Raw genomic sequence first — 72,089 nt, forward strand, 5'->3', positions numbered from 1 at the left:
GGACTGTATAACACATGAGGTCATCACCAAGCTTAGGGCCAAGTTTCAGGGTGTAGTTCAGTTTACTCGCACTGAACGAGCTGAGCCACTGTTGAACCTAGACAAGTACAGTAGGTTAAAAGCAGTGCTGAGAATAACTGCATGGGTAAAGCGGTTCATAGCTAATACCCGCACAAGTCAAAGGATGACAGGGGAGCTCGCTGCAGAGGAGCTTGCTTCAGCAGAAGTATACTGGGTAAAGGTGACACAAGAGCACGGTTTCAACCAAGAAATTGGTCAGCTGAAATCGGGACAAGACATTAAATGAGATTCAAAAATTAAAGATCTGAAACCATTCCTAGATGAGAACAGCCTTATTAGTGTAGGAGGAAGGCTACAGCAGTCTGACTTCATTTTCAGAGAGCAACACCCATGGGTGCTACCCACAAACCAATAGGAACCAACCAGTTCCTATTGGCCGCAACTATCAGGAAGCACAACAGGCAGTGCGGAATAGAGCAGTTCATAAGTTTAAAAATGGTTGATAAAGACATGTTAAAAAATGATATTTACAGTATTTACAGATGTTTATACAAGAAATTTAATAGTTATTGGAATGACATAAAAAATGCTGACAGGGTTAACAGGAAATGCATTTAGGTTGATCTGCATTTATAGACACTTTTATTCTGAAGTTGAGAGGAAGTGACCTGTCCAGAGTTTTATGTTTTTCTCACGGTCTTTGGCAATAGTGGTCAAGACTTGCAGTGGCGAATACACGAGTCTGCTTATTGTATTCATTTTATTTTATGTGCCATGTAGTCAGTCAGTAAATGTGTTTGGGAGAAGACACTCCTGTGGTCATTATTCAAAGCTTCCACTATACAACAACTCCCTTCAATTCTTCTGTTGTCCTGGCTATGCCCTGGTGAACTCAACAAATCACACTTACATGCAGGTTCATGGCGGAGATCTTCAAGTCCACATAACTGTTGGAAATTTACTGAGAATGAAGCATGGTTTTGGGAGCACTCAGCAAGGACACTTCTTAACTGGCCCTTATGAGAGTGACTCAGCTGCAGGTCAAAAGCTTCCACATAATGACATTTTAATGATGCTGTTGGGGCAGACTTCTGGATCAGACTTCTGGCAATCTGATTTGGCTGATTATGCCTATTTCAGATGACCAATGGTCTATTATGTATATATGAATTCACAGAGGGGGATTGGAATCAGGTGTGCTCAATCTGTTGCATTCCATGTTGGCTGTGCACACCTGTACTCAGTCTGTTGATTGACCCTTTGCCTGTGTGTATATACCCTGCTCTTTCCCTTATCACTGAGTCTTGCATTTTCCTTGCCTTGTGTTCTTTGGGTTTTTTTGATATGGTTTGACTTTGCTTGTGGTTTTTGGACTTTGCCCTTGCCTAGTGTTTTTGTACCTTTGCTGGATTTGTCTGTTACTGTATTTAAGATCTTTTGCCTGCTTTTGATTGCAAGACGACTTTCCCAATTAAAACCCTGTTTGTTGTGTCTCTCCTTGCACTTGAGCCTCTCCATTGTCTTTGTCACAATCCATGTGCAGTTAACTGAACCTAGACAAACTGGTCCCATCCAAAATGATAAATGTCCTGTTTTACACTTCCTTTCCATGTCAGCTGTTCACAGTATCCTTCCTCCACCCCATCTCACTCCTCTCTTTTCTCTCTTCATGATGTCCAAATGGGTAGACTCGTCAGCTTTGATTCCTTCATTGGATTCCAAGGCAGATATAAGTACTGTTATACCCACATTGCTAGCAACTTTCACGCTTTGACTGTATGAAAATTCATATGTACCAAATCAAGGTTACTGAAAGGTGAACCCCTCCCTCCCTGTCTCTCTCAGGTTTGTTCTGTATCATCCACCAGTAGCTCCAGTGAATGCGAGATAGGTAAGAATACACTTTATTTTCCTTCTCTTCATTTACCTGCTCCTTTACAAATTAGCCATGACTGGTTTCAAGTCATTAAACTCCTTTTATGTTATATCGATGTACAGTTATTCACAATGCCTGGTACACAGTAACCCTAAAAGCCAACTAGTTAAAAAAAGGGTGTGCCTTCTAACATAGTAACCTGGGATACGGGCAGCATGTGATTGACAGTTCAGGGTATTGTCTCTTGCTTGAGACTTGCTGTCCTAGTTCAGGAAGACCTGCTTTTGAGTTGGTTTCTCCCCCCCGTCTGAGCTTTATACTCAATAACCCCAGTGCCCTGATGCCCGCATATTCAAGCCATGTCACATTCCTTGATACAACCTTTGGTAAATTGAGTCTCTTCAAGGGAGTGAGAGACTGCCAAACCCTTGTCCTCTCTCACGAAACAGATCTATGTGATAGAAGCGCATTTCAAGGGAAGTGTGGACTATGTGGTTAACAGTAGATTGCTAAAGTTCACACACTTTTTTTTCATGCACTTTGTGTGGTGTATCGCAGCATAGTGTGGCATCCATCCTCTCACCCCGGTGCTTGTGTGTGTGTGTGTGTGTGTGTGTGTGCATGCGTGTGTGTACGTGCATATGTGCATGTGTGTCTGGTCATCATCATAACATCATGACATCCTTGTTTCACCGTAGGCTTTATCTCAAAAAACGGCATTTGTAGCCAGTGTGGAGATAACTATTTCTGGCTGAAGAAAAGGGGGAATCCATATTGTGAACGCTGCACCATACCATGCTCAGGTAATAAGCACAGTAACACTCTGCTTCAGATCTACAGAGCTATCCCACAGTATACAATAGCTGTTAATCGTAACCCTCACAGTCCTATGCTGTAGGGATCTTATCTGATGGTGAGAGTTGTTTACAAAAACTTGTAAAAATTTTCTTTGCTACACAATTCTGCTGGTCACCACGTTATTGATTTTATTTATTTCTGTTTTATCTATTCTTCATTTTATCAGGTAGCGTCACTTGAGAACCTGGCCAAGATGCTTTCATTACGCTAAAAACACACAATAAAATATAGTACTAAAGCACAGTACAATATAGAATACAGTACAATGTCTCACATGACTTCATACAGTGTTGTGACTTCAGATCTGCATAACAATATAACAGACACTTGCAGCTTGCATCTTTCATGATATCCAGACTGAAAAAAAAAGTCTATTGTGCTGAGTGCGCCCCCTTGTGTCTCCGTGCAGAAGAGAATCACCTGAAGCAGGTAGAGGACTGCACCAAAACAACCAATCGCGAGTGCCGGTGTGACAGAGGATACTACTGTGACAGCCCCATCCAGTACACCTGCAGGAGGTGCATTCGCTGTCCTGAGGGAACCTTCTCCAATATCCTGTCAAATAGAAGGTCCTGTCAGCCACACACTAAGTGAGTTCAGTTGGGCAGTGTAGGCTATATGGATTCTGTGTCAAAGGAGATGTGCTAGTCACTGTGGGTTAGGATGTCCCCAAAGCAGATTAATTAAGCAGAATACTAATAATAATGTTCTGTGACTCATCTTTAGCGAGAACTAGCACCAGTCCAAAACATTAGTCATGCCGTTAATGTAATAATGTTATACAAACCGCAACAGTACACTGCAGCTACAGAGAACGACAGCAAGATCAGAATGCATCACTTAAGGTGAAATGAGCAAAAGTAAAAATAAAAAGCTGTAGCATATGAAGTCATTACGGTGGAAGAGGGCGTTTTCCTTTCACACAGAGTTTTCACACAAAATGAGTGTGTATTACGGCAACTTCAATGAGCTACATCTCTCTTGGGAAAGGTTTTTGAATTGATATTTAATTAAAACTGTGTCAGAGCTTAATCACAAAAGACAGAAGTCCTTGAAAATTGCTGTCCCCCTGCCATGCAGTACTGAAATATGTCCACAGCAATGGGTTAACACAGGGAGAAAGTGATAGCACATTGAAAATATCATGGCACCTTTACTGTGTTTTTTTGTTTGTTTGCCAAAGGTAGGAGGAGCTCTAGACTATCAAATAGTTTATGATGGATTAAATGACAAAACTCTGTTAAACAAGTGACAGCATTTCACCACCAGAGGGCCCAGCTGAGCCACAGTAGCTGTTGGCCAGTTTCTCAGGGTTGTGAAACCACGGCAGTTTGCTGCTCCACCTTCCCTGAGTCATGTTTTAAAGCTTTGAATTTTTCACGCTGTGTCTGTGTGTTACAGCTGCGCCAGTCAAAATATGATAGAGATCTGGAAGGGCAACAGTACTCACGACTCGGTGTGCGCTGGTGCCACCACTGGTCCTTCACCCAGGGTCGCCACGCCAACCACTGAGGAACAGAACAGTGTAGTCGCGGAAACAACTGCACTGCCCCCCATTCCTACAAAGGCCGCTATACAGGACCCTAAAACCGAGAGTGTTACCATGGAGGAAAACACCCAGGAAACCACCCGCTACCTTACAAAAAGGGCTCTCACGGAGTCTCACAGACCTCTCACAGGGCCTGTGATCCTCAAACGCTTGTTCTCAACACGCAGTGGTATGTACATTTCTGAAAAGCGTTTCCTACAGCTGTGGTACACACAGACTCAAAAGCACCGACATCATCATGTAAATGTTTTGGTAATCCAAACAGAAAAAAAATAGTATCATTAATCTTTATTCATCTTTATACATGACTTTTGCGTGAATACATTGCTTGAGTTGATTTCTTGTCCATGTTGACTGGAGCAGATTATTGTTGTTGTTGTTATTATTATTATTATTATTATACTGTTTTTTCCACCTATGTACACCTTAAATACTGAAAGAGAAAGAAATAAAATGTCCGCACACCAGTCTTTAGAAATCTCACATAAATGCTTTATCTATACAGTATAATAACTACTATACTCTCCACATTATATTATCAATTATATAAACACAATAATTGTAATAATTTACCAAAAATCTTTAAAAATTACACAATATACAGAAAAGGTGGTGAAGCCCACCTGTGCATCTTTAGTAAATCTTGTGAGTGTGGATCAGTTATCTAAAGCTACTTGGCTCCATGTCATGCAGCAATATATCAATACATGAAGCAACAGTGTAATTGTGAGATCATAAATCAGTGCAAGGACAAGTGTATAATGCTGTAGAGAATGGTATATAACATACGCACAGGTTAATGTAAAAAATCATCTAAAAAGCATTAAAAAGGAAAAAAACTGAACATCCTATTCTTTAATGGGTGTCTAATGTATGAGAAAGAAACAATTAGAAATGCATCTAAGAAGTCAGTGCACAGCTACCATAATTCGTCAAGGTGAAAAACCATCACACAGCTAACTACAGCTTTAACTGCAGCATCCATGGTCCATCCGTGGTCGAGTCCAGAGCGTGTGGTTAGAAGCATTAGAAGAGTTCTTCTTGGCCCTCCTGGGTTTTGTCTTGTTTTGTGTTGTTGTTTTTGTTTTTTGTTTTTTTTGCTTCTGCTTTTGCAGAATCATCAGCTGCGGTCAAATCTGTAACATAAAGATCCCTGGATCCTGGATGAAGTCTTATCAGGTTCTCATTGGTCCATCTGTAAACTTGGTTTTGTTGGTGGTAGATAGTGTCCCTTTTATGTTTGCCAGTTTTAATGGTTTTTGTACCCTCCTCCTACATTTTAAGTGCCTGCTTCATCAACCTGTTCATTTCAGGAATATCCTGAAACATTTTTATGACCGTATGTCTTCCTTTTTGTTTCTTCCTTGTTTTTGTTTCTTCCTTGTTTTTGTTTCTTCCTTGGTTTCCTCTTTCTCTCAAGACCTTCTCTAACCTGTCCTCCAGATGCTGTGTCCATGTCATTGTGGCGCATTCTGTCACTTGTGTGAAAAATAGCCATTGGATGTGTGCGCAAGTTCATTGGAGGATTGTGTCACTTTAGTGTACCTGTATGAAAGCAGAGGTTGCTGTGGTGAGATTACCCTAATGTGTCATTGCCAATTCCGAAATAGAGTTGCTAAGCATTAAAAAGTGTTAAAAAGATGTCATTCTAATTGCAAAAGTGGCGGTACCTGGTGGAAGACTTACTAGGAAGCAAAAAAATCTGCACACCCGACCAAACTCTGCACAGCTGCGTAGGGGAAAACTTTCCTGTAGAGATGAGTAATAACAGGTTTGCACTGGCTTCTTATGCATTTCTAGTTGTTCCTTACGCACACTATTAGATACTCATTAAGGAATAAAACAGATAAAACAGACAGGATTTTTCCCCCTTTTTAATGCAGATTGTTTTTTCCAAATGTGTGTGTGTATGTTACCACTCTGTATAGAATTGTACAATTTATACAATTGCCCTTGCAGAGATCTTATCATATACTACTGTTTTATGTATTGGTATTTCAATGCATTAATTTTTATTTCTTCTTTCCTGGATACTTTATTTTGTGAGCCATCCCAGTTTTGGTATATTGCAATGTAGTTTTGATTTGTATTCATATATTTAATTATGTTTTCAATATATTCTTGGGTTGAACAACATATTTTTCAGTTTATTACTATATATTTCATTTTCATATGGGATGTAGCCTTAGATGAAGATCCACAATCACGTGTTGTCCTACTGATTGTACACGGGTGGGCTCAGCCTCTTTTGGTATATTGTGTGTATGTATTATAATACATGGTTGATACTCTAACGAAAGTCCACTGACAAAAAAGCTCAGCTAATAAACTGAGATTGGTAAAGACCACAGTGTGGAAATTTTATTTATCACCATTAGAATGATCTTTTCTCTACATACCTGTAGAGAGTTTGGTCAGGTGTGTGGATATTTTCCTTTTTCTGTTTTGCCTTTCATCCAAGCATCCTCAGTTTTTGCTCTTGATAAGAATGACATCTTGTCTAGAAATGAACAGATTGAACACAAGTTGCACTGAGGCTTTTTGAATTCTCAATGGCTGATGCCATGAGTGTATTATATCCAACACCACATACTTTGGATAATCACTGCAATTCCATGGAAAATCTGAAAGCAAAGATTGAAAGGAAGGGAAAGAAGGAATTGGAGGTGTCACTTCTTCGGTGGACCCTCTGTGAGAAACCACAAACGAAACAAAAACACGGGAGGAAATGCTGGTAGAAAATGTTGTTGACGACATTCCCTAAAATTCATGGGGTGAGCAAACGCATGGTTAAAATATGTGAGGAAGGTCTAAAAGTCATCAGAATCAGGAAGCGCAAAGGGAACACTTCGGACTACCAACAAAACGAGTTACAAAAATGGGCCAATGAGACCCAGACAAGACCTGGTCCAGGATCCAGGGATCTTTCTTTACCTTTCTGATTTGACTGCAGCTGATGACAATTTCCCAAGTGACTCCAAAGGGGCTCCTGCCTCATCTGAAGCAACAAGCAAAGAACGGAGGAGGGGCAATGGGCTTTCATTCCCCTCCTAACAGGCCATGTTCTTGCCTTAAGGAAATAATGCTGTAGTTAACTTCCCAGATAAGACCTTGTACGCTAGCTTTTAAGATGGATTCTCAGTTGTTTCTTCCACACATTATTAGATTTATTATTCCCATTAAGAAATAAATTATGTCTTTTTTCCTTTTTTAATGCTGATTTTTTACACATACGTGTATATATGTAATATACCATTCTATATATAATTACACATTTGATCTTGCACTGATTTGTGATCTTGAAACTATACTGCTGTTTCATGTATTAATATATTACTGCATGAATTTTTGTTTTTTGCATACTTTTTGTGGGTTATGTGGTCTTAGATGACTGATCCACACCCTCGTTTTACAGTCTGGATTGCACACAGGTGGTCTCCAGCTTCTTCTCTATATATTGTGTATGTATTACTTCCTTGATACTCTAGTTAAATGAGAGTTGCAAAGACTAGTGTGTGCAGAAGGTTATGCTTAGTTCTGTCTATTCTTCTACACACCTGTAAGAATGCAAACTGTAAATCTAAGCTCCTGTTTCAAAGTTGGGACTGTCAGGAACAGTTGGCTTTGAGAGTTTTTTACTAACTTTTAATTTCTGCATGATTGGTTGCTTTAAGCTAAAACACTAGGGCAAATAAAGGTCTACCTCTATACTGCACTGCTACTGTAAGAGCCAGAACAGAGCTGAGTACGGCTCATCACATCACACTGACTGAGCACTTTTTGGGGGGTGTCAATGTATGAAATTCATCAGCTGTATTTCCGTCCATAATGTCAGGATGCTGTGTGATATTTTCCATGTGATGGAACGAAGTAATGTAATATCCAGTTTATATCACATTCATACCTTTTCTTTGCCTAATTTTGGAAACATCACAGGCAATCAAATGCTAAATGCAACACTGTCAAACACAAATGCAATTGCAACCACAAAAAGCCTTGACCCTAATAACAAAAGGGTGTGTCCAAATCAAGTTTGGTATTTAAATTGAGTAAAATGTGTCACATTCCCAAAGATGACTGTATGAACTGAAAACCGCAAATGAGCATTATCACATCTGGCCAAATGAACAGCAATAGAACCTATTCACTTCTCCAGATTTCTGTTGTAAAGCAAACTTTAAGCATTTAAAAGACACTGTTTTGCTCACAATAATGTGGTGTTGTTAATGTTAATATAGCATGTTGAGATGGGCATCAGTCCAAAAACGGTGTTCTGAATTTTCCAATAATTGTAACCCCATAGAGCCATTTGTGTGGTTGTTCTGCTTCTGAAATACTGATTGCTGCAACATTTGATACCAGCAAGATGGAAACCCAAAGTTCCACTTGGGTTCCAAGTTAACAGTAACAGACTTGACTTCTTGGAAAAATTTACCAAGACCGGTAAAACTGAGGTTTAGTGTACATTTGTTCTATGCTGAAATACTGAGTTGGGTTTTTGCACCTTGTAAATAGGGGCCAGGCTCTCAGCAGTACAATTATGCTATTCACTATGATACAAATTTCCATGACCTGAAAATTCATTGTAGACAAGGATGTAAAAACTAGATGAAACTAACTTTTTTGACAAAAAAAATCAAACAATGCTTACGAATTTCAAAAGTGAATTTACCTAGCTAGATTGCTTGTGTAATAGTTAGCTAGGTAGGTAATTATAAGGGTTGGATTTCACATTGTGATCCAAGAAGATAGTGACAAAAAAGAGATGTGGACAAAGCATGGAACAGTATTGCTTTCTTAATAATTACAATGAATTTTTGGATAATAATTACAATACATAATGTTGATAATTAATATTAATTAAATTATTTTAAATTAAAATATTAATATTAATAATTACAGTTAATTTTGGGGTCCTGGATGTTTGAATCATAGCTACAGTTTAACCTGGAATATTAATGGTCACACAAATGTTCAATACAGAAGCGCAATACCATATTTGTCCACTAGAACATAGCATCATGTAAAACATATGTATTTTATTATGTATGTATTATATATTATATATTATATGTTATATATTATATAACTTTGCTAATTGATCTGTATTTCCATGTTCAATGTATTTTTTAAAAAAAATCTTAACAATGGTGTTCCCCTCTCTCTCCCACTTTGCCTGTCACTCCTCTCTCTCCCACTTTGCCTGTCACTCCTCTCTCACGGCTCCTGCTTTGCCTGTCACTCCTCTCTCTCCCACTTTGCCTGTCACTCCTCTCTCTCCCACTTTGCCTGTCACTCCTCTCTCACGGCTCCCATTTTGCCTGTCACTCCTCTCTCTCCCACTTTGCCTGTCACTCCTCTCTCACGGCTCCTGCTTTGCCTGTCACTCCTCTCTCTCCCACTTTGCCTGTCACTCCTCTCTCACGGCTCCTGCTTTGCCTGTCACTCCTCTCTCTCCCACTTTGCCTGTCACTCCTCTCTCACGGCTCCCACTTTGCCTGTCACTCCTCTCTCACGGCTCCCACTTTGCCTGTCACACTCTTGTTCTGATAGCTCCAGCTTCATTCTCTCCCACATCTGTTCCTCTCTCAGCCTTTGCATCCACCTCCGTTCCACATACAGACTCAGGCGGCTCAGGATCCCCTGTTCATGCGGAGCCCCGGGCAGAGATGCCCTCCTGGGCCCTACTTGTGCTGTTTGTGCTCCTGGTTGTTGCCGTGGTCCTGTGTGTTACCAAGTGTCACAAGGCCCTGGTGCTCCGACTCGCACAGCAGTGGAAGAGTGAGTTCAGAGGCAGTCAGACCCCAGCACTCCGCAAGGAGCAACACTTAAGAACATCACATTCATCTCAAGTATATGCTCATTATGAAATGCCAAATTGTAAATTGTATTTGTCATTAATATTAGTGGTGGTTGTAGTGGCAGTGGTAGCAGTAGTAATATATATATATATATATATATATATATATATATATATATATATATTTTTTTTTTTTTTGCCCCAGTAGCTTCACTTTTATTCATGCCCTTGATGAAACAAGCACAAAACACATGACATAAGAGAGATCTAACTACCTAAATCCTGTACTGTAACGGACAATCTGCTAATAACAAATTCATAACTAATGTAAGTGCTCTGTAATGTAAATCACAAGACAGTGTTTAATAGTAAACCTTAAATAGTATCAGCAGTGACTAAATGTTGGCTGTCTGTGCAAAAATGTGACTATTATGTCTTGTATGGCTTTTTGTGGGGGAAAGTATAGGAGACACGTGGTAAAAGTACGAAGGAAGGAATGTCATGGGCAGGGACATACACGATGCACAATGTGATATTACAGGTCACATTAGACAGGGGGCAGCAGCACAATGAAATGAGCATGTTTTTTTTTCTTTTCTTCTTCATAGGTCTGGTTTTTGTGGGGAATGTAAGTACCTACCCTTCCTGAACCTAGCAAACACATTTTTCAACATTTCAGGTTTTCAACTTCACTTAAGAAATATTTGTTATTGTTGAAACTGTATGATATGATGAGGCTCAGACTGTTGTCTTGGGCACACACACCTTCTCAGTCACTCAGTGCAACTTGGCTGAAAGAATTTCAGCTGTTGAAGTAGGCAGCAGTGTAGCATAGTGGTAAGGAGCAGGGCTCATGACCAAGGTTGCCAGTTCAATTCCCCGCTGGGGCACTGCTTGGAGAAGGTACTTAATCCACAATTGCCTCAGTAAATGTCCAGCTGTACAAGGCTAACATGAAAAAAAACTGTAACCTGTGTAAGTCGCCCCAAGAAAGATTGTCTGCTAAATGGCAATAACGTAATGTCATGGAGTGACCACTCAGCGTGAGGAGACATGCTCTTCTCTCCCTTGGCTGTGTGTGTTGGGATAACGAGTTGGGTTTTTTATACAGGAGGACAAGAAGGTGCAGCAAGGTGTTGCTCAATCCATCGAGCAGTGCAGGCAGCGCCTGGTCTCTGAGGCGGGGAATGGTATGGAGGTGCTCCGCCCCCTGGGCACCCCCGCTTTGGGGGGGACGGAGCTAGGCCCCGGGGGCGTGCAGCAGGGCACTGTGGACCACACTGGAGGAAGAGAGAATGTCAACAACACTGTGGGTAAGAGCAAGTGAACTGCACCCTACACTAGCGCTGCACCCACACTTTGAGCAGAACAGTCATTAGAGGGCTGATATTACATTACATTTCAGTACTTTCATTTAGCAGACGCTCTTATCCAGCACCACTGTGTCACACAAAATCGTAGAGCAGAGGAAGGCAATGAAATTATGGGATTAAGAGCTTGGCTGCAACAAAAACCAGAATCTTCTCCAGCACTCCAGCACTGTCCCGGGGCTTAGACTCTGCTGCTTTTCAGGAAATATCTATCAGTATATGAGGATGACATTACCATGTGCTCATATTATAAGTGCTTTAGTACTTTTTCTTCATAAATTGCTCTGGATAAGAGTGTCTGCCAAATAACTAAATGTAACTGACATGGGTAACAAACAGTCTGTCTGTTAACAGATGATGCAATGCTCCTGTGCACATATGCACCTTTCACCAGATTATCACCACCACGGCAGCACTTAAATCTAAATGGCAATGAAATCCAAATGCACAAACCTATTTTCTTATTGGCAAAAAGCAGTTCCCGTTGGGCCTACAGTTGTACTATGTGAAGTCTGAAGCAGGGAGATACACTATATGGACTAAAGTATTAGGACGCCTGACCATTACATTGTAATGACATTGTATTCAAATACATATACTTTAATATGGAGTTGGTCCCCCTTTTGCAGCTATAACAGCTTCCACTCTTCTTGGAAGGCTTTCCACAAGATTTTGGAGTGTTTTTGCCCATTCATTCTGTAGAGCATTTATGAGGTCAGGCACTGATGTTGGACGAGAAGGCCTGGCTTGCAATCTCCGTTCTAGTTCATCCTAAAGGTGCTCGATGGGGTTGAGGTCAGGGCTCTGTGCAGGCCAGTCAAGTTCTTCCACACTGAACTCATCAAACCATGTCTTTATAGTCCTTGCTTTGTGCACTGGGTCACAGCCATGTTGGAATAGAAAAGGGCCTTCCCCAAACTGTTGCCACAAAGTTTACATTTACATTTATTCATTTAGCAGACGCTTTTATCCAAAGCGACGTACATAGGTTACAGTTCTTTACAATGTTACCCATTTATACAGCTGGATATTTACTGAGGCAATTGTGGGTTAAGTACCTTGCCCAAGGGTACAACAGCAGTGTACCAGCGGGGATCGAACCGGCAACCTTTCGGTTACGAGTCCTGCTCCTTAACCACTATGCTACACTGCCGCCCGTTGGAAGCATAGCATTGTCCAAAATGTCTTGGTATGCTGAAGCATTAAGATTGCCCTTCACTGGAGATAAGGGGCCTAACCCAAACCCTGAAAAACAGGTGTGGCCAAATACTTTTGTCTTTCTCGTGTATTTTGCTGTACGGTATCTGAAACCAAGTCATTTGATCCCATTTCCTCATTTCCCCTGTACTGGGCAGAGTTTCCTTTTAGAAACACAATGATTGCTTTGGAGTGTTTTTGCCAGGATGTGCTGTGATTGCCATGATAGTGCAGTATGTAAACATGTGTGAGGGGTTGAGGCAGCAGAGGAAAATCGGAAACACGCACACACTGCTGAGGCATGGGAAAGGAACTCTGGCACATTTATTTCGTTATTTTGCCACTGTTTCTACAAACTCACAGCATTCCTTCATATTTAAAATGCTGTCTATATATAATTGTGATTATGCTGTCTTGAAGGAAGATGACGCTTATTTCATTATTAACCTCAACGATAATTACATATATATACAGTGTATACATAAATAGCGTACATATATATAAATATGCACTATATGGCCAAAAGTATGTGGACACCTGACCATCACACCTATATGAGCTTATTGGTCATCCCATTCCAAAGCCATGGGCATTAATATGGAGTTGCCCCCCCCCCAACCCTGCCCCTTTGCAGCTATAACAGCCTCCACTCTTCTGGGAAGGCTTTCCACAAGATTTTGGAGTGTGTCTATGGGAATTTTTGTCCATTCAGCCAAAAGGACAAGAAGGCCTACTATTATGATTCCTCTCTGAAGCCATTACATAAGGTTTTGTATGCTTTTCAGCTGCGTGTTTCATGTGTCTGGATGTGTATTTACTGTACTTCACCCACACTTGTGCCTTGTTTGCCTTCAGGATCGATATTCATCTACTCGCCTGGGACTGTGATCCTTGGTGCCAACACGCCCGAGAGGAGGAGAGAGGCAGAGGACAGGAGGGAGGCAGAGAAGGACCCTGAAGAGGAGGAGGCCTTCATAAGCACCCCCCAGCAGGAGTCGTATGAGGAAGGAGGCGAGGTCTGGGAGGGGGTCCCTGTGGTGGGGGGTCCCGTGAGAGAATGTGTGCAGGAGGAGGAGAGGAAGGAGCTGTGTTACCCCATTCCCGCCACCGGAAAGTAAAGAGATGGACAGAGACATCATGAGGAGAGGAAGAGGAGAAGCAGGAGGAAAAGGAGGAGGAGGAGGAGGAGGAGGAGGAGCAAGATGAAGAGGAGAAAAGCTGGGAGATCTAAGGACCAAGCTGCAATAGAAACCAGAATGTGGACAAGGAGGAGCAGGCCCGGCGGCAGGGGAAAATACAGAGGGGTGTGACTGCAATCCACGGAGGGGCACAAAAAGTCATAAATACTGTCCAGACTTTGGGATATAAGGAGACAACCTGGGGTGCACTGAGGTCCGTCTGGGGGTACAGTGCACCCCTAAGCAGGGAGGAGGAGGAGGCCTCTTGAATTGGGAGTAAAGATGTAGGGACTTGAAAAACTCTTTCTTGTGAAAGACAGCGTCTTGACTTGATAAAAACTGCTTAATCTCCTCCTCATTATTTAACACATATCCTCTGACATTATAGTTGCATATTGCACCTTAGTTGTAAGTATAGCCTTTGGTACTGTATCGGACCTTTCCAACTAAAGCACACACCCAAAGTCCACAGAGAAACTGAGGATTAACGGTTTCATATTTAACTGGGTTACAGACACTGGTTAACTGTGAATCTGTGCAGTCACTTGCATGACATTCGAGAATTTGAATAGAATGGGCTTGGAATAGAATGGACTTTGAACAGAATGGAAGTTGCTTTTTAATCACGTACTGTACTATGTGGCCCATTTTACCATGCAAATGTGGCACAAGCATGGCACTCAAAGCATACAAAGCAAGGTTGAGTCTTGTGATCTCAGCCTTATTTGGTTTCACTGGATCGCACTTTCACTGAAGGGAGAGGACATTTTATGGGACGGAGCAGGTAGGCAGAACTGAATCACAGGGTTGGCAGTGTACCATACTCTGTCATACAGGTTTCTCTGGATATGTCAAGAAGTGACAGGGATGGAAGTCACATGGTGAGACCTTGTTTGCTTCCTTACGGATACAATTATTCCATTGTGTTTACAAAGTGTCTTACCTCAGCTACAGTATCTGTAAATAATGACACTGCTATTTACATTTTATGTATCATTAATTATATCTGACACGGCGTGTGTTATCCTGTATGCTTATTATTAAATGCTTGTACAATGTTGCATGCAACTTTTTTGTGTGATTGATGCTATCAGATGTTTATTCACAAATAAAGGGGACTTTCACGACGTTTTCCTGTCTGCTGCAGGAAAGCTGCAGGAAGGAGCACACCAAGAACAAGCTGTCTTCTCAAAAACTGACGTCATAAAAGTGTCACGAAAGGAAATCGGTGCTTTCTTCCTGTAGATATGATGTTGTGATAAATGGTTACTTATCTCTTTTTGATTTGAAATCCACCTTTGTAAGAGAAATCAGCAAAAAGGTACATATTGTTGCATAAAAAAGTTCCAAATGATCAAGGACAGTCTGTCTCACAGACCGCAACCCCGTAGATTCCCACTCTAAAGTATTGATGCTGTATAAATTTCATCGCGTGAGATTTCGTGATTTCATGATTTCAGACAGATTTCCAATGACATTTTTGAGAAGACTATATTATGATCGCGATGTGCAAATACATCAGGTACTACAGGGCAGGGAAAATACCAAGAATTGGTACCAAGAGGGTGTGTCTTTACAATTTACAGGACCAACCGTGATGGTCCACCCACACTTCCTGAACAAAGAGACTGATAAATGTAATCACTCTCCTACCACAAGAAAAGTAGTGACTAATGTAGGGATTAAATATTTGCGTGTGACCTGACTGTCCTGCAGACATGTAAATGAGCCTTCCTAAGAAGCTGGGCTCCATTGTCTGTAAAGCAGTTTATCTTAAAAGAACATTTACAGAGTCTCACCAAATCTTATGATCAAGTTTCCTTATGCTGCAGTAAGCCTTGTAGCAAGCATTTTTAATATCTGAATGCACCTGACACCAGGTTATTGTGCTGGATACAAAGTGATGAAAACCAAGGTAGGCGACATGATCATTTCATGGTCCGTCCCTTGGTCTTTTTGCTTGACATCTATAGATAGAGGTAGTGGGTGGGGACTTGCCACAGAGGGGCTCCTGTTAAGTGCTTAGTCTGTTAAGCGCATAATGCCACCGCAGTTCCCAGCACATGCATTTATTAGGAGTAAAAGTTAAGATGAAAGTGCTTGTCTCTGGATCTTGTTAGGTGACGGCACAGAAAGAGAGGAAACGTCCAACTGGGCATGTGACTGACCAGGGATTTGTACAGTAGCCAGGTGGCCTACTCTCAGAGGCGGAGGAGTAACGAGGCAGAAATGCACCAGGCACAGTTTTGTCTGTGCTTGAAGCCACGGAGCGGCAAAAAATCACCTTGGTGTACAAGATGTACTTGTCTGCTTGCGTGGGACGTGAAAATATATACACACAGCGTGGGCCGTAGACTGCATCTCACGTCCTTCACATTCGCTACAGGTTGGATAAGGTGTTATTTAATTGACGGGTTGTTTTTCTTTGAAAATGAAATCATCATATCCTCAGCAGCACCAGGCAAAACAACAACAGTGGTAGCCAAAGACAGTTTTCCTTATTTGTGATTCTGTGCACCAATATGGGACTTCTGTGTGTTGTGCCCTGAAGGAGGAAAATATGAGCACAGTTATAAAGTCACTCACTGTATGTGTGGGTTGACTGAAACTTAAAAGGTCAAAAGCTGTGGATTCTTGTAGTGTATGAACCCCTAGGCTTCATTTCTGAGCTTGTAATTTGACAAAAATTCATTCTGATGCACAAAATGATATTTTAATAAGTGCAATCACTGTAGGAAAGGAACTGAGTACATCATATCGAGGAATGGCAGGAGGACAGGAGCACTGACTATTTTGTATGTGCGGATGGGCATGTGAGTGTGTGTGAATGCGCGTACCGACATGTGTGCATGCCTGTGTGTGTGCGCGTGTGTGCATGTGCGTGTGTGTGTGTGTGTACGTGTGTGTATGTGTGTGTGCATGTGCATGTGCTGTACGTGAGAGTGGCCTGTATTTCATTTCAGGAAATGTGCTGGTTTAGCAGGTTCTCAGAAGTGGCAGGGTCTCAAAGCGATGTGACAGGAAAGAAGGGCAGGTTCTGACAGGCCACGCTGACTTCAGTCTCTATCAGAGTTTCTGATTTCACCCATCCCAACGCAGAAATGAGGTGAAGCTGAGCTGTCATGTGACTGTTACTCAAAGCCTGAGAGAGATAAAGTTATATATGTACGAATATGATGCTGAGCAATTAAAATGAGTCATACCGGGAAAAAAATGGTTTCAAAAATGGCATAGTTTCCTTTCAAAGGTAATGAGACAAATGGTATCACCAAGGATGTTATTGAAAATGCAAATTTTCTATCCCCATGTAATTACTTGTTCTCATTTTTTGATAAATGAATTCAATTGTTTTGACAATTTGTGGTGGCGAACCCACAAATGTTTCAGATTCATAGGAAGTGTTAAATAACAGTTCTGATGTTGGTGAAGGAAACCATCCCTTCACCCTTCAAAGTGTGCAGTGTGTGTGTGTGTGTGTGTGTGTAATCACAGTTGTGGCTTTTTGCTTGTATTGTACACTGCCTCACTTGTAAGTCACTTTAGATAAAAGCATCTGCCAAATGAATAAATGTAAATGTAAGTCTGGCAGACACAAGACTGATGTTGAACTGCATTCCCAGGTTAAGCCTGCATAAATGATGATTGCTAACTTAATAGGTGAACTGGTTATAAAAGTAAGACAGACAGAAAGGAGGTGCAAGACAAGAGTAAACCTTTTTATGCATAGACACATAGCTCATATCAACAAGAGTTGTCTTTATTAATTATATATTTTCAGAGATTCATTGTTGTGTTTTGCTTTCCTATCATTTTCCATTCCAGTTTGGTACAGATTGTTGTGTGTTGGGTGCCCATGGTTCATACCTCAAGTCCCACAATGCACAGCAAGAAGTGACGGTATCTACCTACTTCTCCAACATCAACTGAATGACCTATAGATGCCCTGAGAGTGCTTAAGAGCAGTGCAGAGGTTTGTGAATAAAGTTAGGATAGTATATAGCGTTGGTATATAGCATGGTATAATCCCTAGGCTCTGTATACCGCATTGAAGCTATTGCATGTCAATCCAGGCACGCGTTTGCAATCTATATTTGGCACTGACGCTTGTTCATATGTGGTTAGTGGTGTCCTGTTGGCATAACCTCTCATGCCATTTCATTAGCTGCACTGTGTAATTGGCTCTGGACAAAAGTCTGCTGAATGACAGTAATGTAATGTAAAACCGTTACCTCTCAGCTGTTGCTAGCTATCGATGCAGCCCGGGCTCACAAGTGCGTTTCGTGGGTCTTGGCCTTCGGAGAGGTTGCTCTTACCGACTGCCCCACTCAGGAGCCACCCAGCGCTATACAGGACCCACGGGGGGGCCCATGGGTGGTCCTGTTTGTTGTGACGGCAGGATGAGGCTTAGTGAACTACAAAATGGAGGAGGGCTATTATATGTTAGCAACTCTGCAATCTGAACCAATCATACCGATTTCCTGTGCAGGCGTTTGATTTGGTTAGGGTTTGATATAACACTGTACTTCCTCCCATGGTGGGGCCACAAAGCCCTTTCAGTATTATTTGATTGTTTTGTGGGTAATAACACTCTAGCCCACTTGTTTTGGGTTTTTTTTTTTTGTCTTTTCCCCTTTAAGCAACACTGTTTTTGAATCGCCAATTGTGTAGTGAGCTTGTCTCATAGCAACAACCATTGTACTCATGAGTGCTGAGGTGAGGTGAATGTTGCACTTGCACACAGCCAACAGCAAATTTCCACTCTTCGCATCGAACAGCGCACTACAGCAGAACGAGCACTCATAGACTAACAGACGGTACTCCACCGACATCATATTCCTGGCATAATGAGGCCGTTTTTTGTTCTGCCAAACTGTGGGTTCCCAGCCATTGCAGGCAGATAACATGGCTGGGATTCATCCTGATTTGTACAGATCAACCAGTGTTCAAAGTGAACACTTTCACCACTGAGCTACTTGGGACATAATTTCGTTACATTGCATGCATTTAGCAGACAGTCTTTTCCAGAGAAACTTCCAGCACTATAGAACATAAGTGTATCCATTCAATTTAAGGAGCAACAGTGTCAGACTAGGCTAACAACACTCCCAGACCAGTGTGAGCATAACACTATTCGAGCCCTAGCACAAGGTAACTTGTGCAGTCTGACGAAAGCCAAGTATACTAAAGTTCAAAGTTCAAAGTTTTTATTTGTCACATGCCAAGGTACAATGTACAGTGCAGTGAAATGATGGTCGGCAGCATGGGAGACTGCAAAACTCATGACAGAAAAATAATTTACACACAACTCAACAATTACACACAACAGAAAAAAAAATAAAGATAAAAATATATAAAAATATAAAGTACTACAGTACTTCTTCCAGCCCACAGATTGATAGCATCTGTGTGTTATTCATCTAGTCTTTTTTAATGGAAAATGTGTGTTATTCATCTAGTCTTTTTAATGGAAAATGTCCTTGGGAGGATTAACCAGGAACTGGCATATATCCTACTAATCACATCCAGCTAGCCACAGCAGATCAGGGGAAACAGCGCCTGCCACCTGGCAACAGCTTTGTCACATGGAACTCCTCAGTACACACATCTTCCGTTTCAGACGAAAGGGCGTGACTTAGTAGGAAGTCAGTAACATTAAAAAGTAACCAGTGACATTAGAAAAATGAGGGATTAGTCATGGAAATGCTTGTCGGTCTATTATTATTATAAGATCTATTGCCCTAAGACATCAGTGAGTCACTGTTCACCTAAAGCAGGATATAACTGAATGAACTGTGATGCTAAGGACAATAACCCAGACCCATCTGTGTTGTTTGTTAGTTGCAATTGTTGAATTACTCCAGAATCTTATCTACCCAGAACAGCTAGACGAAAGGAAGACCTCCTCTGTCCTGAACTGTGCTCGGCAGCTACATCTCTGCACCATTAAAGTGAATGGAGAAGAACGCAGTGCTTGCTTGTTAAAAGGCATAATTCCTGAAGGATGCCCATAGGCTACAGACACAAAAATACTTCAGCCTCACCTGTCTGGCATGTAGAAGGCATAGCATTGGGTATCTTATCTGTGCCAGTCTGTCCACTGTGGTTGAAGGATTTTAGTTCATGACACCGGTGACACCTACCCTCTTGTTGGTGGTAACATCAGGCAAGTGACAGAGAGGATATAGGCTGGTTCCAGCTTCAGTCAAACAGAGAATGCAAACCCCTACCCAGTTCTGACATTTCTCTAAAAAATTGCTTCTATTTCTTTTATCAAACAAGGAAAAACATACCAACAACATCTCCAGGAAATAAACAGTAACATGATCATTTCAGGCAGAGTATTACACAACACAGATGTTAGACAGATTACTTGGGCAAAACTAAAGCAAAGTCAATAAACAGCTATTTACTTGCACTCATGTGATCTGTGCTTGCACAATGTATGCATTCTGTGAAGTAAGGAAGCTGTTGAATAAACAGTGAAATGCTCATTCCATGTAAGGTCACCTTACTCAGTTGACTTACCCTGTCTGGCACCACTAAAGCCACCACAAAAAAATTCAAGAAATGCAGAAATTCAGTGGCAAATGTAATTTTTTTTATGGAACTGCAATTTTGCTGCAGCCAGCAGATAACTGTGTGATCTCCCACTCTTTTATTTTGGTTTATCTTCTGAATTTCTGTCGGTTCTATTTTAGACATATATCATACGAACGTTTGAAAGAGAGGGCTGTGGGAGGGGACTAACCACTGAGATCATTGCTCTTCAAACAGAATTGCGAGAAGAATGTAGCTCACTTTGATGTTTCTTCTAGGGGAAACTGCCTGTATTGCGAGTATAAAGATTCTTCTTTAATGACAGTAATCCAAACAAGGAAGTATTTTGGAAAATTCTTGAATAATGAGTTGTACGTATAACACCTGGAGCAGTGACTGAAAACAAGTTTGGGTTTTATTATTACGATTATTTTCAGTTTCTGTACCTCTCATAATCTAATGTGGTAGAATGCTTTACAAAAACATGCAACCTATCCATGCAGCTAACTGCTCCAGAGCAGTTCCCAAATTTACAGACCTATATGTTCTAAGTGTCTTGATAAGTGGCATTTAAGAATGTAACATATCTCTCTTTCAGCTGATATAAAGCATTGGGGACTTGAAGGACTGTTCTACATACCGTAAATTTACTGGCAGCCATCTCGGCATTAAATTTTCCTGTAGGCCAAAATGTCATTCATGGGCTGCATGAGACATGAGCCTTGGCTGTACAGTACATTTACTTCATACTCTCGAAAATGATCAAGGAAGTTAGCGTCATCATTGCCATCATTAGTTGGATTGCCCTTGTCTATGAGTATTCTTAGTGCTCTGACCTGTGGCCTTACTGGAATATGCCTAGGTGTTCAGAGGCAAGGTGATTATGCCCTACTGCTAAATACATGCTTGACATTTAGTTTTAACTTAAACCAATTTAAAACCAAATTTAAATCTCCAATACATCTTATTCTCCTTCTTAAAAGCAAGCTTTGTGAATCCACGAAGAATCATAGTATTGGAGTATTTTAAACCTTGGCCATGAAATTACCTTTTTATTACTGAAAATTAAAGGCGTATATCGAGTCCACTAGAAAAATGGATGGCAAGTCTCTCTCCCTCTCGCTCTGTAATAAACATTGGCTAATATTACCAGTACGGAAGTGGGACGCGTGGGCGGGTAAGTGGCGTGCTTCAGCGTGAGTACGCGACGAAGTTCTCGCAACTCTGGCAGATTTCAGAAGGAAACAAGCACATCTTCTGAATCCTGATGCTTGAAGAAATTCACTGACATAACCCCGGATCACTGCGGATGAATTCTGGGCTCAGTTTGTGAGGATTATCTAAAAAAGAAAATATCGTTATTTCAGATCATGTTTTGGAAGACCCGGTACTTGCTGTTGGTCGCCGCGCTTCATCTTGCGAACAAGGTGGGTGTTTGAACCGTCTGTGCTGACAAGGATAAGACATATAGTTAACGAATCCACTTATAAATCATATAAATCGTGTGGCGATAAGAGTGTGTGTGATATCTGGTGCGAGCATTGTAGTTACGCGGTCTGGATTCTAAATAGCAAGTTTAGAGTTTTGAAGCGTTTTCCGTTTCTTGTGTTGGACACGACAGCGTCGTTTGATTTTAATTCCTAAAGAACATTGATTTAGCAGGCTGACAGCACTGAGCGTTCACTATTGTTGTGACAATAACTGATAAACGATCTGTGTCAAGTGCTTGCACTGACCGCGTAAGCATATTCTCGCTATTGCCGGTGCAACATTTCAACGCAACATTCTAAATTGTTTTAAGGACAGACGTTAATGGCTGGTGATTCGTACGTAGGTATTCACGATTCTCTAAAACTAGTTTCATCATAGGTTAAATTGCTCTGATTTATAACTACGTAAACCTCTTCCAGATTCCTCACTAAGCATATCGACGGGTTTGAATCAGTGAAACATTAATGAAAGAAAGCGTTAGTGCGTGCTCCACTAAGGTCGCACGGACTTTGTCGCACTGTGTGCATTGCTCATTACGGCCGCATTCCTCTGGGAATGCTGCGCGCTCCTCCGAAAAGGATTCTTCAGCGCACTGAAACCAAACAGTAGCAGTTACCCCAATAATCAGAGTGAGGGGTGTGGAATTACAGATTCAAAAACGAGTGTAAAACTCGTGCACATTCTCACGTGACATTTTTCGACAGTGCGCAGATCCGAACCCTGAAATCTAGTTTTACTTCTTGCTTCTTTTGAACTACCCACATCAAGCAATTTTGTTGAGCACTGAGGTTGCAGGTTTTTACTAACTTTGCGCTGATATATCGTAGATGTCTGACTTGACTGCTTTGTTTTCATCGTTTTGCTGCATGGCGGAAAAGGTATTATCAGAGAAGTAGTACAAGTGAAAATTAGACTGGGAGATAAAAGGTGTTCTTTCGCACCGTAAAAATGTAGTCCTTTAATTTTGGTGTCTTTAGAAAGTTTTGTGAGAGTCTTGTTAGCTGAAATTGTGCCTTATATGTTATTCGCCCATTTTCAATCAATGCCCTCTCTGCACCCGCAAACCTGATGTAAATGACTGATGAAACATTGCTTGAAAATGTTCGAGGCCATTTATTGCAGTTGGTTTGCATTTGAGAAGTACTGATATTACGCTTGGCTCATTGATCAAAAAAACATTTTCTTGGTTTCTACTGTCTATTAATTGTTGCAGTGCAAATCATATGTTTTGAAACCGCGTGGATCACAGTGACTTTTTTCCAAGGTGACCCCTCACATCAAGGCATGGTGTCACTCAGAAACCTAGGCTTAAAACTGCCAGTTTAGAAAGAGATGGGTAACTATGGGTAAGCACAAACTACACATTGAGTTATGGCATGTGCTTTACAATAGCTTCATTGAGGCTGGTGGAAAAAAAAATGATAACCTTAAAATGTCATCTAAGGCAAAAAGGCTTCCTGAGTTTACGGCTATGTGTTGTTTCAGTTCCAGAGGCTAGCCATCTGAGAAATGAGTAATGTGTGCTTCCACGGAAATGAACATTTGAAATGACTGGGGGCAGGACAACATGGTGAGAAAGACCATGTGCTGGATTCCCACAATGGGGAACTGCAAAGGTCGCACTGTATCCTCACAACAGGGAACTTCAGAGGTTTCACCAAAGGATGGGTTCATGGGAATTCCATCACCGAGGGGTACAGGGAGTCCCCAGAGTTGCTTGTTTATTACCTGTATTTCCCAGACCCATGTCTGACTAAGGATCATGTGTCATCGGTTCAGGTGCTACTTCCTCATTCAGGTTTTTGACCTTTTCAGTACAGGTAGGGCTTTTAGTGCATCTCCCTTGTGATACAACCTGGTCTCAAATTTTAACCAGTTGTGGTACCAAGGGGCAGTCCCGACCATTGCACATCAGAAATTTTTTTGCAACATCAATGTTTCAGCAGAATATCTTCACTTAATGAGAGATCACATTGTGCCATTGCGTCAAATAAATACTGCTGCCTAATGGCAGTCATGCCACATAAAACTGAAAAGCACCCCATACCATCACACTCGAAACTTAAATTATTTCCATTTTTCCAGTTTGTTATCGCAGCTATTTGTGACTATAATATAACAGGGGAGATCACAGGTAATCAGTACAGTATAATGTAAAGTGCAGACTGAGACCAAGCTCATGACTGATACTCGATTTGAGGAGCGTTTAAAGTAAAGGAATTCTGAAGTTTTGTAACATCATTTATCGTAATATCTGAGTGTCATAAAGCTTTCCCATTGAAAATATAGAGCCTTAATCATAGGTCTTTCACAATGGGTAATAAATCCCCTGGTCTGCAGGGTGCCAGAGGTTGAATGTCCATGGTGCAATAGCAACAAGCACAGCTGCTACAGCAATGGTGAGACTTAATGCATAGGGGAGGAGCACCAGAAAGCTGAGCTTCCCAGAAACCAGTAAGGTTTCAGAGGGAACTGTGCCAGCATTCTGTAATTACCAAGACCTCTGCACCTATTGTGAAACTCCTTTTTCTGTCTGCAGCAAACTTTCATTCTACTGGTTTTGAGTTTGGGTTCATCAAAATTTAGCAAGCATGCAAATGACGCATTGTGATAGTTAATCATCACTTGTGTTATTTGTGAGATTTTCAGCAATGGCTGCACCTTACAGATGATTTTGGTGCAAGCAGAATAAACATTTTCCAAGAGTTTACTCCCAGCCTCTAGTTTAAACTCCCAATTTTCTAACTGTGAGTCTTAAGTTGACTTGACTGAACAAATTGCACTGCAGAATTACTGAGCCAGGATTCTGTCAAACAGCAAAAAAGTACACATTTCACAGCTCCTTGAGCCTTGCGTTAGAGAAGAATTTATAGCCCATTTCCTCTTTCATCCTGTACATTTGCAAGTCAGCTGTAATCATGTGACCTTTCAGAACCTGCTGACATGTGACAGTTTTGCAACAAGTCCTCTCACTCAGGACAGCGTAACACGGGTCGGTGTGTGTTCAGGGCTCAATGGCCAGGATTCCCAGCTCCAACAGGCCATGTGTCCACACCGACGGTCGTCAGTATGAAGCAGTGGTTAGGATCCTGCACTCACTGGATCGTTTAGGGTCACACTGTGAACGGCTGCAGTAAAATGCCATCCTGGCAAGTCTCACCCAAAGGAAGTAATGAAATGACTTTCACAGCGCTTTCAGGGGGGGTTTGTCTGCCAGGCAGATTACTCACAGAGAGTAACGAGACCGTAGACCGCTTCTGCACGGTGCGGTTGCCATGGAAATTCTCCCTCCACTGTGAAGTGCACACTCAGTTGAGTCTTTCGGTCTTGGGGGCAGAGGCTTGTAAGGGCAGGGTGGTGCAGCTTTCAATTTCCGTGCAGTTTGCTTCTGCTACTGTTGCAGGTCATAACTGCCCCACCAGGGTTAGAACTGCAAAAATATTCTTAGCAGTACGTTGGCAGTGTGTCGCAGTGCGGATATGCTTGTTTGTCTGGCTTCAGGTCATTAACCAGAATTCCTGTCTCTACTGGCTTCTTGTAATTCTCTCTAGAACTGTCTTCCCACCATTTCCTGTCTTGCGGACACGGGTGAGTGATGGTGTGGCTCATAATGACTGTAGTTCTAAGTAGCCCGTCAATCTAAAAAGTTGTTTTTTGATTATTATTATTTCAGACAGGAAGATAGCTTTTATTGCGAGAAAGGGAAAGTATTAAACAATGAAACTTGGATACCAGGACCTGGAAGTCAGAGACCAGTGCAGGCTTAGGTCCAGTGCTGTGTGTTGCTCCTTTCAACAGGGTTTGTGCACAAAACTGGCAGGCTGAGAGGTGGGTGGATTGATATTAAAATAGAATGAAACATTCATTTATGGACAATATTCAACAGTGCCAGTTCCTTCAGACTCCTTGAATCTGATCACGTCTCTACTTTAGTATGTCAAAAATGACTCGCAGTGATCTTTTTATATTCTGTCTTCTGTTCAGACACCCATTTCCAAAATGTCCTTCCTTGCTTCAGCATGTATTATTAAAATCCTAAAATGCGGTTTGTTCACTGGCCAAATGGAACCTTTTTATTGGATGCTATTTGATGGACACTGACCACCCGATCCAAACAACATTTTGTCCTTCACTTGAGCTGCAAAGTGAGCTTTTTTTCCCTAAAAACAGTTTGGCAAGTTGAAGAAATGCCTAAATTAATGATGTTTTTGTTTTGTGAAGAAGAAAGTTAGTCAATGTTGCAGCTGTTTTTAAGTCACAGTTAAGGACAGCGGTTGATGGGTTCCAGATGTAAATGGAAGGCTCCTTTGCTCTTATTGAGTTATTTCTCCACGCATTATTAAGGCCAGTTGAAAATGTGAAAAAAAAATGCAATGGCTGCAGTGTTGAGAAATGACTCACGTGCATGAGTCTCTGCCAGCCGAGTTTGAGAAACGGCTGAGTCTGAGGAAAGTCCTGACTCCATGAGCTCTCTGAACACTGACTCATCGGGGTGTTAAGGTTGTGCTTGAGTGTGATGTTGTGGGTGTGAAGGTGTCGTGAACGTGACAGGGGTTCAGGGCCTCTATGTTGCACGTCAAGAAGGCTCTGGGTGCCCTGATGGATTTCTGGGAAATACTGAAGGGGGGGGGCAGTGTGTGTGTGCGTGCATGCGTGAGTGCATGCATGCATTAGTGCGTGTGTGCGTGTGTGCGTATGTGTGTGTGTGTGTGTGCGTGTCTGCGTGTGTGTGTTTGCATATTAATTATGTGCTTTCATGTAAATTTTGGACTTTTGTCATCTTCTTCGTTAGTATTTTCCAACCTGAGAGAAATGTTGTCATCCGCCACGTCTGCATGAGTTATGCAAATCCCGTCGACGCCCGGGGGCACTGAGAGGGCCTTTTTTCCCGTTCCCTCCGCCCTGTTCGTGCCACGGCCAGGCTGTGGCCGTCACCACCGCTGTAGCATGTCCCCGCTGTGCTTCCAGAGAACAGGGCAGTGGGAGGAAGCTCTGTCAGCTCACGCCACAGGGCGGCGTGACGGCAGTGTAGGCGTGGGGCTGTGGCCAGCGTGTCGCTCAGTGCCTCTCTGTGACCGCGTCACCCACTGCACCTCCGTGGCTCAGTGCGTCTCTCTCTCTCTCTCTCGTCCTCTGCAGGTACGCGCTTTGCCCTACGCCCCTGATGATCAAGGACGATGCTGGAATAATGGAACCTACCTCAACAAGGAGCAGATGCTCTGCTGCAGTCTGTGTGCCCCAGGTAGGACACTACACTGGGGCTGTCCTTGTCTGTGTGTGAATCAGCACCCACATGGCGGTGGCTCTCTGCCCTTTCTGTCTCCTCACTCATAACAAAGCCAATCCCTAAGAAGTCCCTAACCCACTGCCATAGCATGAGAGCATGTGTGAGGCGTAATTCAAACACTGTATGCATGCGTGCTGGCTGTGATGAGTTTTTCCACATCAGAAAGAGGCCGTGCAGTTTTTTTTTTTTTTGGGGGGGGGAGTGGCCCCTGGTGACCCCTGGTGACCTGCCATTGCTGATGTCAAAGCTGAGAAGCGTGTCAGCTCAGCAAGACGTCTAATCATTTCCTGGGCGCCGCTTCGCGCCCAGGCTGGGTGCGAGGTCGGGGCATTCCGCACAGGAAGTGCACTGCGTGCAGGCGGGCTCCCTCTGACTGCGCTGAGATCAGCACTGCTGCCGTCAGGGTTGCTGAGCGGAGACTGCCACCTGCCCTTAAAAACGCCGCCGCTGCGCGGGCCAAAATGCTTTGTCTGCATTCAGCAACCTAGCCTCCACTTCTGTTGCCACTCACCGTAAGCGAGGGGTGTGGGCCCACATGGGCGGAACCGAAACTCCGCTCCTTTTATGGGGCTCTCTCGAGATCTGGTTTCACAAGAACAAGCTCTGTGCACACCCTGTAAAGCTACCAGTCAAGCGAATTAGTGGATCAAGGGCTCCCGTAGAATGAATATCAGTAGGGTGGAGGTGTGTGGGAGGGCTCACCCAGGCAGTTCAGACTGCTTATTTCGCCATACAGGAAGCATGTCTCCAGATGCTGGTGTTAAACGAAAACATAGATGAGGAAGGAGAAGAGAGCTGTAAACCAAAGAACAATTTGCCGATTTAGTTTTTCCTCTTTCCTTTGATTGCGCAAACACTGCCCAGCTTAAACGTGACCCTCAAAATGTAATCACTCGAAACAGGGTTTTGGGTATTTGTATGCATCCTTGAAGCCACCTCGATGTCGTAACAGTTGTCTCACCTGTAACAGGGTTTCACCTGAAGGAGAGGTGCACGCCAACCAAAGACACGGTCTGCGCAGAATGCAGGAAGGGTGTCTATTCGGAGAATTGGAATTACTTCCACCAGTGCTTCAAGTGCTCGTCCTGTAGGGAAGGTGGGTGTCCTGTCTCAGAAGTCATATGTACGAGACTCCATTCAGTGTGTACCATGCTTTTCAACCAGAGAGTCAACTCTCTGGTATCATTCAATTTTCTGCCCGTTGAAATTCTGTCAAGCCTTTTTGTAGCTGGATAATGTTGAATGTCTGTACAACCCGCTCTTCAAATATGTTATAGGCAGCGCCAGCGTGTGTGTGTGTGTGTGCGTGTGTGTGTGTCTGCCTGTGTGCATATTCCTGCTTGTTTTATCGTGTGTGTAGTCTGCAGTTGTGCCTCTGGCGTGGTCCTGTTTTTAATGGAATGTCCTTTTGTGCCACGTGTTTGTGCAGATAAAGGCATGGAGTTCGTGCAGAGCTGCACCACCTCAGCCGACGCCAAGTGTGCGTGTAAGGAGGGCATGTTCTGCTCATACAAACTCAACAACAAGTGCAGGGACTGTAGCCGATTCACCACCTGCCCACCTGGTCAAGGAGTATCCATGCAAGGTATGGAGAAAGCAGCGCTCTTAATGGGGGAGGGACGTGCATTGTGTGGTGCATGCAGGGGCGTTGTGAGGTGGGATGGTGACCGGGGGTGTGTTGCATTGCAGGAACAGCTGACTCGGATGTGAGGTGTTCACCCTGCACTGCAGGAACCTTCTCTGACAAAAAGTCATATACCGAGCCCTGCCGACCGCATACCAAGTGAGTACTCACACACACACGCACATACATACACACATGCACATATACACGTATACACGCACACACATGCACATACACACACGCACACTCACACACACACATGCACACATTCACACACACACGCGTGCGCGCACACACACACACACACACACATGCACACACACACACACACACACACAATACACACACGCACACTGCATTAACCACACACACATACACACGCGCGCGCACACACACACACACACACACACACACACACACACACACATGCACACTCACAGGCATCTCACATATAAACATATACTTTGCACACCCATAACACATGCACCCACATGAACACATGAGCATTCACACATAGACATGTAAAGACATGCACATTATATACACGTGTATACATACACACGTGTACACACACACACGTACACACACACACACACACACACACACATACACACATACACACATAGACTGATGATGGTGTGGATAATCTGCGCCCCACAGCTGTGAATTTCAAGGGAGGAACACTCTTCGGCCTGGCAACGCCACATCCGACACAGTGTGTGGGCAAATCGTGAGGCTTCCCTTCATCACCACCACCACTACCACCACTACCCCCACCCCTACCCCCACATCAATCCCATCCAAAGCCATTGGCCGTGCTGTGGAGCCCGTACCCAACACCACGAACTCAGGCACAGTGACTTCCAATGGAAACAGAAAGCCTGAGGACAATACTCACTTGATTGGTAAGTGTGAACATCTTAAGTACCTTTCCACATACTGAAGAAGTAAAGTATGCATATATATATATATATATACACATATACATATACATATATATACACCGGTGAACCAAAACATTATGACCACTCACAGGTGAGCCGAATAACGTTGATCATCTCCAAACAAGGGCAAATGTCAAGGGTCTGGGTAGATTAGATAGTAAGCGAACAATCAGTTCTCGTAGTCAACGTGTTGGATGCAGGAGAAATGGGCAGGAGTAAAGACCTGAGCGACTTTGACAAGGGCCAAATTGTTATGGCCAGATGGCTGGGTCAGAGTATCTCTGAAACGGCAAGGCTTGTGGGGTGCTCCCGGTCAGCAGTGGTGAGTATCTACTGACAGTGGTCCGAGGAGGGACAAACCACAAACCGGTGACAGGGTGTTCGGCACCCAAGGCTCATTGATGCGCAAGGGCAATGAAGGCTATCCTGTCAGATCCGAACCAACGGAAGATCTACTGTGGCACAAGTCACAGAAAATTTTAATGATGGTTACGGGAGGAATGTGTCACAACACACACTGCATCGCACCCTGCTGCGTCTGGAGTGTAGCCGCAGACCGGTCAGAACGCCCATGATGACCCTTGTCCACCGTCGAAGGCGCCTACAGTGGGCACGCGAGCATCGGAACTGGACCTTGGAGCAGTGGAAGAAAGTCGCCTAGTCCGAAGAGTCCCGTTTTCTTTTAGATCACGTGGATGGCCGTGTACGCGTGCGCTGTTTACCTGGGGAACTGATGGCACCAGGATGCATTGTGGGAAGACGACAAGCCGGTGGAGGGAGTGTGATGCTCTGGGCAATGTTCTGCTGGGAAACCCTGGGTCTGGCCATTCATGTTGACGTCAATTTGACACGTGCCACCTACCTAAACATTGTTGCAGACTAGGTACACCCCTTCATGGCAATGGTATTCCCTGATGGCAGTGGCCTCTTTCAGCAGGATAATGCGCCCTGCCACACTGCATACATTGTTTGGGAATGGTTTGAGGAACACGATGAAGTGTTCACGGTGTTGCCCTGGCCTCCAAATTCTCCCAATCTCAATCCAATTGAGCATCTGTGGGATGTGCTGGACCGACAAGTCCAATCCACGGCGGCCCCACCTCGCAAGTTACAGGACTTGAAGGATCTGCTGCTAATGTTTTGGTGCCAGATACCACAGGAAACCTTCAGGGGTCTTGTACAGTCCAAGCCTCAGCGGGTCGGCGCTCTTATGGCGGCACACGGAGGACCAATCCATATTAGGCAGGTGGTCATAATGTTTTGGTTCATCAGTGTGTGTGTGTGTGTGTGTGTGTGTGTGTGTATGTGTGTATATATATATATATATATATATATATATACACACATATATATATATATATACATATATATATATAATATATATAATATGCTGTATATATACACACGTGATAGAGAATATAGTGACAAACACATTGGTTCTTTTTTTAGTGACAAAACAGCAATGTTTGCCACTTTCATACAGTGGGAAGTTTCATATGCTATATTTTAGAGTGTATTAAGATTTTCTATATACATATATACAGTATATGCAGCATACATTTAATTATGTTAAAGCAGTGGTATATAGTATACTGTACTTTTTATATGTCAGAAATTATATTTTACTTTGGATTGGATGTAATTAATATGTTAGAAATGGTATGTCATATGTATTATATAATATTCCTTTAAAAATGATACTTTCTTCTGAACGGGTGGAATGGAGGGTCACTCTGTCACTCTCTGTCTCTCTCTCTCACGGTCTCCCCGTCTCTTTCATTGTCTCGGTTTTCCTCTTTGTTTCATTGAAGCACTCAAACTAAATTCATTTCAAAATTTCCTTCTCTTGTCTCAGTCCTCTGTCTCAGACACTCATGCGTGTACTTGTCTCCCCCAGCTACGGTTTTGGGTTTTGGTGCTGGAGCGGTGCTTTTGATAGTTCTCATGATCTGCATCCACATCTGCATCCGAAACCATAGAGGTAAGACACAGGAGCGCCCCCCCCCCCCCCCCCCCCACCACGCTCCATGCTCAACCCCCTGTGGTCTGGGTGATACACGCAATTACCAGACTCATACTCACTCAGAAACTGTGCTGTGCCTTCAGATTTCACACACAGTGGTCTGGTAACAGCATTAACCTGATTAGGTGTGAAGGTGAATCACCACCTCCTAAGTAGTGATTTTAGTAGTGACACTCGCAGGAAGGTGGTCTTTCCTTTCACTGCAGTTTATTCTGTCATTTTACACAAACATAATTAAGTGTTCATTGGCAATTATGTGACTTAAAAAATGGTAGAAAATTCTGACCAAGATGAATGTTTGAAGAACCACCACAATAACCGTTCATTTGAAAGCCTTACCTAGCTCCAAATCCACAGAACTTGGATCTGCCTTCACTGTAAACTGCAAGTGAACTGCCAACTGAACTGGGGCAATCAGTGGATTCGTAATGCCATATTCTCATTGAACACTCTTCTTATGCTTCTTAAACTGTATCTAAATGTGTACATTTTACATAAACTTCACAATCAGTTTAGCCTGGCTGAGCCATAGCTGGCACTTTTACACTGAGTATGAAAAACATTTGTATATGTGCTGTGTTTTTCTAAAATAATAAATGTCAACGTCCCTTCCTTTTTTTCTGTCTCCCAGGTGACACAAACAACAACATTGATAAGGAAGCCAACAAGGTGAGTGTGAAGGGTGTGGTTATGCTGTTCACACAGCCGTGGGCACGAGTGTGTGGGAGCCCAACACGTCACTGACTAAACCAGAGGGGCGGATTTGTTTTATGGAGATCAGGTGCGCAGATAAGGATGCAGCTACGTCATTCTCTCTCTCTCTCTCTCTCTCTCTCTCTCTCTCTCTCTCTCTCTCTCTCTCTCTCTCTCTTTCTCTCCTCAGACTTTGCAAGGCTCCTCGATGTCCTGTCAGCGCAATTCCTCCAGCAGCCGCCCGCCGGAGCAGCAGTGCCTCCTGGGAGAAAAGGACTCCAGCAGCACCTCCATCTCCACCACATCCAGCAAGACAGAGTCTATGGTCTGCTGTCGTAGCGGCTACGGCGGACAGGAAGGGAGTGGGGGTGTATACCAGAGGCAAGGTGAGAAGGGGGAGCAAGCGTGTGTGTGAGGGGGTGGGGTGAGGAGGAGGTGCGAAGACATTTCATTGTATTGGACTTGCTGGTTCAGTAATTATGGTTAGATAACACATTACATTATGTTACATACTGTAACCTTACTTAGGTTACAGTTTTATTTATAATGTTATCCAGCTGGGTATTTACAGAGGCAATGCTGGGTTAACTACCTTGCTCAAGGGTACAGCAGCAGTGCCCCAGCAGGGAATCGAACCAGCAAACCTTTGGTTACAAGTCCTTCTCCTTACCACTATGCTACAGCACTATGCTACACCGCCGCCCCAGGGAGGCAAGGGGCTTAACCTGAATTGCCTCAGCAATATCCGGCTGTAAAATAGGTTATGTTTTAAGAACGTGAGCTGCTTAAGTTGCTCTGGATACGGGTGCCTCGTAATAACAGATGTGCAATGTAACGTGAGTGTCTTTGCGCACATCCACATATGTGAGTGTGAGGTTATTAGGAGAGGTGATGGCCTTACACATGGTTTTCTCCTCACTTTCCCTCACAGACAGCCCCCAGATGAGCAGCCCCACCGTTACCGTTAATATCAACGCCACGATAAACTGCCACCTGCCCACAGGCACCCGCTTCTGCTCAGTCCCCACCAGCCCCGCCACTGACTCCGCTCCCTCTGACTGTAACCTCCCCCTCTCCACGGAGGAGGAGCGCTCGGACTTGTTGAAGGTCGGGGAGGCGAAGGACGCCCGGCCGGCCGTGCAGGAGAGCGGAAAGGTGGTGTGCTGAGGGAGGAGAAAGACCCGGGGGTGGGGACCACACCGGTCCGGTGTCAGCGAATCAGGAGGGGAGCCGCTTGTCCGAGATCAAGCGCCGTTACTGAGCAGGGACCAACTCCCTGAAAAGGACAGCAATGACTGGATCACATTGGTCCTGCCTGTTGCAGCAGTGATTATATCTGGTGTACAGGTATCGCCGTTGACTTTGGTTCCGCGGTCAGCCGAAGTTTGAAGCCGTCCTGGTGCAAGGAGGTGACCGGGTTCCTCAGGCAGAGCTCAGTGATGTGTGCACCAGTTCAGCGTCTGTTCATGGAACCTCTGCCGTGTCTGTGTGCCTCCATCACTCCCCATGGCTGTAGACATGGGTGCCGGAACAGCGCCCTCTCCAGGCCTGGCTGAATCTCAACCTTGACCCTTACAGACACCAACAATCCCCTCTTTAGTGGGGAGCTACGTTTATGCCTCAACTGACCACTAGTGGGCAGCACTGATCCGGAATGACTTACTTGGTTACAGGTTGTTTCTTGCACATCTCCCAGACCGAAGTCCGTCCACCACCGCACCAGAATTGGGCGCAGCTCAACTGATTTTTGGATGGGGACCATGGTCTGGACTTTGAGGCGACTGAGGGGATTACAGCCCCTGGCAGGGTAGGATTCGGTGAATGACACAGCAGAAATCGCTCCTGGCTGGGTGATCATGCAGAGGGTAAAGCATTGCATGGTGGCAGCGGGGGTGACATCGATGACACCACTCAGCAGGAGTGAGGAGTGGCTGTTTGTTTTTTCCTCTCACATCCCTGTGACCTCTACCACACACATCTTCAAGTCGTCATTCCGAGAGCCTCCCGCCAGCTGCTGCCCGTTCTGATAAGCGGCTGCGTACTGTCTGTGTGATGTTGTACTCGAGAAGTCAAGTCAGTCCAGGAAACCATGACTGAGTGAAACCACGAAAAGGGCATTTTTTTCTCATGTCTGGAGGTATTCCTCTGCTGACAGATAAGAGCCAGAGTGCTTTCTGAGCAAGTACACGAACCTGTGACAAACCTTACCGACCAGTTTCTGATACGTTGGACAAAGTTACTGCTATCAACATACTGTATGGTTATATTTGTGCGGTCATCATATGCTTCTGTGAACGTTGTCTGAATGAGATCTGAACGTCATCTTTAGAGTGCACATTTTTCTTTTGTCTTCTGTTTGGCGTGACTGTTTCTGACAGACATCCACCCTGATATGCGGAGAGAACAGGCTTTTTTTTCTGTTGAAGGAAGTGTGACACACATCTACAAGCCCAGTTGGTGGAAAATGATTCTGAGGTTTAGGTTTAGTCATCAATAACAATATGTGAGGAGAGCTGTTTTGTCTGCAGGCTTGTTGAAAGAAGTGTGAACAATGACTAATGTAATCCTACATCCAAGTCCTTCTGTAGCTTCAAAATCTACCTCACAAGGTCTGTGCTGAATTTTTTGAAGTTACAAATATGCTATTTGTACATATAGTGTGTATGTATATGTGTATCTGCTATATATGCTGTATATATATACATATACACATAAAGATGTTATATATGTGAAATTATTTTTTCAGATGTATGGTAGCGATAATGTCACCATAATATATATTGTAATGTAAGTAAATGAATGAATGAATAAAGTGAATTTAGGATAAGAACCTTTTCCAATATGCTTTTACATGTATATTTATGGTTATGAAAAATAGTTATAACAGTAGGACTAATGAAACTTGGTTTACTAAGAAAGCATATTCTTAAATGACTGTATAGAACAGTTTGTTTAGGCTGTCATACAGCCCAAAACCTGATCCTTTGAATACAGGCATTTATAATCAAGCACAAAGTGCTCCTACAAGAAGGTCACTTCAGTTTCTTAGGCAATGGCTCCCTCTGGTGGTCAAACCCTTTAATTAATGAGGAACGTGAGCCAAGTGCTCGCTCAGTGCAGCGTTTCTCAAACCCCCCCGCCCCTTGGCACTGTCCTGCATATCTTCTATCTATCCTTGCTGCTTGATTAAATCAGGTGTGCTCAGCTAATCAAAAGTGGCACTGATGAGTTCAGTCAGGTAGGTAGAGCAAGGATAGACAGGACAGTGGGCCGCCAGGAGTAGGATTGAGAAATGCTGGCTCAGTGTGCTGTGGTTCAAGTCTTTGTATGTTCAGTTATGACATAAATCCATCTCATAATGTCGGTGCTTCACCTTGACTTCCATTAAACCAGACTACAGCATAAGGGCTTGTAATTTATATAGTAATTTATATATTTTTTTTTGGCCAAAGTCCTAAGGGCATGAAATAATTAAATGATGGAAGTCCCAATGAAGTATCACTTGTGATGTGTACTAATGTCAGAGATGTTGACTAGATGTCTGTAAAAATATCAGGATTCGTAGGATCTGTATAAAACCCTGCAGTCAGCCACTCATTGTCTTCTAGCCAGAGCTACTCAAACTAATATTTTTAATATACCATCGCTACTTTGTTTATAATACTCAAACGCAATAAAGAATATACCAAATACATGCCACATCTCACTTTTTCAAGCATTCATTAATTTTTTAATGGGAAATAAAACAAGATTTCAAGCACAAATTACACAGATATTTGAAATTATAACTGTAAAGTAAACCATTGATACAGTATTTGTTAAGAGATCAGGCCTAAGCACACTTAAGATGTGCTGATTATCTGTAGTTTTTGTGGAAATACATACTGACATTTAAGGTCAATACCAAAAACAAGACATTTAAATGCTGCCTAGAAATGTCTGTGCTTAACAGGACTCCATATTAAGCATACTTTAAATGTGTTTTGAGCTACATACACTCAGTGCATGTTCATTTACACAGTTGTAAACATTGACACAAATCCTTAAAAACTTTAAAAAACCTTAAAAAAAAGCAATGATGTTTTAGTTTATTGGACCTTTGTGTCTACAGTACCTGACTTTTCTGATTCAGAAAGAAAATAAAGAGAACACTTCCATGAATGTGTCTGAGGCTGACAGCTTTTCAACTTCCTGTCAGGGCCGTCATCACTTCCTGTGGTCTTAATTAGCTGTGTTTGCTGAGCAGATAGGTGTGCTTTGCACTGATGAGGCAGATAAGAGAACGTGTCGGTTATTAGCTTCCTTAAGGTCCGAGGGAGGTCGCGACCCGAAAAATGTCTTACTTGGTGTCAAAAAACAAACAGCATCCTTATTTGTAAACCAACATGCATACTCACATTGTACAACACAGTGTGTGCTTGTGACTCCCAATCCACACTTGTGAATTAAAATAAATAATAAAGAAATTAAAAATTCATTTACATTTCAGTAGCGTGCAAAGCTCATTTTGTGCCAGCAGATGGCACGCACACAAGCACTGTTTTAATACAGAATTTTCGATAAAAGAAAAAAACCCATTCTGCAAAGCTTGCTTTATAAATCTCGTTTTTATAAAACTTTTATAAAACACTACCCACATGACTCAGGGTGAGCTAAACGATTGCCTAGATAGTTGATGTTATGCCTAATCAGTCATAAATTAGAGTTGTGCCGTACACAGTTGAAGCTTCAAAAGTATGCATCTGTGACTTACAAATATTGTTGCCACCATTTAGACGTCTCAGTCTTATACACTGTTTGCTGGGTCTATTGCGTAATGTCACTAACTGGGGGGGGCAACATGGGGGTGTGGAGTTTCAGTCAGCGAACCCAGGGGCCTCCCGTCCAGGCTGACATAGAAGGTCAGGACTTTTGCTGTGGTTTTGCAGGCCGTTTGTTCAGGAAGTACCTAAGCAGAGGGGGGGGGCAATTCTGGTGTGTGCTGACAGCCCGCCCCACTTTACCCTTAACTGGCAGCATGTGAAATGAAGCACCTTCTTTTAACCGCGCAGATTCCTCAAAACTCAAAAGAGTATTGTTTACTCCAGTCCCGCCCTTAGTCGCAATGTCAAAATGCAACAAAGGTTTCGCGTTCATATGAGAGTGTCCTCTGCGCTCACTTCGGACCTGAGACCTGTCCTAGGGCAGACTGGAGTCTCCGACTCTCTTTCAGGGAGCAGACAGAGAGATCTGAGAACAGTAAGTTCTGGGTTTCCTGAGAAGTTCTGTCTGTCTGTGCAAAGCATCCAGTTTCCTCCTTCACTCCCTTCACTCCATGTGCCATGTCCGATGGCCCTGACCAGACGGCACGTCAAACTCTACTAATGTAGTCCTTTCAGGTTTCTCCAGAGGTCCGACTCTGCACAAGTCGCGCCTCAGCAGCAGTTTTTTTAGGGCAAGGGGCAGGTGTCACTTTGCAGAGCAGAAGCTGAATTCAGCCGGCCTCTTCCTGCGCAGTCTTGGCAGCCTGCTGCAGCTGCTCCAGCTTGTCCCGCAGCTCCTTGGCGCAGCCGGACAGGTCCATGCTGTGCAGGGCGGAGTAGACGTTCTCCAGTCCCACGTCACCCCTCTGGCTCCACAGACGCAGCATCTGGTACTGCTGCTCCAGGTAGCAGGGCCCGGCCTCCAGCTCGACCCGCTCCATCTGCCCGTCCGGCACCGCCAGCAGCCGGAGGAACTCCTTCCAGCGCCGCACGGGCACCTCCCCGATGATGGCGTACAGCACCGTCGCGGGCCAGCTGCCTGTCTGCGAGTCCTCCCTGAACACTGCACAGAGGAACAGAGGAGCCAGAAATTACTCAACACCGACACACCAACACTGACACCGACACCGACATCATTCACTGAGGAACACGCCTCAGATTAATTAAAGATTCTTTTCTGAATGGTGACCAGTAAAATTCTGTCTGGCAGATGTGATTATGCCAGGTTACATAGATAGACAGAGACACATATACGGCCAAGTTTGCTTCCCAGAGAGATTTCCAGAGAGCACCCATTCGATTACTTGGAACCATTTGACCGCCTCTGTTGCATCTATTGCCTACTTCCAAGTGCCGTACCAAGAATATGAAATGAGTGCACTGCAATGTTGCAATACCATGGTTAAAACTTTATCGGCAGCTGAGCAATCTTAATGTTGAATGTCATGTGATATGACAGACAGACACAGACAAATAGACAAAATGGGACAGATTTGTTTGATCAAGTCAAAGTCAAAGACAGAGCTGCATTCTGATCTAAGATGTCGGCAATATAAGGAAATTACTCCTTTTTATTTGATTTTTTTAAAATTACTGCACATATACTCTCCTCATCATGTGCCAGTGTTATTAGCAGTATAAGTTTATTCAGTATTACTCCAACCTTAGACCTGGAGGTTCTTTGCTCTTAACTGAGCTGGAAAGAGTACTGATCTTGGTTTGGCACTTCATCAGCATGTGCCGATAGTTCTTGAGTGAAGGAATTGTGTCCAGTGACTTGTTTTTGTGAAAGACACAAGTAACAAACTTAGCAAATTAAGCAGAGTGGTAACGCTGATTAGCATGCTACTTAATTAAGGAATCAAAATTGGATAGTTGTTTAATTCATTGTTTTAAGGACAACAAAGACTAACTGAGCGACCAACGTAATCAATAGGTTTCACTGACATATTACTCTGAATGGACTTGCAAAAAGTCTTTTCCTGAATCTGCTTCCAAGTATGAAGAATGAAAACACTCCGCAAGGAAGTGAACCCGCTTTTTGGCTTTGCTCTTCAACACATCGTTTTAAAAATACACTGGGAAAATACTTGAAAAATGTTGATTTTATTCACAACAAACGTATCTGTGCCATATAAAAGGAAATATGTGGGTGCGTTTAGGTAACTATTTACAGCATGTCACATTGAAATGCCGACAAGCTTTTTATACATGCAATTCAACTGATAAATAAACCGAAGGTTAACTATGCTGAATTAGTTAGCTTGGTGAATAAGATGTTAAATAATCAAAAAGGTAATCAAAATAACTGGAAAACTAGTTTATTAAAACTAAAATTAAAAAACAGTAGCCTACTCAAAAATTGCAATTATGTTAAAAAGTAATTTACGCAATTAAGAAAACAGTTTTGCCACCAAAATGAACAAAACGATGTCCCAGCTTTTGCTGAATGGAAATGAATTTTTTTTCCACATTAAGCCCATTTTTGCAAAGTCAGCCTTTTTCTCCATCAGCAATGACCGTAAATGTCTCCCACAACAAAAAGAGAAGTGGTTTTGTCTGTTATTTTTTTTTTTTCTACTCTCTTTGCTCTCAAATTTAGTGTTGACCTCGTTTCAAGGTGTTCGTTTTTCCAACTGAATTCTTCCTCACTCCACACACCACTATGAGTATGTGCGTTTATCACAGAAAATAACTTTTTTTTCCCCTCACAAAGTACCCGAACCCAACCTAAAAAGCTATTGTAATTCTGGACTGTAAAACCAGCTCAGGTACAGTGAAGCCTTCTGGTCTGTGTTCAACCCATACAAATTTACAGTTGGCTCAGGATGGCTCCATTTTGAGATTCATTCACTGATCCTTTCCCTCAAGTTTTGAACGACCAGTAATGTAGCTGCTACCTGTACCCTCTCTGATACAATAAAGTGTTATGGCATTCTAACCCAAAGTATATCATGAATCTTCTCATGGCTCAAGGGGGATGTTCCACACGACATGCTGTGAGGTGATTTCAACAGAAGTCACAGTACACCTCCAACCCACGCCATTCTCTACACACCAAGAAGACCTCTGGCCACCACAGAGCTCCACTGAAGGCTGTTAGGAATCAATCTTTCATTTACCAGGCTGCACTACTCTGTCACATTTTGCCATGTCAGAGAGCTGGTACATATTTTGAAATCCCAGCTCAAGGACCTGCTTAGGCTAGTGTCTGACTCCTGCTCGTAAAGTGTATTCAGATGCTACAGGGAATAAACATGTTAAGTAAATCTATTTTGTATTGCACTGCATTCTGTTAATTGAGACTACTGCCACAACATTGTTCAAGGGACATATATAATCAAAAACCTTCACAATAAACTCACTATCATACTGACCTCTTGTCATACTTCTCAATAACTACTCTTAGCATAGTGATGCACTTATTTGGAAGTTGCTCTAGGTAAGAGCATCTGCTAAATGACGTAATGTAATATAAACAACTTTAACATTATGTTATTGGCATTTAGCAGACGCTCTTAAACAAAGGTTACAAGTTTTACACGTTACTGATTTATATAGCTGGATATTCACTGAGGTAATTCTGCGTTAAGTTTCTTAGCCAAGGGTACAACAGCGGTGCCCCAGCAGAGAATTGAGCCGGCAACCTTTCGTTTACGAATCCTGCTCTTTACCTCGATGCTACACTACCACCTCGATTATACTCTCTCATTAGCCAAAAAGCACTTCTGATGACACACATCTTTCTTTAAACACAGAAAATAAAGATCGAGCTGATGAGCAGCTCAGGCAAAGCACGTTAATCATGCACAGAGTGCTCCCAGGATCGGCACTGGGAAAGTCTTACAGTTTACTGCTATTAATAGCCCCGTTACCAAAGCACGGGCATTCCTTTGACTCAGTTGAATTCGACATAATGCCAGAGCACGAAGCCCTGACCACCGTGTGAAACATTTCAGGAGTCAAGAAGAGGCCATTCTTTGATATCAGATCGAGGGCTTCCTCTGAAGTGTCGCCTTTGAGTGTCCACCTCCACGTACGCCCCTGCGCCGCCACCGACAGATAAGGGAAAAGAGTAAACTGGTCGAAAGTGAACACGACAGGACAACAGCAAGCCGCAGACGTCACCATGTTTTTTTATAACACGGAGCGAAACTCTCACCCAGCCACCAACACAAAACCCTGTAGCCCATTTCTTAGTCACATGTAAATCACCAAGTCGAGATCAGATCAGTCGGCAGCAAAAACAAGCAGGAAACACTGAGGCCCGGTTTCAGCCGAAACATTGTTCCTTTTGCCCTTTGAACTTTGATTATAACACTCTAGCACACTCTGTACCCCACGTTTTTTTTTTTTTCAGTAACCAGCCTCTGAACCCACAACTTTGCGCAAGACATCAAACTTCCAGTAACACACCCTTAGCTACACGCTTCTTAAAGTGAGTTATGGAAAACACGTCTGTCAGATGAATACTTAACGTCTAATAAACACTAAATTAAGGTACCATACACAAAAAAGGGTCCGAATTCCAAAAAACTCTAATAAAGGAACACATTTTTTTAAAAACCTTACCTTTAGGTTCAGTTTTAAGCAGGGGCGTGGCAAGTCTGCAGCTGTAATTGTTTTGAAAACATGGGGGGGGCATGGTCATGAGCATCGGAACTGAGGGGTCTTGGGAGGGTGCCAGCTTTGGGATTGTTGGATAGTTTTTTGACACCTGCAATGCAGAAAAAATTCTACTAACATCATGCGAATCACTGAGGACCCGTAAGAAAATAAAGCTGGACTTCTGAAGAAATGTGAACTATGAAAACATGGAAAAACACATACACATCTTAAATATATGTAAGAAATTCAAGTCATACTGTGCATCAGGAAGTATATTAATTAAGACTACGCACCTCTACTACTGGGGGGTTGTGGCTGTCACAAGGCAGATCTGTTCAAATCAAGCATAAAAATTATTATTTAGACATCTCTGTCCTTCAGTGTTTCAGAACATTGCATGATTGTTCACGGATTATGTTGGCTTTTATGTGAGAATGAATATAATATAATTCACCTTCAGTGTCATAGTACAGGTTAACTAACATTCTCTCTCAAGTTACATTCATTTTGAACAAAACAATCACACCAGAGAGACGTGACTGTCAGAGTGATTGGGCCATGTGACGTGTGTGGGACAGCAGTGGGGTATAGTGGTAAGAAGAAAGGCTCATAACCAAGTGGTTGCTGGTTAGATTCCCCACTAGGACACTGCTGTTGTAACCTTTGGGCAAGGTACTTAGCCCATAATTGCCTCAGTAAATATCTGGCCGTATAAGTGGATAAAACTGTAACCTACTGTATGCAAGTTGCTCTGTATAAGTCTGTATAAGAGTATCTGCTAAATGACAGTGATGTAATGTGATGTGTGACTTCAGCAGTAAGCAGTGTTTACCAGGATGGGTGGTGTGTGCTTTGTCTAGCACAGTGTCTCTGGGCTGGTAAAGCTGGTGGGGCTGATTGGCGTTTTTTTCCAGGGTCCAGGGCAAGAGGAAAAACCCTCGTGCTCGTTGAGCACAGAAGCACAGGGCGATGGCCAGTGAGCACCCTAACAGCAGTGTCAACAGCAGGGAGAGGAGGACGACAATGTATCGGGGATGGTTCAGGGTACTGCCTGCTCCCAAACAAAGACACAAACAGATTAGGACAATGGGAGTCTCCAGCCACCTTCCACCAGACTCAAAATCCAACTCCTGGGGTCCTAACATCTTAACTCCCCTTCCTTGTTAAGTAACACTTAAATCTTCCTTTTTTTTGTAAATTACAGTAGGGTGTTATTAAATATCTTTTTGAAATATTTTATCATAGGTATTCATAATGGCACCAGTCATTATACCACTGTGTGACGGACTGACAGGTGGTTAGACATGGCCTGTCATTTTCTGCATGTACTGTTCATGTGGCCTTATATACTTTTGTACATTTTCTTTACAATTAGGTCTGTATAAGAGCATCTGCCACAACTTCTTTTGATTAGACATTAATGCCCCACTCATTTACACTGAGACCTATCATTTATAAATGTTGTATAAATGTTTTTTTATTATCCATCCATGCATTAATTGGAGGTGAAATCTATTTTATTATCCACTTGCCATGAGGGGGAGGTGATCCAGCATAGACACTCGGCTCATGTTAACAAAGGGAGGTAGTGGATCTGGCAGCAATTGGATTGAATAGGGCTTCAGAAGTGAAGCCTATAGCGACTTCGCTTCCTGTCTGACGACTGACCAGGTCAGATGCTGATATCAGCACATGCCGTGGCTCTCACTCCTCAATAGGTTTCGCCAGTTACTATCTGTACATTCACAGCGCAGATAACAGGGGTGAATCCAACGGCAAAAGGATGATAATGGCAATGGCTCAAATTCTGACATAGCTCGAAATCAAATTACCAAGTGATTGATATTAAGACTGGCTAGAATGTAAATTAGATTTTTCAAAAACAAAACGTCAGTGGAATTTTTATTTGCTTTACTCGTTCACTGAAAAAGTGCTGTATAAAACCATAAAATTATGTAAAATTATTAGACCTGATTCGTTCTTCCTCTTGGTCAGTTTTCATTCCAGTTGTGACAATACTCACCGATATAACATAGGTAAATGAAATTTTCCTATATCATTTTGATATCATTGACAAACATAACCATGGTATCTGATGCATTCCACATCACTGATGAGCTCATTTAAATTCCTGAAGATGGACACACACTCTCGAGAAGTAGTGCTTGTAGTATGCCAGCATCTGTACTCTACTATGTAACGCTAATAGTCAGGAAATAAATAAAAATGTCTAAAAGCCAGCTTGTTAGCTAGCTTGCTCACTGTCTAGCTAGGGAATCCAGCAGCACTGTGTGGATAATATTAGGAAAGGTAAGATAAGCTTTCATTGGTGGTCTCATGTAATCAGTAGGCTATAACTTATCACAGTCTGTTTTCTTATTTTATGCAGATTTTAGCCAAGTAGAGTTCAGCCAGTTAGGGATCTTTTCATAAAAGCAATATGGTGCACAAACCCATGGTATATCTCAAGTATTGGCACAGATAGGGATTTAACACATGAAGAAAGGAAAGACAACTTTCTCAATCATGTTTTTATCTGCACTATTTCTCAGGTGAATATCATTTCAAAAGTATGCCTAGCCTCTTTTGATTGGTCAACGATGTGTTGCATTTAGTGCAATATGAGGTTAGAGACAGCTGGAGCAAAGAACTCCAGAATGGGGAGTCATGGATTTGAATTTTTTATGGGCCACTGTCATGTCCTTAAGCACGGTGTTTTTTCTCAGTTGTACCAGTCAAAAAAAAAAGTTGCACAGCTGCGAACATAGGCTAAAGCATACATGTGTATACTTCCCAAGTGCTGGCAGCTGCCTTGGACAAGAGGCCCTATTCAGCAAATAAGGTACAGTACCCAGATACAGTACCTGGTACAGTAGTTCCGGTTTTCTCGGTTGTAGTGGTTGTTGTGGTGTTAGGGGTCATGACGATTGTAGTAGGACAGAGATACTGACAGGCTTCTCTCCATCCCTTGGAACAGTCTGCCCTGAAAAGATAAAACGGAAGCAAAAGAAGCACATGGTTAGTACCGGCATCAGACTGGCACGCAGACTCACCATCCACAACCTCCAGCCTGTGTCTCTGAAATACCCCCAGCGAAGGAGCGTGGCATTGCACTGAGCGTTGCCACAGCCTGCATTAAGGTGGGCCAACCTGATTTGGCTTATCGTTTCATTAATTCATTTTTAAAAGGGTATTACATTGTAAAACTGGTGTAAAACTGCTGCATTACATTGGAAAACTGGTGGGGGATGCCCCATGTTGCCCTCCCTGCACTGTGCCCACATGCATCAACTTGCATGTTCACCAACGTCCTGTTGAATGAGGAGCTGAATGAGTCCCTCGTCTTTATGGCTGGAGGGGGTGTAAGGGCTGCATGTCCAAGCAGCACGAGTTCTAACTTCATCACAACGTGGGCGTTTTTGAAGGGAAGAGCTCAGTAGAAACTGCAGAGGTGTCTCGCATGACAGGAAATTCTGATAGTGTCTTATCATGTTACACTTTGAAAGAAAGGAAATCCACAACCCAATAACCTAAATGCATATAATTAGCGATTCGACGGATGTCACTAAGGCATTAAACTAATAGCTGTATATTCTGGTTTGTTTGTTTTTTTGCTGGGAAAGGGGAGGCAAACTGTTTTGTGTGCATCCAGCATAACACTGTGAGACTACACTTATGCTTTATTCTTTCATTCAACCCGATGGCATGCTGTCAGACCATTTTAAAGTGTTATATATTATTTTTATATTTAAATTATAAATTAACATGAAAAATCTAGACGTGTGACTCTGTTGGAGCCCTCTGACTCTCAGCGAACAGGCAAATTACACATACGGTGCAGACCCGCTGTAGTTAACATGGATTTATTACTTTCCACACGGCTTGCACATCTTCTGCTGGTCTCCATTTTGGCCAAAATTACAGGGTCCACAATGGATGCCCGGGTCTGTGGAACCTGAAAAGAAATTCAGACACAGGAAGTACAGCATAGTAAGACTCAGTAACCCGCTCGGTTTGGGCTGGTGAAATGCTTGACCTCTCGGAGGAATGAGGACCAGAGGTAAGAAGGAAAGGAGGAACTGAAGCAGGGACCTATACAATCCTCTAGCACATTGACCTGTTTCCTTTACAGCCTATGAGGTTGTTGGCATTTCCCCATCAGTGAAATCCCACATCTGTGAAAACAAAGAGCCGTGCTTTGTCTTGCAGTTATGACACTCGCGCTTACACTTATACTTACAGCATTCGGTGCACTTTACACAATTAAATGTGTTTCCAAAGTACACTTTGTAGTATCCTTTTTCACAGCCGCACACAGTGTCCTGATCAGGTTTACAGTGGGACTCCTCTTTCTCGTTTGCTGCGGACACAGGACATGCATCAGAACTTGTCTATAACTGTCCCTCGAACACAAACAGCCACTGTTTCACACAATTACATCCATCTTTTACACTTCACACTCTTCCTCCTGATTTTCATCTGTTAATTTTCAACGGGTTCTGAAAACTCCAGTGCTAGTCCACCCCCCCCCACTCCCAGCAGCAGTCTCTGCCCGTATCACACTATGATTGATTGTGTGAAGATGTGAATACCTTGCTCATTGCACTGTCTGCACACCCTACACTTTGGTGTGGTGTTGTCTATCTCGGTGAAAAAGTTGTCATCACAGGGAGAACACCGGATTTCCGTGCCCGCACACCCTTCTTGAGAGGATGATTTTTTGCGATAACCTGTAGGAAACAGCAAGGCAGCAAGACATGACCTCAGATCAGAAATTTCAGTTCTGTTCAGTTCAGTTCTAGTGATAATCTTTCCACCTGAATAATACCACCGGTAACAACATGGCATAAGATGGCAGTGTGATGGAATGGATGAAGTACTTGGCTTGTAACCACACATTTGTGTTTGTTTTGTATCCTTTGGGGATGCGCTCAGCCTGAATCACTTATAAAGTAAATATCTTGCAATATAAATGGATCAAAAATAACTTTTAGAATGTGATTTGCCCTGGATAACGAATTCTGAAAAGAAAATTAAGGATGTATCTTTTAAACACCCATGCCCACGCTATATTTTCAAATTTTCTACAGATCAGAAATGTCCTTTGCAGGACATGTTGCAGAACAATATACATCTAGTGACTTGCATACATGTACGTCAGTCAGGCTCTCTAAATGTCAGTAGATCCAGTAACAAAATTACTAGGGTGACAGCATTAATAAGCATGACAGTATACATGGTCAGTATATGACTGGTTTGACTGGCTTGTGCTAGCCTTATCTGGCCCTGCCTAAACCGACATCCCATCACCAGCATCAAGACTGCAATCTCAGCAGAGAGAGTTAGGACTTCTGCACGAGAGAGACAGAAGGTCATGTTCCCTGGACCCTGCTGTGTGTGAGTCAATGGCAGCTCAAGCAGATCTGGCTGCTTGCGTAGTGATCTGCTGTTGAGCAGGATCAGGTTCTACGTTCGTCTGAGTCACTGTGGGCAGCCTTTGAGGTCATATCCTGTTGTACCAGCCTGTCTCTGGCAGGACAGAGCCCCACTGCTCACCTGGAGGACACTTCTGGCAGCACTTGTTGGGGTCCTTCCGCAGGTCATCTGCATTGCAGCTCCTGTTTGCTCTGGCACCTTGCACCTCCATTTGCCTGCGACTCCGCAGCAGCCCTGACACACTTGAGTATCTTCCTTGGCCTGCCAGGAGGGGGCGATGTGTGCCAGGGGGGAGGTTCCCGTGAGCAGCGAGAGAGGTCCACGTCAGAGGCAAAAGCTGTCAAAAAGTCAGATAATGTCTTAATGTCACTTTAGGTCTCGTGCAGACAGAAGACGTCAGTGGTTAAAGTGTCAGGGTCCTACAGTGTCGTAGCAACAGCCAACAGAGATGAAAGCAAGGTGCCAACACCTCTGTCTTTCCAGTAATATGCAATCACACCTCTGTCTTATGTGAGATCAGAAGCAACACCTCTATCCCACAGCAGCGTAGCACAGTGGTAAGGAGGCCGACTTGTAGTAAAAAGGTTGCCAGTTCAATTCCCCGCTGGGGCACTGCTGCTGTACCTTTTGTCAAGGTCCATAACCCAGAACTACCTCAGTAAATATCCAGCTGTATAAATGGATAACATGTAAAAATTGTAGCATATGTAAGTCACTCTGGATAAGAGTGGTGGCTAAATGCCAGTAACGCAATGTATCGATAATACCTACAGTGAGAGGCTATAGCTCTCTCCTATCTTTAACGGGTTCGAACTTTATTCAGTCTGTGATCAGAGGCTTCACCTTCTGATCTTTCTATGCCACTCTTTCATCCTCTATGTGATCAAAGGCCTCTATCCTACCTGTCATCAGCAACTACACCATTGCCCTATATGCGCTTGACTCAATATTTGAACTACAAACATGAATTCTACTGTCTTTCTCTCTAGCAACAAGCCAGGGAGTCCATCAAGTAAGCATCAATAAAAAGATTCCAATAAGATAAAACCAACCCAAATATTTACCAATGTATGGTGAAACATCAAGGATGATTTCATATGTTTTGATTCCATTATTGTTTTAACTTATACACAAGCCATTAAAGTTTCTAGCTGTCATTTACATCGTTGGCTTCTTAAATTTTTTTTTAAAGATTTTAGTGACTTGCAGATTGCCTCAAGGGGATTACTTATGATCAAACAAGACCTTAGCTGGCTCACAATCCATTTACAGCCTACAACTGGACGTCCCGCCAAAGTTTTGCATACAATTATACAAAAATTCATCAAAGAATGCCGCGTGAATATTAGGGTTTTTATCTGAAAGCTGAAACTAACCTGTTTTAGCAAGGTCTGCACAACAAGGGGAAAAAAACTTCTGTGTCCGGCTACACAATAATGTACAGGACATCGTATACAACCAGATAAACAGCCTGGGCAGCATGCAGTCCAGGTTACGTTTCTACACGGCATCGTTTACAGCCGTGTTTCCCAACCCTGCTCCTGGAGGCACACTGTCCTGCATATCTTCTATGTATCCTTCCTGCTTGACTAAATCAGGTGTGCTCAGCTAATCAAAAGTGCCACTGATGAGTTCAGTCAGGTAGGTAGAGCAGGGATAGATAGAAGATATGCAGGACGGTGTGCCTTCAGGAGCAGGGTTGGGAAACGCTGGTTTACAGCACCCCTTGGAGTTCAGAGTTTGCCCTGATCGTGCCTTTGTGCCACTTGGCTGTCGAGACTCTCCCATCATTGCCTCAGTTTTCAGCTTTAAGGCCAAGTACCAACGGAAGCCAGGATTTCCAACAAATACGTGAGAACCAGTGACGCCAGCAGGCCAAGGCTACTCCGATCAGATGGAAACTATCTATAACTATATATATATACTAACTTTAATTTAAGAGTACCATTTAATTCAATTGGAAAAGGGAAATGAGAAGCAATACATCAGTGAGAGGTAGTTTCCAGAGAAATGACCCATTAAGGTGTGAACCACAGCAGAACAACTGGAGTTTCTCAGCAATGACTCACCGCATGCATACTCAGAAGCGCACGCACAGAGTGATCCGTAATGTTTCTCAGAGCTTAAGAGTACAAAGTGTCTTTGAGGGATCATGAAGAGCTAAGCACTTTCTTGAAATGTATTCAGTCAAAATTAAAACCCTCTGGAAGATCATTCTTTACTAAATTCATGAAGTGCACGATATTGCATCAAAACCAATGACATACTTTACACCAGGTGGCACCAATACCTGTGTTTTTACACTGTACCTACATAAGACGACTGTGTACATACATATAATCATTGCCAGACAAGTCTAATTACAAAAAGTGTTTAAAATTTGTACTGCTCAACTACATTTATCTGTCAAGTAGTACTGAGTAGTTGCATGTATTTAAAGTGGAACAGTTTTACATTTTTACCCTTATCCAAAGCTACTTGCATAGCTTACAAATCACTGCCGGATATTTACTGAAGCAATTTCACTTATCAAAGTAGTAAGCTTTGGATTACAAGCCTAGCTCCTTACCACTATGAGATGCTTCTGCCATCCCAGTCTCTGGGACCAACTCACTTTTTGCGTCCAAGGTCAAAAAAGACGTGAAAGGCAACAATCAAAATGTTCTCAACAGCATACACTAAAATAGCACACACATGGAAACCCAAAACAATGGACTTTCAATGGATTTTCATTGCTTATTAATTCATTAAGTTCAAATGTGCATTGCTCTCCGATGTAGGCCATGTTCGGAATACTGATATATTCGTTAATGTGCATTCTGTGTCCGCGTTACGCGCAAAAGTAAGGGGGAAAAGTAACAATTTACTTGTGTGTATAACAGGCTAACAGTAAAGTGCAATTTAACATTTTTTAAATTACATTAAAAATTTGATTCAGTGCTGGACATCGCACACCGCACAAAAATCTTCCATTTTGAGCTGGCACTCCGCCCCACGTTTTACTTAGTCATTTTCTAATGACTAACATTAATGTACTTTAAAGAAAAAACAGGAGTAATGTCGGTACAGACGCTTGACGTTCACCAGCCCTCGATCGGTTTCACACACCGCAAGCATGCACAACCAGGAAATGTTATACTGTAATTGCTTTCGGTGTGCTTCCTAGATAACACCGTAGCCAGTTCGATATCTCCACAGGATATACAACATTAGTGGCACAAGTTTAACGACACACCTCTACGCAGCCGCTGGCTGAGATTTCTGCCACATTATTTAAGTCGATTCTAAAATGTACACTGTCGAAATATTTAGCAACAAGGCCCAATGTCTGAGCACACCGTAGAATTTACTCGCACCTCTTGTGTATCTCTTCCGGACGGAAACTGGTCACCACATGACTGGCAGCATACCAGTAAACACCTGTTCAAGACAATTTCCCTTAAAGACGAGTATCAAACTTTACACCCGACGCTACACCTAACTTCTTTCACGGGCCCCAAGCTCAAAAGGGCATACTGGCACACGCATCGAGGTGCATTGCCCCCCACATATCCACATCATCAGCTTTAATGAAGTGAAACTAGCGTCACTGAATCATGGCAATGAAGAACGCATGTTCTAGAACTGCATCTGTTAAACAGACGGCTTCCTTCCTTCGTTTTTTTTATGTATATGTATGTAACATATCCAATGCCAACCCACTTCATGGTTACGGAATATATATTTCCAAACTTCGATACAACTTCTGAACAACTAAAATAAAGAAAAAAAACATATTGCATAAACATATTGCAAATCCACCGAAAGCAGTTTAACAATTCGTAAATTGTAGCATATGACAAGTTCGTTCTATAGATGAGAAACCGAAAGTTTACATTTTGTAAACTCGAATGTAAAACAACATATAACATGTATTTTAACAATATTATTAATAATAACCAGAGGGAAAGTAACAGTGCAATACATACCCACAAAAAAATCCAGCTTGAGAATTCTAGTTTTTAATATTTTTAACAAATTGTGATACCTGTATGTCCTACCATTTGAAATATACTATATAAATAATGCAATAAATGTTTAAGTTCATAAGTATAATTGATTTTAAAAGTGATTCTGTGTTGCGCTGAAGTCCAGTTCTTCAACCCAGAATTTTTTTAGTCAATATTAACACCACCTGCTACTGTGGGTAACTGTCTGTGGGAAGTGCCGTAAACGGTCTAAATAACACAACTCTGATGAGAGGAAATACGTCTTTGGAAACCTTTAACAGGGAGGGAGTGAAACAACAAAAAAAAAATCTTCACAGACAATCCTTTTATCTTTGAGGTACTGCGTGTATGACTGAGGCTGGGACAGACGTTGCAACACAACTCACATGTTTACTGTTTCCGTCAGCGGTTATTACGTGTTCATCCCATGAGTGAATTTAAAAGACGGTCAAGAAAGGGGAATGGATCATTTTCAGAAATGCACTAAAAACGGTATAGATCCACCGACTGTTGGATGGATCTGAGGCACTACGTCTGTCCATGGGAGATTTAAACGTGGTCCATACGCTTAACTTCACGGTAGAACTCTTGGTTAAAGACACATGACATGGAAACACGGGAAAATGTGTACGAAACCTAACCTAATTCTGCTTCATACACCAACCACTAGCTGTGGTCCTTCACCATTTATCTCATATAAGAATATATGAGTTATGAAGGCTGTTTAGGGAATTACCCGCGTGAGTTCCTGACGCGGAGGAGGTGGCAGACTGGCGGAGCGAATTGTGTGTAACCCTGTGACAAGGAAGCGGTGATTTTAGCCACCAGGTGTGCATCTGCGAACCTTGCTGGGGGTAAAACTTTTCACACATCACAGAGTGCAATATCAGGAGTGAGTGCACATTGGAGGATAAGCTACTCCACTGACATCATGCAAGCAACTAACCAATCACAGGATGCCTGAGAGCGGCGAGACAAGGAATCCCTGACTGATCTACCCACCCCTATCCCCACAGGGATATGATGCAGATTGAAGACGATCTGTCTGTCCCAGTATTGTCTGCAAATTAGCATAGATAACATAAGCCTAACAAAAGGGAATAATAAAACAAAACACATATATAGATACATAATCAGACAAGCATAATATATTTTACGTGCTATTCCCTTTCAGTAGGCACTAACTTTAATCGGTGTCTTGTTTTTGAATTGTATTCCTTCTTGTTAACGAAATTTACAAGTAACTTTGTGAAAATAATTGTTGATATGAATATTTGCAGTTGCAGCTAATAACATTAATATTATGGGTATGTTAAATACATGAATTTATATTTTATATTTTTATCATATATTTATATTTTGAAAATATAGCAACTTAAATGCAAAAATATTTTTTATTGAAAATAGTAACACTGGAGTAGGTGTTCACAAATTGCAATTGCTGCCAAATTGTGTGTAGTACAATCTGGCCCAGTGTCCCATACTAACCTTATTCTTATACTTAAATAATTCTTATACTTCCTAATAAAAGTGTGCACCCAACCCTTGCTAACAAATGTAGCTGTTTTTATTGTTGTGGGGACAATGTGTTGCATTAAATTGTATGGGTTTACATCTCGTATTTCATTTAAAAACAATGGACAAGAAGTGTCTGCGTGTGTGAGAGTTTTTGTGTAAATGTAACTGAATATAAGGCGAACAGTACTTGGATTAGCATGAGTGATTTTGAGATTGTTTTCCCCTTCTGCTTCATGTTGTGCATCTGGCATTATGCTGCACCATACACTTGGCTTGGCAAAGTTCCCTCTGGCAGCACCAGTATATATGTATGTATATGTGTATAGATGTATATAAATGTGTGCCAATATCTTGTCATTCAGAATCTTTGACTCCCTCTACCAAAAATCACGTTCTTCACCGTAATCCAGAATTCCTCACTTTAATGGTGACTGGCATTGAGAAAATTATGTAAGGCACCAATATTATAAGCAATCAAAAGGAGGAGAATGATGACACAGCAGAATCACCTTCTCTGCAAAACAGCGTTCTTTACGGAAATGCATTTATCAGATAAAGAGCATGTCAAACTTAACAGATCTTGGACTTATCAGATGTTTTTTTTTCTGTTCCTACCCATTAGGCAGAAAAGGGTGGTTGTCCTGAAACACAGAAAGGTCAGCTCTCTCTCATCACAATGCATGAACAAGAAAGGTAAATTTATTTGATCAATGGATCAACAGCAGAAGCATATTTATTTCTAAAATGTATAAATGCTCCCAATGATGACAATCAAAAAAAAAAGATTCATTCTGTAAAATGCATCAGAACTTCGACTAATGTGTGGGAAGTGTATTTGCATAATGTCACAGGCGTTATTTTCTGAAATACTTCTTCTCTCAGAAAATTGAGTAAGCTAAAGTTGGCCTGGCAGACATGTGGAGACAACCACATCCTAAGGTAAAAGATAATCCTTTTCATTCAAGCTTGCATGAAACTTATTTGCAAATTGATTCATTGTTACCAGTAAAAAGAGAACCATGGTCTAATCAGATGTGACATTTTAACCAGTACGTTGTCAGATCACGTGCCTGTGGCTGCTACCGGTGCATGAGAAGTGAGGGGGAACTCAATATGTCTAAAAGGTGATGCCTGAATAGGGGGTTTCTGGATGAAAGAGAATTCATTGATTTAGTTGAAATGAAGCGGTGGCAATTTAGTGTATTCCTGTGATTTCGCCTGTGACTGTTTGAGGGGTTGTTATTGCCTCTGTTTCAGATAAAAAGAAAAGTAGAGAAGCTGTCCAGGTCACCCTGGAACATAAAATGTATAATTACAGTTAGAATAACAACACAAGTAACAACAATCACAGAAAATAGTGAACAACCTTAAAGAAACAGGAAGTGCCTTAAACAACTTACTATTAGAGCAAAGTTCAAGAAACATTTCATTGACCACTGTCAGTCTAAACAGTCACACCAGTTGGTTTTATTAAAGATATTGTGCAATACTCAATAGACATGGGTTTCAAAAGAGGATTAGTCTGTAATTCAAGAGGTATTGAACAGCTTTTCCAAGCAAACTAAATTAAATAATTTAACTTGTTTCAAATTCTTAGAGAAGAATTTTATAACAATACTGTTATAACAACTACGGATAAAAATTCAAAACAAATAATGTCTTTTCAGTAAAAATTGCATACATCAGGACCTGGTCATAATGGGCCCCAGTGATTCCTTTTACAGCAAGAGGAAATGGGAGGTTGAACAGGAAGCAACAAGCTTCTTCTTAACGTTCACAGTTTTGAACAAAGAAGTGGAATAGCTTTCTTACTCTTGTTTGACCTTTAATGTGAGAAAAACTGTCCGTGTGTGTGTGTGTGTGTGTGTGTGTGTGTGTGTGTGTGTCCATAATGAACAATCACATGCAACAACCAGATATACTGGCTAAAGGAGAGGTTGTAAATGTTGTCCAGCACTTCAAATATCTGGGTGTCCTCACTGATTCCAACTTGTCCTTTAGCGTGGTGGGGGTGGGTGGGCAGAGTGTTCCCAGCATGCCTTGCAGCAGTGTACTCTTCTTCTTCTTCTTCCGTTTTTTTAGTATGCTATTGTTTGATTGAAGGGCTGGCTAGAGCACTGGCACTGTCACCATTCTGAAACAAAACCTAGTTCCCCACAATATAAAAAAGTTTAAAAGTTTTACAGCAATGTCAAAAGCAATTTGATTATTTAAACCTATCAGACATCTCCTGCAAAGCTTTCTGTACACTCCATGATCTTCTTTGAAGCACTATACTGCATTTCCACAGGCAGGAGCAATCACACTTAAATCATTGTACACCTTCTACAAACAAATGTTAAAACTCCCTAAAAAGAACCAAGGAGTCATCGTCATTATAACATTGTAAAGAAATATAACTAGTTCACCTTTGACAATTTTATATTTTTTGCAGATGTTTGCCTGATGTAAAAAGTTATTCATGATGTGGAACCTCCTCCACTAAAAAGAGGTCTGTCTCTCTCATGGGACAATGCTAGAGAGACAAGGGCTTCAGTGAGGGGTGATTGTATGTTACAATTCAGGAAGACAGTTTTTGGACAAGCAGAATTCATGGTCGAGGCAGAGGAGAAATGGAATTCAATATCCACTCACATTAGAGAATCCAGAGGTTTCACAATTTTTACATCAAGACAATAAGTTTGACTCAAGACTACCCAATCATGTAGACACTAACATAATTATGGCCACTTATGCATGATAAATGTAGTGTTTTTATCTTCCGTCCTCGTTTTGTCTGATCCGTGAGGCCAAGCAGAAGAAAGGCGAACTAACAGTTGTCTGGTTAGACCTTGCAAATGCCTATGGGTCAATCCCACACAACCTCATCCAGGAAGGACTCGACCTCTATTACATTCCGGTGGCTATTCGAGACATGATCACCAGCTACCTAGGAGGGTTCATGGACGACCAGAGCTGTGGAGGCTGGAGCCCTTCCGTATTTCCTTCCTCTTGGTGCTTTTGGCTCTTGCTGAGATGCAAGTAGAGGCCAGTCGGCACAGACTTGAAGAAGGCCATCACCTTCATCAGAGAGGGAGCCGGGCGTTTCGCAACCAAAAGGCCAAAGCCCGATCTGTTGCAAACTCCTGGGATATGAGGGGCGATGCGGGAAGGAGGCTGCAGTTCCCAGAGGTGGTGCACACAACCCTCCGTCCAGATATTGTATTGTGGTCAACCGATGACCGGAAAATAATTCTGGTGGAGCTGCCGGTGCCGCTGCCGGCCCACCAACTGGAGAGTGTCGTGGTTAAGGGTTGAAACACTCAGTGAAGGCTGGGTACCACCTGATGACATCTGCTCCTGGCTGAAGGCTACAGTTACCTCTTAAGGTAACCGGACAATGCACCCCAACAGGTGTATGTAACAAATGAATGTTGTATGTTAAGTTGCCATGTTGTGCTTCCTACGTGTAATGTAGGCTATTTTACATTTACATTTACATTTATTCATTTAGCAGGCGCTTTTATCCAAAGCGACTTACATAGGTTACAGTTCTTTACAATGATTTTAAAGTCAAATTTAAAGTCAAAGTTAAATTTTAAAGTTTTGATGTGCCTCCTGCCCAGGGACTTCAGATGCAGTTTAGCTACATAGCTAAATCTGGTGCAACTAATGTGGTGTGCATGATCCCTAACCAATGAACTAAACTAAACTAAACGTATTGCTGATGAGGGGTGGAGAGGTGGATGCAATGATGCATGTCAAATTCATGACATGAATACTAACGGAAAGTGAAGGATCTTTCATCACAAATGAGTGCTAGAAGCAGTGCAACAAGGACGTGGGAAATCACTAATCGCTCAATCTATGGAGACATTAAAAAAGTATCTAGGGCAGATATTCCTCTGGATTTTGCAAGGGCCAAACTAGGTATACTAACGAAAGTTTTCATAAAAAGAAAGTGCATTAATCTCTTACAGAGTCGACTGACGGAGGCAATATAATGGATCGGAACTTTTAACAGCTCGCATTCAGGGTATCTTAAAATAGGATGCAAACTGGCTATAGTGATCTGACGCCTTCTAGTGGACAACATAAATATGAAAAATTAAAACGGACAGAAAAAGATTAGTCTTTTATTGTCTTTAATCTTTGATTAAGCGGAGGGTTTGATCACTGGTCCAAAAGCAAGCATTTATATTTGCATTCACATTTCATTTATTTTACGTGAGGCTGGAACCTAAGAAGATCACGTTTTTTGCTGCAGGGTCACCAATACGTAGAAATGCCCTTTTCATTCCGTGACCACGAAGATGCAGAAGAACAAACAGGAGTCTAAGTCTTGCCGATTTCAATCTAATATTTGCGATCGTAGGATGAATTTACTCTACTGTTCGAGCAAGGTCCTGGCATAAAGCGTTTAACCCGGGATTGTAAAATTATTTAATTGCCCATATTTTTCGGCGGCTGGCCAGAAGGTGTCACCAGAATATCACCTTACGTGCGTGAAACCTGCTCTGAGAAACTAGCGAAGCGATCTGTCGTGGCTTGAAAATTAAAGCACTCGTTGCCAAGGAAACCAGAGATAAAACTATTGATTGTACATAGAAGTTGAAATTTAGTTTAAGGGTATACGTTAGTGTTGTGGACTGGTATTGTGTCTGTCGTATACACTGCGTCGCACTTGCGATGTCAGTATTTTACTATATTTTGTAGTGACGCTTCTTTGTATGTGGTTAGTGGTCTCTTGCAGAGGTGGACACCCCGGCTTCAGAAAGTAAAAGTCCTGCCACGTATTTGTTCTATTCATTAACTAAACAGGGTAATTTCACTAATTAGCTCCTCTACCTGGCTGAAGGGTTGTGCTAATTAAGTTCAGCTGGTGTACTGCATGGGTGGAACAAATACGTGGCAGGACTTTTACTTTCCGAAGCCGGGGTGTCCGCCTCTGGTCTCTTGTTTGTGCAGCTTTTCATGCCACTTTATCACATGTACTTTGTTAGTCTCACTGGATAAGAGCGTTTACGAAATGACTGTAATGTAATAATGGGATGATGCAGTAATTGGGTCATTATGATCAACTCTTACCTGTGACTGAGCCATCTCTCTTGTACTTGTGTGTCTAAACAAAGTTTTAGACATACAAGTAGACAGTTACTGTACATTTTAGTGAGTTCTCGATGTAGAACACAGAGTTTCTGCCAAACAAACGCAGCTTACAAAGAATGACAGCAAAATTAGTTTGTGGGGTACAACAGTACTTGCTCAGTCTCACATTTTCTATCAATAATTATAAAAATCTAAATGAATTAAAACAAACAAAAAAAAACTATGGGTTTAGGTATGAAAGGGAATGGGGGGGGGGGGGGGGGGGGGGCACTGGGACGTAGTCTCACAAGACCCAAAGATTCACTTCCAGAGGAAAAACCTTTTTTAAATCGAGTCACACCAGATTTCAGCCTAATTGGCCTTTAGTATAATGTTTGAACAGTGGCAGGTGTTTGAACATGCAGTCTCTCCCTTCTGAGGATACTTCGGAGAAGAGCTGGCATGCAGCTAAAGAAGATACCTTGCTAAACTTTCTTTGTTGCAAAGTGCAAATATCCATGCTAGTTATTTTTTCTTCCCATACTGTTTAAAGGAATTAACTGACTTTGATTTTAATGCGAGGAGAAAAAGGGTAGCCTTGTGTACATGTATACATTTTTGTATATCGCCTTTAAGAGTCACGGTTTTCCTATCATAAAGAATAATTGCACTGGTTGTTCCAGTTTGCAGAGAGATAGATTTCCTATGCAACATATTTTTCAGAAACTGAATGAGCTATTATCCCTTAATTATTAAGAGAAGAACATTGCAAACATATTCTAAGTACATTCAGTTTATAAGGGATGAATAAATAATTGGACCTTACTCAGGGTGCAACATTACTATGATTTTCTGTTGGCTTACAAAATTGCTCTTTGTACGTTTGTTCATCTCAAATCAACATTATGTATGCTAGGGTTATAGATAACTAGACAATGGAGAGAGATGGTGCAAGCACACTGCTTTAGCTCCGAAAAGAGAGCAGGCTTTATTGTGGAGAACAGCAGAAGATGCACCCCCAAGAGATCCAACAATAATAAACTGCAAACTGACAATGGATGCCCCAGGGTATTGCACGCCGGTATTGTTTACCCATTTGTTGATACATTCATGCATTCTCAGATATAGGCTGGTGCAAACGTTATCACCGTCGCTACACCATATTACTTTGTATTTTAATTACAATGTGGATGTCTTTGTTGGCCCCTGTTGTGCCCCTAAACCATTCACGCATCCTTCATATTCTCACCCACAAATAATTCCAGCCCGGAACACATTTTGGATCTGTATTTCTTTTTCCCTTCAAAGTGGAATAAATACTTCCGTAATAGTAACGCTGAGTGAACATTTTGTTGGTATTCTTTTTTTAAACCGTGTAATTATTTCATTGCACAATGTTGCGTTTTTGCCATCAGTACTAATTTTATTGTTAGGCGACTATCTTATCTAAAACCTAACAAGGTACAAGAATTTAAACAAGTTTTTCATGATACGTTCGAATAAGAAATCAAATTTAGATTAAAAATCTCATTGGCAAATGCGTTTACCGCTGTTACAATATTGTTGTATTTATCGAGGACAAAATATTTGTGGAATTACGGATTAGGGATTTTTGTAGTAGTAGTACGGGTACCGCGGTTACTGCGAACTGTGCCTCTGGCCATTTATAAAGGCTTTTTTATGGACAACACGGTCGAAAATTAAAAGAACGGCTACATTAGTGGGAGCATCGCCAGCAGGTATCAACGCAAGCGATGACAAAATACGCACTGCAGGCGACAATGGCGAATCCTAACGTCACATTCAGTTTTCTCGCTTAGCATCAGCTGTTTATTTCGGACCCGCAAAGCATCAAATCCCAACGCCGAACAATGAGGAAGTCCATGATGTTCCATTATTTTTCTTACAGGGGGGGTCCCATCTCGTCACTTCGACATACTCAAAAGTAGATGCATTTGCATCACATAATCGCAATATGTGTTGAAAAAATCTCTTACTATAACATGACTACAACATATTTTTATGATGAAATTCCACTATTCTGTAAAACAATAAAAGGCCGATTGCTAATTCCAAATGTAGAAAATGTTCGCGACACCCACGGTGCGTGGATATGAATGATTGGTTCGTCCCATCGTTCTGTTGTGTTCCTTCCTGGTTAGACACGGGCACTTACTTGCATCGGAGAGGTGGGTATGGTTTCGACGGGAAGATGTGGAAGCGGTAGAGTTGACTGAAACGACTTAGGCGAAGAGATGTTCTCTGTACGGAAAACTGATAGGGATAAGAAAAAGTAACATACGCGTTGCAAGCAGTCGGAGCGACACAGCACTCAAAGTAAGTGGTAGCAAAGAGGTCAAAGTGGTCCCTTATCGGCAAGCATTGTTGAATTGGTCGGCAGGTTGCTAGCGAAAGAAGGTGCTCGACAACCCAAACAGCAAGGCGTTCTGCCAGTTAAATTTGAAGACCGTCAAAATTGTGTGTTTTGTGCAAAATCTCTTCTATGATTGACTCTACTACAGTGCATTGGTTGAATGTTGTTTAGATCAAGCTTACCTATTGAAATGACATCTCAGTTTGCTAGCTTGCTAAGTTTCCAGTAATGATAAAAGAGAAACGGAGCCAAGGCAGCTAACCTTAGTTAGCTTTAGTGACAGTCATTAATTAGCCTTCTTGTTTGAACGAATGACTCCGACGGTACAAGTTAGCTAACCAGCAAAGAAAATGATTGCACCAACGGCCTGTGGTCGTTTAGCCCCAAGCTTTATAACGACGCCTGTTAACTAGTGAAACAATATAGATGCTGTCAATCGGATTCAATTATAAAGTACTTAGCTAATTTAGTTGACTGGCTAACGTTATTGAATTTGATGTACTGGCTAACGTCACTTGTTTGCCAAATGTTTGCCAAAACTGGGGGTTGTGCGGGCTCCTAGCAGCCCTTTTATCGTTAAATTTTAGTAAAAACGACTGAAGCCAAGTGTTGCAGTTCGTTACAGACGCTTTGACAGTCTATGAAATGTTGTTACGTTGCTGTAATTATTTGTATAACTATCTTAGTAGCTCAACCATTGCCTTTTTGATCTTCATTTTCAGCGGAAAATACAAGGATCGATCAGGTTTGGGATTTAAATTCAGTAAGCGCTGCTCTGAAAACCTTCATGACCTTCCCATCTTCTGCAACTTGAAGACATTTTGCGGGACACTCGAGAGCTAGATAGCTAAGTTAATCTTGTTTGCTTAAAAACCATTTTGTCGAGACGTTCAAGGTAAATGCTTCTAACTGGTCATATATGCAATGGCTTGTAGTCTGAAGGACGAACTTCTGTGTTCCATCTGCCTGAGTATTTATCAGGATCCAGTTAGTTTCGGTTGCGAGCATTATTTCTGCCGAAAGTGCATCACGGAGCACTGGAGCCGACAGGAGCACCACGGGGCGAGAGACTGTCCCGAGTGCCGGAGAACCTTCACGGACCCGCTGCTCTCTCCGAGCCTCAAGCTGTCCAACATCGTGGAGAGGTATTCCGCCTTCCCCCTGGATGCCATTCTCAACGCTCAAAGGAACTCGTACCCGTGCAAGGACCATGAAAAGGTCAAGCTGTTCTGCCTCAGCGATAAGAGCTTGGTCTGCTTCTTCTGCGACGAGCCCGCCTTGCACGAACAGCATCAAGTGACCACCATAGATGAGGCGTTCGAGGAAATACAGGTATCTGTTAAGTCTCCTGCCCTCATGATCGTATTCTTATCGCAAGCGATCAGTATGGGTTTATCCAGATTTCAGTTTTATTATGAAGTACCTGAAGAAGCGTATACGTGTATGCTCACGTGCTGAGGTAATGATGGTGTGATTATTAAAAATTAATTTGCGTGTGCTAAGTGTCTGTACATTGCGTCTTGTCTGGCAGTTGCGATATTGGCCACCCTCACTGATTTCAGCCTGGAAATGCATTGAATTGCACAGCGCATCAGTCGGTAATTCCCTGAAACACTTGTTGAATAGGTCCTCGGCTGTATCCTAGATGGTGCAATATAGATGCCTGTTAGCGTTACTGACTGTACAACCACATTGGGCTGACACATCATAAATCAATTTAATTTGCCACACTGGTTCTAAAACGTAACGGTTCAGAGGACTACATTAAGACATCATGTTTCTTCTTGTCCAATATTCATTACAAGCCTGTGTGAAACCACCTCTTGTTTTGTAATGACCTAATCTTTCAGAAAGGTCCCTAGCATTCCAATTAGCACAGACTGCCTGTCAGGCAAATTAATGGTAATTACTGCCCAACTACCAGAAATTGGGGCATGCCCCCCCAACCCCCCCCCCCCAAATAGTTTTTTCAATGTTTATGTTAAGCTCATATACCTAAGTCATCGAAATGAGGCATTGAGGTACACTGCAAAATGAAAGCAGGCCTCTGTGTTGATGGCCTTGCTGAAACCTGAGTAGGGCTCACTCCAGATCCGCCGCAGGCAACACAGGGTCTGTGATAAGGGGCGCAAGTGTTGGCAGACGTCAGACATTTGTTTACAGAGGTGTTTTTTGTTCTTTTCTGAAGGGGGAGCTTGTCGTTGAGCTGTGTTTGAGATGGGCAGACATGCCCCCGTTGATATCTTCACTGAGCTCAGAGGAGCAGTGTCGTCAGTGTTTGCTGTCGGGCATCTAACAGCATGTCGGATTTCACCTTCAGACTACGTTTTGTATGTCTGCAGGCTTCTGTCTTTTACAACCGCGTCTGCAACACTCCCAGACTGAGGTAGAATGCCCTTTAGAATGCGTACAGATTAGAGTGAGGTTATAGAATCTGCGCTGGAAGTCAGTTTCAGGAGGTTAGGCTTTATTTGTATTCCAGCAGAATATCGAAGTGGAGGGAATATGCTCAGAGGCAATTTCCGACTCGGTGTTTGAATGAGGCCATCTTGCTTGATGTCAGCTCTTTCCCCTCGGAAGGAAAATGAGTTGCGTCAGAAAAGCATTGGAATGGTCTTTATTTATTTGTTTATTTTTTAACAAAATTATTTTCTGAAAGCATTTCACCTTTTTATAGATCTGGTTGCAATAGGTATTGTGGTTGGTACTGCTGTACCTATTTGGTTCAAGATTGATAGCCCCCCTGAAGTTTTTTTTGTTGGTAGTTTCAAGTTTTTTTTTGCTCTTTTTTGTCCTGTTCCTGCTTGCTTTATATCTCTGTCTCTTGTCTTTCTCTCTCACCCATAACACCAGACAGCATTGCCCAATTTTACACCAGTCTGGCACGCTTATTGGTCACAGTCCACAGATGTGCACAAAATATTTTTCCTGGTGTGGGTCCAAGGCCAAAGCTGAACATGTTTGTCAAACATGTGAATAACCTTTCTCAGCATTTACTCTTTTATCTCATACACGCTTATCAGGCATGCTCCCTATATCTGTACATGTTATGTCACCTCTCTGTCTGTGGACATACCCGGCAATGTCTTGCATTGTCACAAACCTGATATTTTTTCCTTTTATCATTTTTCACAGGTTTGCATAATCAGGCTCAAATACTGCTCATATGTCTTTAATAGTGTTGAGATCTACATGAACTGCATTCTGTCAGCTTCAGAGCAATGTCAATTAAGGTCGCCAGACATGATTTTCACTTCAGTGAAAATACAGTGTTTCATTTATCTCACATTTGGCATATAAGCTTGAACTGTTTTGATGTGTGCAAACCATTGGTCATCATCCCTCAAGGTCCCTGGACACGCTCAGAAGCAGGAGGGAAAACCCTCACTGCTGTCTCTGTAGATGTATGCAATGTTTTTTTCAAAATAGAGCTCTTCTGCAAATTTGATCAGCAGTCACTCATTCAACAAATATTTACCAGACTGCGGGTACTTCAGCTCACATTCACCCATCGTTCAGCTTAAAAGCCTTATGATTGCCTTTGACTGAATGTTTTTCATTTTAGCCACGTGTCTTCAACCTTTCAAAATAGTATGTTAAGAGGAAATCAGAAGCAGTAATACTCTACAAAGTGTAGAATTGCTGTGACGTGCATTTGATGAGTGGTGATTAGAGATTCAGCAGCTTGTTAAACTTTGATTTACTGTGATGAAGGGGTTAGAAAGGGTGTTGATTTCCACTGAGCTGATTTGTCTGAAAAAAAAAAGTCATAGCTGTGCAACTAGAATGCAGAATAATTGCTATAAAATGCTGCCTTATGTGAAACCATTTTTATTTTGATTTCATAAGTGAAATTCCCTCGGTGGACTCCATGAATGTAGGCTTCTGAGCTTCTGAAAATGGTGCAGCACTGGAACCTCAGTTTGCCTTGAAGGCATGAAGCACACCTCTACCTGACATCAAACGCTTCTCAACAAGCCGGATGCATTTCAACGCGTGGGCTTTCCATGGTCTGGGATTGGCTCTCAACCACAGGAAGCTATTTCTGAGGGAAATCCTCAGGTTATACTTTGTGAATCTTGGCAGTTATTGAAACCGTTTGTCCTGAGGAAACCCTCGCCCCCATCCCCCCTTGGTAAATGGGAAAAGTGGAGGCCTCTGCAGTTTTCTTCAGCTGCATTAAACTGTGGGTGCCCTTTTGATGTCAGTTTGAAGCTGGCAAGATTAACGGCCTCATTTTCTGGTGGCTTTAGATTTAGTTTGAAGCACCAGTTGCATGCGTTGTTGGTTTAAAGTGTAATTGTACTTCTTTCCATCAGTGTTCAAATATGAGTTACCAGTGGTGATGATTCTCTGTGCTCTGTGACATGAGAGGTACCTCTCTGCAGGCGGAAAGGGATCCTGGCTGAGTCTCTTTGCTGTTATACGGAAGTTAATTTTCAACAGTTTCGCCTGAGGTAATAACACCCGTTGCATGTGATTCTGAGAAGATGAAAGTGTTATTATTGTATTATGTATCGTATCATGTTATTTCACCCCTATAGACCCAGCTCTGACTTTTAAATACCAGTTAGCTTCAAAAGGATATAGCGTCTGCAATTAAGTGGATGGAATTATTAGTATATATTAAATTTGTTGGAAGCAGGGTTACTGTAAGCCTTTAACGTGGATTAAGTTCCTATGAATATGAATAAGAATAGACCAAGTCCTGAAATATTAGTCAATGCAAGCTGGAAATTTCACACTAAGCTTGACAGTACTGCCATTTCTGTTGAGATTTTTTTTTACTTTTATACTAAACAATCAGTTTGCTGGAATACATTTTGAGTATGAACGGTTTCATGTGGACCAAGCTAAGTGGCACAGAAAATTGTGGGGCTTAATGTAGCTTCCTGATATCCTGGAAGATTTCTAGCATGTTTCCATCTTTTGCAGGATTGGAAATGGCTCTCCCTGTGCACTGACAGTTTGATCTGTTCCAGTTCTTATTCTGAATCGGGTTACCCTACCTATTGGGACATGCCAAAAGGCTGCTCTCACTAACCTCCTTCCAGTAAAGCCTGGAGTCTATCTGCTGTGCATTGGGACTACTATTTCTATCCCTGTTTTGCTTCCTAGGTCGTCGTTTCTCAGTAGTGTTCTGTAGTGGTAAATATTTCTGCCTCGCTGTCTTGAGAGAGACCTAGTGTAACACTCTGCTTTTTATGAATCTTTTTTTTTTATCCTTCATTTGAAATTAGCATAGCGGATGAACCCTCTGCTAATCGGGCTCGTAAGTGAATCTGTGGCTGAGCTTTGATATTCTGCTGCAGTTGGGTCACTTTATTCAATACTAAAGGAGCTTGGCAGGTTGCACTGGAGATCTGTTTATGGACTGGTTTGATCATCTCTGCTCATCTCCACACATTCAAATATCCAGCCGCTGTTGGCGGTATTAATATGTAAAACCATCAGTAATATATTATTCCAAGGTCTATTCAAATTTCAGTGCATAGCTATTTTGATAAATGCGGAGTTGCCAGAGCAAGAGCTTGCGTATCCTGTTCTGCCGTTTTATTTCCCATGTTTGTACACGCAGATAAAACCGCTTGGAAACGTTGGGGCAGAAATCCTGAATGGGTCATTAAGACATCCGCGACTGGTGCTTCTTAGCTGTCTCTGAGCCTAAGATGATGATTTGCCATCGTCACTCATTTCTTGAGACGAACGCTTGTACCTAACAGCTGTGATGATGCTGGCATGGTTTAGGTTTTTTTTTTTTTTTTTTTTTTTTTTTTTTTTTTTTTTGCTGTGCATCTCAAGTGTAGGCTGGGGTTGGAGAAGAACCTCCTCCCCCCTGGGCAAGTTGTCAGATCTCATCTCAGACATTTTGCCGCTAAGCTCCAGCACGACTGTGATGCAAACGCAATGCTACAGTATAAACTGCTTTTGATTGCACTTTGGGACCATGGGGTTTGGGTTTGCCTCTCAGACAGTGCTGGTGTTTTCCTGAGCACGTTATGAACTGTGATGGGACCGTCCTCATGTTCCAGGGTGCAGAGACTTCAGTACTGCAGACCATGTCTGTAGCTGTAATTGGGGATCCAGCAGCGTTACCACCGTTGAGCATTCAGTTGCCATGTAGTGTCAGCTAAATGTGGCTGGGCATTTTTGAGCACTGCTAGAAAATCAGGTTAGCGATTTTACAGTGGGGCTGGTGGGTTGTCCGGACACAGTCCTCTCTCCTGACCAGATAGAAGGCCCTTGGGTAGGGTGAGGGACAATCTGCTGTCAGAGGTTTGTTCTTTTGGATGACAAAGTAAAACAAGGTCTTGATTCAGAATGGTGGTTTTGGTCCCCTGGCACTTATGGCAAAGAGCAGGGGTGTTATCTGATGTCAGATTCCCAGTCTTTCCATCTAATTATGTCCACTTCAACTGGGTAAATAAATACTTGCTTTTCTACCTGAACTGGATCAAAATGGCTGCCTCAAGTATCATCTCCCCTGTGGGTTTTGCACATTGGTGGTTGATGAGTTACTGCAAAATTCTGTGAAACACTTGAAATAGGTGGATTGCAAATAATTTTTTTTGAACATTCTTGCCTTCAGTAATCGTGAACACATCACCAGTGTTGGGTCCTGCCTTCCCCTCGGTTTGCTGATAGTCACTGCCTAAAATTTCAGTCCTCCGGTCCAAACGTACTGTGTCAGCTGGATGTTTGAATTTGTTTTTGCTTCAGGCATCATTGGGGTTTCAAAGGGAACTTTACAGGCAACTCCAGCGTGACTTCCAGAGAGCCTGCTGTCAGTGCTTTAATTGGATTGGCCATCTCTGTAAACATCTTATTCTGCCATTTGGATATTCTGGTAATCAGGATTGGGCGTTACGGTTTGATCAGTATGAGACATGTGGACATGGGAATACTTGACATTTTGTAGAAAATGACATTTTGCGAAAGGCACTGAGTTGTTTTTTTTTTTTTGCCAAGAGATTATGTGCAAAAATCTGTAAGTGTGTATAATAATGGGAATATTACTAAACCCTGCTGTCCCAAAGGCTTTCACGGCGCTAACTATCGGTTGCACAGAATTTTCTAGAGCAGGCACCGAGATGTGTGAGGTGTAATTTCGATGAGTGCTAGACGAGTTTGACCGCTGTAATGTGTTTCCTTTTTTTAACAAGTGAATTTCTGTGCAGTAAAGGACGGGGTGCAGCCAAGGCTACAAAGGCAAGCTCTTGATTGTGATCCATTTTGTCACATGGCTGAATGGGATAGGAGCATTTGGGGTTGGAGGGTATAAAAAAAAAAAAAAAAAGCAACACTTCCAGCCTCTGAGCCCGCCTCTGGGCCCACTTTCCCTGCCATTTGATGTTAGTCAGTGTTATAGAAAGAAGCAGGCCTATAGCTGCCAGTTTACCCACAAAGCAGGAAGCTTTGTTTAGAAACTAAACTCAAAAGAGGGCTTTAAGGGAGAGGAACGGGGAAGGCGTCGGCCAGCGCTTGAGAATCCGTCTGCGTGCTCTCAAACCGCGAGCTTGCTGGCACACAAGTTCCCCAGAATGGGAATCCTGCTTAGAGAGCATGAGCAATTTGTCAGATGAAGCACTGGATGTTGCAATAATAGTGCAATGTGAAGATGCTTGGTGCTTTTTTCTCTTTTTGGTTGTGTAATTACTTTTTTTATTGGGTCAAAACCAGAGTATTTTTGTTTTGTAGGATAAATGAAGGGAGTAAGATTTGGGTTTGTTTCTGCAAATTATTTTATTCCCAGTCGCATGCAAATCTTCTTTGCTTCAACTGCCCTCCCCCTCCCAAATCTATCCCATCCCTCTTTGCGTCCCACTTTACTTCCCTTTCACGCTGGTGAGGTACCTCTCCGCATTAAATGACAGTGCTCAAGGTTATTTCGCTCTGTGCTTTTGGAGCGGTAGACACTGTGTTTTTGTGTATTTTGGTTTGTGCAGTTTTGCCCGCTGTCAGGCCTGCTTCCCATGGTTTGGCTGGGACCCAGCAGTGATAGGAGTGGCGGGTGGCGATTTTGTTCAGACAGACACAAAGCTGCTGACTGCTGACTCCATACCTTGCAGGAAGGGGTTTTTTTCCATTGGGGAAATTTGGGGAGGCAGGGGGCCGGGTAATTAAAGCTCTGAAAGTGCTCTTTTGCATATTGGCAGCACCCATGATTCCAAACAGTGTTTCTTTTTGAACAAATATCTCAGCTTTGGTTACCCTTTCCACGGAGAAGTGATTGTTGTGCCATTTTAACGTTATACCCATAGACCCAACCAAGCAGCGTGTGTCATTGCTATGTGTATTTCATGCAGTGGCACATTAAAAGGTTCTTCCAGCTGGCTGCACCAGATAAACTGTTCCTTTTGAGCAAGTGTCATGTGTTAACCTGTCTGTGCCCTGTTGCTGGAGAATTTGGAATATCAGACCATGGCTTCTTTCTTTTGTCCTGTTTCATGTTGACTGGGTAACCAGTGCCTTATCAGCTTTGGGTGTGCACCCTCCTATTTTTTTTTTTTTTTTTTAATGCAACCGTTTTTGGAATCTGCAGCAGTACACATTAGCTTCATCTCACCATGACAGCCTCTGCAGGAGTGCAGGAGCGCTGAAACGAGACAAACGCAACCCTCAAATGCGCTCGCATGCAGCCAACAGCTATTTTTTGCTCAAAAAGACGCACGGTGCATCTCAGTGAAGTGGGTGCTCGTTGGACAGGAGGGTAGGTGCTGATCCACTGATGTCACGTGGGCATTTTGCAGGCACCTGGAGCTACCCATGCTGTATCCCTGGCACAGTGGAGCTATTTTTTTCTGCTGCTATGGGCTCCCAGTCCTTGTCAGCATATGACACAGCTGGGTTCGAGTAAGGCCTACAGTCAGGATGAGCGCCTTGCGAACTGAGCCACTTGGAAGTGCCCCGCCCGCTCTTTCTAGTGGTAACTGATACCGTGCTGTTGTGTGCTGCCTGCTGAGACAGGTATACCTGACGCTGACTTGCCGATCTGGAAGCATTTTGAAGCATTAGTCATTAAAAGTTTTCAGGATGAGTCAGCCTGTTGAGACAAGTGAAGTGTGTTTCTCCCGATCCCCGAGTTCCTGGCCCGAGTGTTACTATTCGTGAGCAGATGTATCACCATGCCGACCTCATGACCCGAAACATTGATGACTCTGCGTGACCACACCAACCTCACAAGGGGTTCTGGCCAAGGTGTTCTTGGCAAATGTGCACTCCTCACACAAGAACTATATTTTGAAGTCTAGTTTGTCACCTACAAATAAGCGTATACGTATCTATCAGACTGTATTCTGTCATATTTTGATGTACCCTGGTAGCTCCATCCCGAAACTTGTAATGGACGGTTTTCATCTGCCAAAAGCTTTTATGTTTGCATCTCATGTTGTATTTCCTCCATAAACACCCAATCAAAAAAAAAAAAAAAGAAACTGCTGTCAGAATTGCTGTTATCTTGTACATATTCATTGAGGAGTTTTTGTTGCCGGGTTTGCCTTGCCTTTGTTGTTTGATTTATTTGATGCGTGTGCTTTATGGGCTTGAAGCTTTTAAGCTAATGAAATGTCACTGTTGTTGTTTAATCGATGCCGTTGGAAGCTCAGCAAGATCTGCCGCACAGAACAAATGTGAGTTTGTACCACCTGGTGAACCTAATGACAGGTTAATTTCTGAGAGTCCTGGTTACCAGCTTGCCTTGTACTCATTTTTTAAGCAGCTTTTCCCCCTGCTGAAGTCGAATTGACATACACAGCAGAAATTCTTAACCCAAGGCTGGTAAAAGTCAAGTTACATTTTTCACTTCATCCTCAGGGACCTCGCAAACAACATGGTGAGCGTTCAGTCTCCCTAAATCTAAAATATCCATCCGTGCTGTGCCTTCAGACTGCAGAGCGTTTTGTGTTTTAAGATAGCTGTGGAAAATCACTTGAAGTCACAAGTCACGTCAGCATGAAGTAAAATTTTAATTGAAACATTTCTGTTTCATTAATTTAAGCAGCCAGTCCCAATGATGTTTATTAAGTCACATACGTGCATAGCTGGCCCATTTAGGCTTACGGTCAGAACAGACCATAACCCAGCACTGTTTGGACTGTGTAAGGTCCAATTTCAACCCTGGAAACAGTCAATCTCCTTTTGCTTGTGGCTATACTGGCCATTGACAGAAAAACACATTTCACTCAAGTAGAAATTTTGATACAGTAACTGAACTGGAATTGCCTAATCCATTCTAAATTTAATTAGAAATTCAAAACCTATAGTTTAGTTCTTGCAGCTGGTAGTCTGAAAGGATGTTATTTAGAATAACTACCGTGGGAACTGATAAGTTTAGAGAACCAGTCAGATGTAGCATTTTACAATACATTTGCATAACGTCTGAAACAGAACCTATTGTCATGGCTCACAACCAAGTATTTTTTTTTTAATAACCCAAGAGTTACTTGTAAGAACATGCCTTAAAATGAACTTAAATGATGATACAAGCACACAGTAGCAGAATTTTTAAAAAGCATTCTTAATTTAGAAAAAAAAAGTTATAGGCTGAGCCAACAGTAGGCATGTTGTTTGCACTTTTCTTAAATCTACTTGAATGATGTATTTTTTTTTTAAATGTGATTAAGTTGTCATTTTATTTTTAATGTAGAACGAGGGGACGGCTGTGCACAGTCAGAATGTAAAATTGTGGTTTTTGTTCTCATCAGCACAATCTGTTCCACTGCCTGCAGCTTGCAGAACTTGCCAAGCAAGGGAATGTACAGTGGCTTGTTTTAAAGATGCTCGGGTTGCACGGAGCAGGAATTAATGTGCTATCTGGAGGGGTATAAATTGCTCATTTAACGGGTGAATCTGTTGCATGTCTGCGATAATTCCAACAGCTGAGGTTGACTTGTACTCCTTCCCGTGGCTCTTAAGACAAGGATACCCATAGGGAGGGATCAGATGGGGCTTTAACACCAGACTGCATTCAGATCTACCTCAGTCTAGCCAGGGGTTTTTTGTCACATTTACAGTAGCATCAGCTGTAACTCCCCCTAGCCGGATATCTTGGTGTCTCTTGGTTCACTCTCTGAAACAATGCCCAATGTACCCAAAGCGGTAGTGTTGGGTGTGGATATTCAGGTGTTCTGGGATGAAGAAATTTGGGATGTTTTCAGCTGCGTGTGCATACCATAAACAGAGTAGCTAGGTAAGGTTTTTATGACCAGGAGTAGTCATAGCGGTAGCGGTTGAAGACAGTTTGCGTTGTTTCGCCGGGGAGGGCTGGTTTCATCGGCCAGGGTCCGCCTGTCTTTCCACTATGCAGTTTCACTTCCGGGTCCACCTCCAAGATTCTGTTTTTCTTTCACAGGTAGCAGAAACATTAGAAGAAGTAACTTTTTTTTTTTTTTTTACCTCCTCCACTTCCCGCATTCTGATAGCTAGTTTATAAGCTACCTTTTACAATGGTACTCTGCCATTCATACAAACTCCAGACAGCACCTGCGGTGGAATTTGTATTCCTGCGTTGCATGGGTTTCAGTTTTTTCTGAATTTCCTAATCCATGCATGCTTTTCAAACAAAGGAGAATAACAAACTAACTAGTCAGACAGGACTTTATTTGATTTGTCACCTGGCAGTGGTGAACCGTGCCGTTGCCTTCAGCTCCTAGGATCTGCTAACAAAGAAGCGGTAGATTTGTGTGAGCAAGTTGTATTGGCCCAGAGTTCACGGAGACCTGCAGGACTGAACGGTGGGTGCTATCACGTACAGGGTACCCCTCGAGAGCTCCCTGCAGGACGGTGTCACCCCGTTTCGGCTAAATTGAATGAACACAGAGTTTCAGGACTGTCCGCCCTGTATGGTTACTGCCATAGCAACGGCAAACACAGATACCAAATAACCAGGAGTGTGCGCATGTTTGATTT

General features: G+C 42.5%; 3 protein-coding genes across 3 annotated transcripts in view; 2 read left to right on the forward strand and 1 right to left on the reverse strand.

Moving 5' to 3' along the window:
* The first annotated feature begins 21,585 nt into the window (after positions 1 to 21,585).
* Positions 21,586 to 35,069, forward strand: LOC118780124 (tumor necrosis factor receptor superfamily member 1B-like). The gene is made up of 10 exons (XM_036532443.1): positions 21,586 to 21,813; positions 27,017 to 27,119; positions 28,135 to 28,260; positions 28,594 to 28,749; positions 28,854 to 28,947; positions 29,449 to 29,693; positions 31,630 to 31,713; positions 32,387 to 32,424; positions 32,639 to 32,834; positions 33,380 to 35,069. Exons 1-10 carry the CDS (start codon positions 21,757 to 21,759, stop codon positions 33,613 to 33,615), a joined length of 1,335 nt encoding a protein of 444 aa, XP_036388336.1. The 5' UTR covers positions 21,586 to 21,756; the 3' UTR covers positions 33,616 to 35,069.
* A 1,551-nt stretch (positions 35,070 to 36,620) lies between these two features.
* Positions 36,621 to 51,222, reverse strand: si:ch211-112c15.8 (tumor necrosis factor receptor superfamily member 1A). Its single transcript, XM_036532431.1, has 10 exons — positions 51,203 to 51,222; positions 47,355 to 47,571; positions 46,391 to 46,528; positions 46,039 to 46,158; positions 45,669 to 45,753; positions 44,663 to 44,781; positions 42,631 to 42,849; positions 42,092 to 42,129; positions 41,763 to 41,907; positions 36,621 to 38,253 (listed from the first exon to the last, which is right to left on the reverse strand). The coding sequence occupies exons 2-10, from the start codon at positions 47,443 to 47,445 to the stop codon at positions 37,922 to 37,924; spliced, it is 1,287 nt and encodes a 428-aa protein (XP_036388324.1). The 5' UTR covers positions 47,446 to 47,571; positions 51,203 to 51,222; the 3' UTR covers positions 36,621 to 37,921.
* Positions 51,223 to 59,995: 8,773 nt separating this feature from the next.
* LOC118781345 (E3 ubiquitin-protein ligase TRIM62-like) overlaps positions 59,996 to 72,089 on the forward strand; it is a 36,318-nt gene continuing 24,224 nt past the window's right edge. The window contains exons 1-2 of the mRNA XM_036534339.1: positions 59,996 to 60,145; positions 60,905 to 61,514. Coding sequence (XP_036390232.1) covers positions 61,107 to 61,514 — 408 coding nt within the window. The 5' untranslated portion in view covers positions 59,996 to 60,145; positions 60,905 to 61,106. The remainder of the gene's footprint in view (positions 60,146 to 60,904; positions 61,515 to 72,089) is intronic.

Source organism: Megalops cyprinoides, chromosome 7 (assembly GCF_013368585.1).
Source record: "Megalops cyprinoides isolate fMegCyp1 chromosome 7, fMegCyp1.pri, whole genome shotgun sequence".
Classification (NCBI taxonomy): domain Eukaryota; kingdom Metazoa; phylum Chordata; class Actinopteri; order Elopiformes; family Megalopidae; genus Megalops; species Megalops cyprinoides.

Coding starts and splice junctions, on each gene's coding strand:
- LOC118780124 (XM_036532443.1), top strand. CDS start 21,757: ATGTTTTGGAAGACCCGGTACTTGCTGTTGGTCGCCGCGCTTCATCTT. Junction 27,120..28,134: donor CTGCAGTCTGTGTGCCCCAG/GTAGGACACTAC, acceptor CACCTGTAACAG/GGTTTCACCTGAAGGAGAGG. Junction 32,835..33,379: donor GGGTGTATACCAGAGGCAAG/GTGAGAAGGGGG, acceptor TTTCCCTCACAG/ACAGCCCCCAGATGAGCAGC.
- si:ch211-112c15.8 (XM_036532431.1), bottom strand. CDS start 47,445: ATGGAGGTGCAAGGTGCCAGAGCAAACAGGAGCTGCAATGCAGATGAC. Junction 42,850..44,662: donor AACCGGAACTACTGTACCAG/GTACTGTATCTG, acceptor GTTTGGGAGCAG/GCAGTACCCTGAACCATCCC. Junction 42,130..42,630: donor AGCACACACCACCCATCCTG/GTAAACACTGCT, acceptor TGATTTGAACAG/ATCTGCCTTGTGACAGCCAC.